The 72089-nt window shown below is 34.6% G+C and overlaps 1 protein-coding gene across 1 annotated transcript; it reads right to left on the minus strand.

The window, feature by feature from the left end:
* Positions 1 to 13318: 13318 nt before the first annotated feature.
* On the minus strand, positions 13319 to 58309 carry hsd17b12b (hydroxysteroid (17-beta) dehydrogenase 12b). The gene is given in 11 exon segments (NM_199613.1): positions 13319 to 14636; positions 18426 to 18575; positions 19982 to 20047; positions 23012 to 23093; positions 26224 to 26258; positions 27155 to 27199; positions 27315 to 27379; positions 27637 to 27744; positions 33642 to 33717; positions 36423 to 36469; positions 58046 to 58309. Coding segments are annotated over 11 exon segments (936 nt in total). The 5' UTR covers positions 58200 to 58309; the 3' UTR covers positions 13319 to 14528.
* Positions 58310 to 72089: the final 13780 nt, after the last annotated feature.

Consider the following 72089-nt stretch of genomic DNA (forward strand, 5'->3'; position numbering starts at 1 on the left):
GGACGGACAGACTGACTGATTGATAAACTGACTGATGGATTGCTGGACGAATGGACTGATGGAAGGAAAGACAAATAGACAGACTAATTGATGGATGGACAGACAGACAGACTGATATATGGACTGACTGATTGGTGGATGGACTGATGGACAGACAGACTGATAGAAGAACTGGTTGATGAAGGGACTCATTGATGGATGGATGGAGTGATGGATGGATACTCAGACGGACTGATTGATGCATTGAATGATAGACAGACTGATAGATATGGACTGATTGATGGAAGGATTGATGATTAGACTGATTATTAGATGGACTGATGAATGGATGGATGGATGGATGGATGGACGAATTAACTGGTAGACAGACAGAACACAGACTAGTGAATGTATGGATGGATGGACTGATGGATAAACTGATAAATGGACTGATAGATTGATGGATAGAGGAATGGAAAGATGGACTGATAGATGGATGGACAACCTGATGTACGAATAAAGTGATGGATGGACCAAATGATGGATGGATAATCTAAAGGATGGATGCATGGAATGGGGAAAAAGATGAATATATGGATGAACTGATGGATGGATTGATGGTTTTTATGAATGTTTATTTGTAATGTGTACTACTAATACTATATGAGCAGCCCATCAATACAAATGCTGAATTTTTACAGACCAAAATTAATATATATGATGATTCTCTCCAGCGCCACGCCATCAGCACAAATGAGCTGAAAACATTAATACTAATGTTTGTGAAGAGGGAACATTTCTGAAACAATTTCATTCTAAACTTCTGCTGTTAATATGAATCCATTGTGTTCGGGTATAAATTGATGCAATAGAAACAAATGTCTGAATGGCCTCATTACTAATTTCCTGGTTGGTTTGGATGTCTCTTATCAAAATGTGTCCTATCAGTCTTTTGCTGCATTATCAGTGATTCATTTGTCTACAGCCTTAACATGAAAATGAACAAAATATTCAGGCCAAAAAATGCATCCTTGTTTTCTTATGTATATATACATACATACATACATACATACATACATACATACATACATACATACATACATACATATAAAAAAAAAAAAATATATATATATATATATATATATATATATATATATATATATATATATATATATATATATATATATATATATATTTTATATATATATATATATATATATATATATATATATATATATATATATATATATATTTTATATATTTTATATATATATATATATTTTATATATATATATATATATATATATTTTATATATATATATATATATATATATATATATATATATATATATATATATATATATATATTTTATATATATATATATATATATATATATATATATATATATATATATATATATATATATATATATATATATTATATATATATATTTTTTTTTTTCATGAGTATATATATATATATATATATATATATATATATATATAGATGAGTATATATAAATTAATATAGATGAGTGGTGACCATTTTGAAGTTGGCCATCTTGGATCCAACTTTTGTTTTTTCAATAGGAAGAGGGTCATTTGACACATCAAACGTATTGGGAACTTCCAAGCACACCATTGAATTTCTTGTGTTTTAACGTAACTTCATTCTTTCATGACTTATTTACAAGTTTCTGACCACTTTCTAAAATGTGTTCAATGTGCTGCCCATTGTGTTGGATTGTCAATGCAACCCTCTTCTCCCACTCTTCACACACTGATAGCAACACAGCAGGAAAAATGCCAGCACAGGCTTCCAGTATCCGTAGTTTCAGGTGCTGCACATCTTGTATCTTTACACCATAGAGAATTGTCTTCAGATGACCCCAGAGATAAAAGTCTAAGGGGGTCAGATTGGGAGACCTTGGGGGCCATTCAACATGGCCCACGGCAACCAATCCACTTTTCTGTAAACTGTTCATCTAGGAATGCTCAGACCTGACACCCATAATGTGGTGGTGCACCATCTTGGAAAAACTCAGGGAATGAGCCAGCTTCAGTGCATTAAAAGGGAAACACATCATCATGTAGCAATTTCAAATATCCAGTGGCCTTGAGGTTTCCATTGATGAATGGCCCAACTATCTTTGTTGTTTCTGATATGAAGATACAAGATGTGCAGCACCTGAAACTTCGGATACTGGACGCCTGAGCTGGCATTTCTCCTGCGGTGTTGCTATCAGTGTGTGAAGAGTAGGAGAAGAGGGTTGCATTGACAATCTGACACAATGAACAGCACACAGAACGCATGTTATAAGTGGTCAGAAACGTGTAAATAACTCATGAAAGAATAAAGTTATGTAACCTTTGGGATGTGGTGAACTGGGAGATTCACAGCATGAATGTGTAGCAGACAAATCTGCAGCAACTGCGTGATGCTATAAGGACCAAAATCTCTGAGGAATATTTACAATACCTTGTTGAATCTGTGCCGCGAAGGATTAAGGCAGTTCTGAAGGCAGAAGAGGGACCAGCCCAGTACTAGTAAGGTGTACCTAATAAAGTGACCGGTGAATGTATATATACAACATTCATAGTGGTCGACATTTGAAGTGGATCAAAACCTTGGTTTTAATAAACTTCAAATGTAGACTACTGTACATAAATGAAATTCTGTGTTACAGTAAGAACAACATGAATAAACAGTATTACCTTCATGTTAAATTCCTTTACCCATAATCTACAAGAAACAGCTAATCTTTCCTTTAACCTTGAAGTCAATAAACCAACACATATTCAGGAAAAAAAAAAAAAAAAAACTGCCCTTGACTCAGAAATTTGCCTGGTATGAAGACAGACCTGAACACTCAGGTAAGGGGAAAGTGTATTACCTTGCTGGTTCTATGGAGTGTGAAATGTGATTAAAAAGTGCTGAAGAAATAGCTTTAAAACACTCTTTATATTGGAAATTGTCCACTGGTCTTTTCACTGCACAAAGGGAATTGTTGCTTGGAGAAAGAGGAGTCTCCAGAGTAAGGGACATTAATTGACTTTGCTAAGTCAAACTTTAATGTACAAATCACCGTAGAAATACCATCCTCGCCACTATTTTGCTTCTTTTTCATGTGGCAGGAGCTTTCTGCTCGCAGTCAAGTAGACATTAATTCCTTTCAATCTTCACACTCAATTTATTCTCAAATGTCCCTGCCGATATGCTTGGTCCTCTAAATTAGAGGCGGTGAATTATACGGTAAAGAAAGAACGGGAGAAGAAAAAAAAAAGGTAATCATACACCAAAGCTGTGTGTGTGGGGAGTCTTGTATTATGAAATATGTTCTTTCTTCCCTCAGGATACAAGTTGTCAATGGAGGAATGGAGGCCAATGGCGTGAACCAACAAACAGCAAAGCGCTCGAATAATTAGGTCTTTTAGTTACGCTTTGGGTATTTTGTTAGTCTATTTCTATGCCTGCATCCTTTATGAAGCGAAGGGTAGAATTCATGAATAACTTTAAAAAGTACAAAACTGTCCAATTTCGAGCAAGTTTATCTTTCCGTACCAGGCCTATATGCCTTGAACGGTGCTGACACTGTTCGTTTCTGTTCACACTCCATTCCGGAAACTCAGAAATCAGGCGGATTTAAATATATTTGTCCAGTCGATAATGTTGCTGCGATTAGAAAACATTAATTGCACGCTGATCAACCCACAAATGCTTCATCACTGATTCTGGTGGGTGGCCAAATGAATGATGAGACAGGCGTTCGAGAAAGAGAAGAAAACTGAACCTTTATAATGAAGAAATTAACCTCTCCAGCCACCCCCAAAAGACACAGGCCATGAATCTAAGCCATCCATCAAAATTACATGCAAATTAGGCACCGGGAGGCCGTATGGGACTTTACTTTTAGGTGAAAAGAGCTGCCAGTCATGTCACCATCATTAAAGTCTATCATTATGCCCTTTTAAAGACAGAGGTTGCTGATTTAACAGTTGGTTTTTGGGGTTGACCATATTATAGTGAACGTATTATCATTTCTAAGGGCTCGGGGCAGCCAGAGAGGTGCAGAGATGGAGCCGGTGTGCAGAAAAGGTCTGCTGTCGTATATTTCGGGGAGACAGTCGAGCTCTGCTGATGCTGAATGTCCACAAAAATATCTTTATGTCTGTTTGAGGACTTGCGGAGGTGTGAGACTGGAATTATGATGTGACAACAGAGACCCCTAATGGAGGAAAGGAAAGCTCCATCCTTCAGCAGCACTGAGTTTAAAACAGTAATAGAAGGCTAATGATAATTAACGGTCATGATTAATTACAATTACACGTTATGATGTAAGAAAACAAAACAAAATATTAAATATCAGATATTTGGTGTATGTTTGATCAGATATATGGTATTTGTGTTAATATTATATCTGAACTAACATATACTATGTATGTATTTATGCATGTATGTATGTATGTATGTATGTATGTATATGTATGTACTGTATGTATATATATATATATATATATACCTATTTGTATATGTATGTATTCCTTTATGATCTTATTCATTATTAATCTATAATGCTTTGGCAATACTTGACAAGAGACTCAGAATAACAACAAAATAATGGAGTTATATTTAACTAATAAGAACTAAATTAAATTGTTTTTGAAAGAACATTAAAAATGTATTAATGTTTCCTGTAACACCTTACAATAAGGTTGTATTAGTTAACGTTAATGCATTAGTTAACATGAATTGTCAATAAACAACATCTGTGAGCCATTACATAATCTTCGTTAGTGTTAACTTACTCATATCCTAATGCATCTCTTTACATGACCAGCTTTATTAGTTCATTTTTACCTACATATACACTTATTTATTTATTAATTGATAAGATAGCAGGACCAGACAATGAACTCCACTTTTTACTTTCAAAGAGCCCCTATTATGGGTTTTTGAAAATGAATAAAAACATCCAGCGGCGGTTTAAATATGAAAGGGCACCTTGTTTAAAACTATTGATTCTTTAATGAAATAGTCGACTCAGAGTCGAATAAATGAATCGAGTTGGGTTTGGATCTTTTGCTTGAACGTGTCAATGTCGATACAGTACATCACCAATTATGTAGTACCGCATCCGGTAAAATGTGAACAAGTCTTTCCCTTCAGACACTAGCGGAGCGTGGGGATCACGGGACTGATCATGACATGAAGATGAAGATCACTGACAAATGGAGACTCGGCTGAGGAGAATAAAGTTCATTTTGACAACAATACCACAGTTTACCCAACCTAGTGTGTTTGTTCCTGTCATTTTTCTGATTTTTGATACAATAGCCTATGCAGTATAGCATAGTGGTATTCGTCGGCCGTTTGCTATTGAAGAAAGGAGCAGCAGAGACTATTATATGTGGGACTTTGTCAGGCTTTGAAAGGGACTGTCAGTAACGGTTACGGTTCATATGGACCAGTTTCTTCTTCCTCCGGGTCATAACATGCAAGTGTTATTAAAATTGTTGCCTTGTTTTGTGTAGTTTGCAAAATATGTGTGTAATTGTGTGTTGTGACTTGTAATTACTTATCTATTATATATCAGTGCTTGTAATGCATCTTTTAGGTTAAATCTGTATGGACGATTTCACATATATTCATCAAAAACCACGTTAAAAAACGCAATGTGTGCTTCTACCTTGAGTGATTTAGATGCGTTTCTGAACTCGCGATCTCCTGCTTTTTGTTGTTATGGCCATCATCAACTGTTCCTTATATGGATGGCGCAATTTTCAAAAAAGTTCAACTTTTTTTACTGGATTGACACTGAATTTGTGTCGTTGTTATTACTTGAGGTTAGGTTCAAGTGTAGAGTATATGCTGGTGTTTAACCGCTTTGCTTAATTACATACCTGCATTGGCCTTACACATACTCTGAACTCTTCAAAACCGTGATAGGCATATCTTGCATTGAACCCAGTCGACCAATCACAACAGACTGGGTCATTGGACCAATCAGTGCAGATTAGCCTCATGAAAAGGAGGGGCTTGGGAACAAATAAATCGCTGATCGATTTATATGGGATTCGTTGAAATAATTAGGTAAAAATAAATACATATTATGAGACAATAAAATATTTATTTTGCCATTGCATATCAGCCTATTGTTGGAGACCCCCAAAAACAAAATATAACCTTTTATAATGTAAAATAGGGGCTTTTTAACACAATACTGTTAAAAATAAAATGTATATAGTAATGTGTTAATGCGTTATTTAATGTAAAAATAATGAAAACTATTCATGTTGTTCAGTAACATTAACAAAGGTTAAGTAATTATAAATGGATGTTGTTCATTGTTAATTTTTATGATAAATAATGCATTAACTAATGCCAACGAATACAACTTGGTTTACATTTTAAATTATGCAATGCAAGTCCCTGTGAATATTTCTCAGGTTTATTGCTGAATAAGCGTATAAGCACCAAGAATGTCTACTTTTGTGTAAACATAGCACAATAATTATAAAAAAAATCATTTAAAATCTTCTCAAGTTATTTCTAATCATTTGCATTTTTATCCAAAATTGCTTACAAAAGATTTAAATAGGGACAATCCAACCGGAACAACACTGGGTTCCCTTTGCTCAAGGGCACAACTGTGTTAGTTCTCTCTACAATCTTGTGATCTTTAGTCATGCTTAGCTAATTTCATGATCAAGAAACTAGCATTTTTCTAGAACAGCATTTCATTTCCTTTATTTAATCAGAGACCAGGCACATTAAAAGTCATGATATTTAAAGCACGGCAGACTAAGCCAACACTCATGGCTAATATTCATCATTTTCCTTTTCATGCAAAAAGTGTCATGAAGTGAGCCTACTAGCCCTGTTTTGCATTGATATATTGCAGTGGATATTATAGTCTGACTTCATGCCAATTCCAGAATGAATGAGAGTGAATCTGAGGAAAGAAAATACAATGATTACTAATTAATCTCTCAATAAAAACTTTGTGAGCCTACATATATTAAATTTGCTACTCAGCTTGAATTAACATTGTACAGATTTAAAATCAATATTCACTTAAAAGACCTGGCCATTAATGGTTAGGGTGGGGGAAAACGGCAAAGCAAACCGGTTTGTGTGAGTCTCAACAAGACTGAACAGGGTGCATGAGAATGTGATTTAAAATCATTCAAACCTAAAACAGAATTACAATAATTTTTTAGGAAAGCAAACAGTTACTAAACAATCAGAAAATGTATATCGGAAGGTTATTTCTGAGGAAGAGCAAATTGTTGTTGTTGTTTTTTTTTTAGATTAATTTGTATGAAACTGGTCTGAGGAAATTGACAAGTCTGCTAAAAAGAGCAGCTATTTTGTCTCAGAATAATTAAAAATGTATTTTCTGAATACAGTCTTACTACTAATTTGCAATTTGCATTTGGAGGCAAGCTAGTCCTTTAAACCTAAGAACCAGGGAAGAACACAAAATACTTCTGACTGCCAAAAAATAACTTTCAAATTTGGTTTTTGTTTATCTTTTTGAGAATAGTTATTGCTTTTTGCTTTTATCCAAAATACCTTCTTTTGTGTTCAACAGAAGAAACTCAAAGGTTTGGAACCACTTGAGCGTGAGTTAATAGTGAGTATTTTTAGTATGTTTAGTGAGTATTGAAATATGCCTTTATAAGAAACTGTAACAAAAAGCTGAATTCTGACCATAACCGAGCCTACAAGTCCTGACCTTGAGTCTAGGAGCTTCTTTAAAACTCCAATGCATGGTTTACTCGACTGTAACTAGAAGAAATCACACTTAAACTGTTTATAAAGCTATTTATTAACCTCAAGATCAGATTACCATAACAATAACCTAATAAACTGACATTTAGACACTGCAATAATAATTTTGATTTTCAACAATCATTCAGAATGAAAATCTCAGACTTCAATTATTTTAGTAAACCGAACATTTACCACTGAATTTGGGATCTTTCTCCAAACAACTTTTAAGTTACATAGAAAAAAAAGTCAAGCAGGTTTGAAGGAATAAATGGTAAATGACTGGAGTGTTAATTATGTTAACTTCACTTTGGGTGCCACAATTCTGTAATTATAATTCTTGTATTAGTTAATGTATTTATTAACATGAATAAAATAAAAATCTATTCATTACAGTATTCAACGTTATTAGGGACAGACGGTACGTAGGCCCTATTGGAATTGCTCCATTTATTATTATTATTTTACTTTGCAAAAATTAAATCACATTTTTGAGGGTCTAAGCGTGCTCGAAAACTCACAACACTTAGCCAGAAGTGGCTAAAATGTACAACTGATGTGAGTTTCAGAGGAGCTTGACAGCGTCAACTACACACTTTTGACAGAGTGGTCCCCAAGCTACGTTTTAAAAACACACACACACACACACACGCACGCACACGCACGCGCACGCGCACACACACACACACACACACCAAATTTGGCACAAGCATCAACCATACCAATAACCATAAAAATAATAATAATAATAATAATAATAATAATAATAATAATAATAATAAGAGTAAAACCCAAAACCAGGAAGTCAGATATTTTTATATCTTCTGCTGAAAAAGTGCAGTTTTTGCCATTTCCAGGCGTTATATTTTAACAAACTCCTCCAACAGATTTTATTAGATCAACACTTAAATTGGGTATTGTCCTTCAGTCAAACTTTGAACACATTTATGTGGCAATTTCCAGTTATAGTCATAGCGCCACCTGCTAGCAAAAGGAAATGACATGTTTTACACTAAACTCCTCCAAATCCAAGTTCCATTAGTCCTATCCAAAGAACAATGTGACAATTGTAAACATCTAGAGTTTTCTTTGAAGGGTGTGTCTGCCATGGAAGAGGAAGTACTTATATGTCCAATCTGCCTGAAAATTCACGTTTGATGAGATTCCTCTCCTGAAGACATCTACATGCCAATACATAGTCACAATCATTGTGCCACCTGCTGATAGAAGGAAGTTTGGCATAAATCTGTGATTTTATCAGATTTATTTTACATTTATCAGCTTAAATTATTATTGTTCACTGTTCTCTATCATCCTAAGGCCACCGGGTGGCAGTGAGCTTGGGTGTGAGGTCCCTTTCCTCGCTGCTTGCAGCTTAAATTTACATTAAAGTTGTTCATTGTTACTTCATAACAAGCAAGGATAACCCCGGTTTGGAAAAGTCGAGGTTTTAAAACCCCTAAAATTTTCTGTTATACTGTTTCTACAGTATATGTTAGATTTTTTTTTTAGGACAGCAGTTTCTCCAGCAGAAAGAATATCCAAAGATGCCATTTTAAATTGTAAAGAAATCTGTGTTTTTAAAACTAATGAAGACAGAAGAAGTCAATTATTTATTTGAATTACTTAGTCTGACATGTTTACTCCTCCAAAATATTACACATTTTTCAAAAAATAAAATGTATTGTGTTTAATAGGGGGACAAAAAATGTTAGTTTTTTACCCAGATATTGTAAAAGAATATATTTTAGAGCAGTAATCACAATACCGTGATACAGTGATATTTTTATCCAAGGTTATCATACCATCAGATTCTTATACCGACCCATGCCTAGTTCATAATAACTCAAAGTGTGACAAGCATGAATTTGCATTTTAATAATGCATTAGTAAATGTCGATCTATGATTAATAAATAATGTTCATACTTGATGTTAATAAATACATTAACTAACATTAAATCTAATGAAAACTATATTGTAAAGTGTGAGCACTATGACTTCCTAGTGTATAAAAAGAACAATGAACACTTCATTTGTATAAATCTTGATAATCTGAAACAATCGAGGACTCACGGCAACATTTTAATTTCAAAAATTTATTGCACAGAACATAAAAAGAATGTGAGACAAAAATAACAATCTTTCATATGCATCAGTGAGAAAACAGTCTTAAGTGAGATCTTGCCTTAGGCAAAACCATAACAGTGCTAAAGTGTCGCTTAGTAACACCACAGCTTTTCTAAGCCAGATGGACAGGCATGCAACACATTTCCAGTTTTAACATGCTACACCATTTTTAGAGCAGAAAATCAATAGAATCACATTTATACAGCTTAACAAGCAAACGGCCCACCCTTGGCTTGTATAAACAGTTCGGGATAGTCAGTCTGGCTTCACTATGAAGCATCTACCCTGACTATTCCCTTAAAACAGTCCCCATACTGCACTGAATCTCAGTCTCTCATTCCATACAGGTTGAGCAGGAGGTCCAAACTGACCCTTCTTAACTCACTAACGTCCTTCTGTGCATCTGCGCAGACTCTCAAGTGACTTCAAGAATGATCGCTCAGCTTTGTCTTCCTCTACAGCGAAAAGTCCTTCCTCATCCACCTCCTCTGCGATCTTATTACAGCTGAATTCTCTCTTCCTCCTCAGGATGGATCGGGCCTTGTCACAGCCCAGAGTTCTGGACAATCCTGCGAGATGAGGGAACTCCTCCACTTCCAAAGGCATCCGGTGAACAGCCAAAGCATTCAAGTGACTCATTTCCACTGACATCCTGGTGAGAAGTTCGAACAAGTGAAGGTTTTCAAAAAAATTTCAGAGGAAAGTTCCAATCAGGCGAATCGGTCCTCTGAAAATCCACACTGGTAGAAGCAGATGAAGCTGAGAGAGAGAAGCTCTTGGGTGGGTTTGCTGCTGCTGTTGGGTCTCCTTCTCGAGTGTTGGTAACCCAGAGCTGCTGTGAGGCTTTATATAGGCCTTCTCTTCCCACTCACTCCTCACGGCTCCTCCTTCATCAAAAGTCTGTCACGCTTCCGACTTCCTTTCCTATCCTCCGGAATCACCCCCTCCACCAACTACAGCCGGCAACAAACAACGCATGCCATGCACAACAGGGAGGAGGCTGAGGGATGAGGATTTGGCTCTCAGACACAACATGAGAGAGATCAAACACGTCTATCAGAGGAGATAGACGTGACACTGGGCAGATGGCCTTTTAAAATGGTGCTACAAAGCAAATTCACTCGTATTGAGGTTTAAAGAATGTGATTTTGCAACATTTGAATGTAAAGGGCAAGCGCATGGGATGGGCACAGATGGTCTTTGCCTACGGGGGAGAAATGTGGAGGCAAGAAAGGGCACGAGAGAAACTCTGGTTTGAAGTCTGCCGAGAACAGGACTCTGGAGGATCATTCTTAATGACTTTAATTAAGATAGAGTCATCTATGATTAGAACCTATTATGATAACAAAAAAGATATGGTCTAAAATATAAAAGAATAACAAATTGACTACAATTATTGGAACTACAATAGTGTGATTTATAAAGAAATTGACTTTCGAGCTGGTGAATTTGTCAACAAGACTGATGATACATTAAGTTATGATTCACATGGTAATTTTTTAAAGAACACTTCACGTTTTTGGAAAAAAGCTCCTTTTGTTTTCCAGTCAATCTTTGTACACAGAACTTGAAGAAGAGTAAAGCTTTAAATAATCTAATCTAATCTCTGTTCATTTTTGAGTGAGATGCTAATGGTCTAACTGGATTCAATGATATATGCCAAGTTAAGCTAAAAGTGCTGCTGCCAGACCCGGAGCTCAGCTGATTGGATTCAAAAAAAGGTAAAACTGAACAGTTTAATTCTAAGGGACTATTAAATACTAAATAAATTAAATACTAAATCAAATAAGGGACTATGAGCCTATTAAAAAAACATGGAGTCTGTCTTTAGGTCTAAACTAAAACAAAAAAATGTGTTTTTTTTATTTAAAATTATGAATGGTTTGTGAATCGCCAAAGTCAATCTCAGGAAATGGTTAGAGTCATCTTTTTGTCAACACTTGAGCTTCTTTTACTAATAATATGAATTACTGTATATTCTGCATTTAAAAAAAAAAAAAAAAAAAAAGCTTCCTAACATGATCGATATTTTATTTTCATAAATAAAAATTAGATAATCATTTTCTGACTTTCTGAATAAAAATCTGCCAAATTATCAAATTTAAATGTAATGTAGTGTAATATTTATAAATAGCAATATTATTTTTTAATCACTTTCAAAAACATATTCCTGTCCAGCTGAGGAACAACAAAATCAAAAACCCAAAAACTAAGAAAAAAAGTCTTAACAGGTAAAATTGTAATATTATTTCACAATCTTAGAGTATGGTGCATTTTTAATCTAACAAATGCAGCCCAGTCTAGCATAAGAACATTTAAAAAAAAAAAAAAAAAAAGCTAAAACAGTTAAATTAAGAGTGTAGTTATTTTTTTTTTAAAGCTGTCATTATTTTTTTATTATAATGTATCTATTATTATTTTTATCTATTTGTTTATTTTTTGTGAATGTAAATGTTCGTAAAAGGCTTAATAAAAAACAGTAAAAAAATAATTAACAATTTTCATAATAAATTTCAATTGGTGACACTAGCTACATTTCCATCTACCTATTATTATGTGCATTTTGCATATACTCATAAAAAAACTGGTTGATGGAAACACCAAGATGTGCATACATTTTGAAATTGCGCATAAAAATACACATGCGCATAACTGAGTAGGATAAACTTTTTATTCGATAAGAAAAGATGAGCATTAACTGCAATGGAAACACTTTTACTGAACAAATTCCAGTATGCGCATAAAAAAGTTGTAATTTTGTTACAAGAGATTATGTGATTATAAAAAATATGTGTGAAAGGACAAACCAGCAGGCTGAGCACACTGTTAAACATCTAAAATGTTGTTTTGGTTATTCTAAAACATCTTAATCATTTAAGTATTAGTATTATTATATTATTAATGACTTCCAGAATCAAGAGCGTCTGTTCTCCACTTTTCACGCCACCGTGTGTTCATTAATTGTCAGCATTGTCTTCTGAGGCAAAAGTCATCTATTAAATAACAAAGATATTGACGCGGCCTCTCGTACCGCAGCAGATTCCGTTTTTACTGTTGATATTTGGGGACAGCTAATCAGGAAGTGACTAATTTGTTCCCTTTGACTTGTTGGATGGAAAGGCTGCTTTATTCGCAAGTCTTTTATATGGTAATACAGTTTTGCACATAGTTGACTCAGTTGAGGCGGTTCATTCCGCTGTGGCGACCCCGGATTAATAAAGGGACTAAGCTGAAAAGAAAATGAATGAATGATTCAGTTGATTCGCTTTTTTGGCTGGAAACATAGCTGCTGATCACATGACTATTTTCATTGCAAGCATTTGTGTTCAAACAACATTTTTACCACAGACACCTGAATTATTATAATGTACCAATGCAAGATGGAAAAACAGCTCTCATTTAGTGCATCAAAAATCCAAACACAGCATCTAGAACCATTATTATTACATTTTTGTTTTTATTTGAAATGTATTAATTCAAACGCAGGCATGAGCATTACATTTAGTCTGCTGCTGGCTTTAGTAAAGTGATTCATACCAAAAGCTGAAAGTGCCGATCAGCGCTCTGGAGTTGAAAAGAAATGTTTTTGGAGAAAATACTGCATTATCACTGACCAGATAATAACAGAACCACAGCCTTAGTTTTCAAACGAAATGTTTTCAGAATTTAAATTTGCTTTCAGTGGCCAGCAGTACCAGTATTACAAAAGTTAACCGTACAACACACACACACAAACCTTCCACAACAATGTTAGTGCATTAGAATCGCATCATCTTTCTTTAAAGATGAAAAATGCATAGAGCCATCTGTGATGGGCAGGAAAATAGTTCATGTAGTGCACTTAGTTTGCAGGCAACTGACAAGTCAAACAAACAAAAAGCAAATGAAGAGTTCCGATGCAAAAACCTCTAAATGCCATCTGAAATTTTCTTCTGAAATGAGCATTTTTATCAGGTTTTTAGTAATATCCTTTTTATGGCAAAGAAAAAGTCCTTTTAATGGTCTTCAAAGTGAAATATCTCAACATATACAAAGGAGTCTGAGAAAAATGTTCATTTTTGATGGAAATTTCATATGGCAATTAAAGGTTTTTGCATCTGAACTCTTCAAAGATAAACCAAGTTAATAAGTGCATCATTTCAGATATACTTTTTAAATGATTGCAGGCAGCCTAGCAAATTTGATTCATATCAGTCATAAATATTCTCAAATTGAATGGACATTACGGAAATAGACTTTTCATTTAAGCTGAGAAGATCTTGCTCACTATTCATGCCCATCAGAACACTATTATAAAAAAATTACTTTCTCAATCTAAACATTACAAGAAAACAACAACAAACTATACCAATCAATCTGGTTTAGTGACTGTTAGGATACAACTCAGAGCTAATAAGAACCGTTGGTCACCATTGGCTGTTGAAGCAAATCATGTTTTGTTAGCTACGACTCAACACACCACTGTAGTGCTTGGAAAAAACAACACACTGCTTGATTCGTAGAGTCTCCAACAGAATTATCAGGAGCAGTTCGGTGAGACTGCTCTTGGCCCCAACAGCAAAGAGGCAGAGAGATTTTTATTTTTTTTGGTTCGTTCCTTTTCTTTACACCGTCCCTTTACCCCTCTGTGTGTCCTTTTGTCTATTTCTAACCTTGTTTCTGTTTCTTCAGATAGCGTGCTCGCTGGGACAACCCCATGCCCATAACATATTTGTTGAGCAGCTTTGCAGGAAGCAGAGAAGCAGTCACCCAGCCCTGCAGAAATCACAGACACTTGTCACACTTTAAAAATTCAGAAGAAAAAAAACTATTCACTTTATACTGTAGTTTACATCATATACAAGCTGCCATCATTACATATTGCATTTAAAAATTACATTTGGAGTAGTTTTTTTTTAGTGCTGAGGAAAAATTTATCACAATTAATCACATCCAAAATAAAAGCTTGTTTTTCCATAACTTAAGTGTGTACTGTATATATTTATTATATACAGTTGAAGACAGAATTATTAGCCCCGCCGTTAATTTTTCTCTGATTTCTGTTTAATATAGAGCAGATTTTCTCAACACATTTCTAATCTTAATAGTTTTAATAAATCATTTCTAATAACTGATTTATTTTATCTTTGCCATGATGACAGTGAATAATATTTGACTAGATATTTTTCAAGACACTTCTATACAGCTTAAAGTGACATTTAAAGGCTTAACTAGGTTAATTAGGTTAACTAGGCAGGTTAGGATAATTAGGCAAGTTGTTGTATATTGATGGTTTGTTCTGTAGACAATTGAAAAAATATAGCTTAAAAGGGCTAATAGTTTTTATCTTAAAATGATTTTAAATATTAAAAACTGTTTTTATTCTAGTTGAAAAAAAAATCTCCAGAAGTAAAAATATGTGAAAATTCGCTTGCTCTGTTACACATAACATAATATATAATATTATTACAATAATTATATTTAATTTAATATAATGTAATAAATATTACATTATATTAAAATAATATAATATTTAAAATATAAAAGAATAATAATAATAAATCAAAGGGGGTCTAATAATTCTGACTTCAACTGTATATATAAATACACATATTCATGCATACATCTGAAGTTTATTTATATTTAGATATAAATGATATAAATTAGATATATATGATTCAAATTATAAATAACATAGGTACATGTAACAAAATAGTGTTTCTATGCATGTTTATAGCATTTTAATATAAATAGATATAATACACACACACATATTGTGCAAAAACACACTTTTATTTTGGACGCAATTAATTATAATTAATCTCTGACCAACACTATTTAAAAAAAACGTAAATATAAATTATGCTTTTCAATAATTTTTTTTTTTTTTAATTCTGCATGAACAACGAGAATCCTTAAAACAACCTTATGTGTGTTTTGTTTTAAGAAGACAGCCATTGATTTGTGTTTGATTTTTATTTTGATTTGTTTACATTCATTTATTATTCATTTAATTATTTTACTCAATCATATGATCATTAGTAATTTATATAATTATCTTTATATCATTTTAATGATCTTTAATTAATGATTTGATAATTGTCATTTTATTGTTTTTATATTCAATTATTACTATTTTCCTACAATTTTTGCTTCATTATTATTACATTTTTTTCCATATTGTTATAATCTTATGACTATGTGGATTCAAGTGAAACTTGTTTTCAAGAGTAAGAGATAAGAGAATGTCTCTATTTGAAGGTCTGTATTGCCACTGGATAATGTTGTGAAGCTATATTTTCCATTGCTGTCGCTTGTGATATAATAACACTTGTTAGATTTATTGTGGTCAGACAAAGTCTGAGCATTGAATCATACGCAACTAAGATTATTCAATGAACTTAGCGCTTTCTTTATCATTATGACTTCGTCTCTTTCTTCTGCTCCTCTCTAGCTTTCTCAGTCAACTCCTTTATTGATAGGAGATTTTTATTCAATTGAAGACTGGTTAACAGGTTTGGGTATTGGGCAGCTCCCCTGGCTTGTTGTCAGGACAACCAGAGAATCAGACCTTTTCTGACAGAATCTGGCCTCCGGGGATAGATCTTATTTACCTGGCTTGAAGAGTGTGATCTAATAAACAAGTATGCGCTAAACAGCGAGTTCAACCCAAAATAAAACAAAATATACATAATTTACTCATACTCATATTGTTCTAAATCCATATGAAATGTTTTCATCTGAGGAACACAAATTAGTAACAGGATATTAAAAACAAAAATAAAAAATAAAAAATGCCTATGAAAGGTTTAGTATATTTAGCCATAAAGCTTCAAAAAGATCAAAATATAAATGCATGTGCTCTGAAACAACAAAACCAACTTATATGATGAATAGACATAATTGAAGCCTTATTCACATAAAGAACATGGATCAGTGAACAGTGTTGGCAGCATTCAAATGTGGTCATGGACATTCAAGCATGCTGGGACCAGTGAGGTTTGTTCTTGTAGATGGAGCATGTATGGTTGATCTTCAGTTGATGTTCACTGATCAATGTTCATATGCAGATAAAAGCCAAAAGATAGATGAAAGTCTTATGGTTTGGAAGGACACAACGAGGAGTGAATGCATTTCCTGTGTAACAAAATATTTTGATTTTAAGTAAAATTTCTCAGTACCGAATAAATGGATCAGTTAAATTAAATTTGCTAATGCTAAAAATCGAACTATTATCGTGTTCACACTTTCTATTACGGTAGAATTTCATTAAAAACAAACAATTAACTAAGACATTTTGGCTCACTAACCTACTAATTTCCTGCTTATTAATAGTTCTTCAAGTAGTGTGTTAGGTTAATGTATAATTAGGGATATAGAATAAGATAATACTTTAAGTACTAATAAACAGCCAATATTTTTTATAATTTACAGGCAATAAGCCAGCAGTTAGTAGTGGGAATCTATTCTTTAACTAAACTACGTTGTGGCTTTTCTCTTAGTCACATTTGTACACAGAGTTTTACTAATGTCTAAAGATCAACTTTTGTAAGCTGTTTGAACAGAACTGTGTGTAGATATAGTGTCCACAATCATATTGGAGTGATATAACTCAAGTCTTTTTTTTATTTTTATTTCCTGACGTTAAAATAGGACCCAAATCCCAGTGATTTTGACGCCTACCGCAACATCACGTAGGAGTATGGTTTTCCCCGCCCACTGAATTGATTGACAGAAGCCATGTTTCCATAATAACACGTGCACGTGTCCACAGAACATTTTTTTTTTAACTCTCCATGATGTTTGTTAGTTTTAAACATTTCAAATGTTTTTAAACAGAGCATGTTTGTAAAGACAGTAAAATCACTGTAATTCTTAACGGCTATATACAGACACATTCTGAAGACACCAAAGGCTTATCTTACATCTTGTAAAAGGAGTAAAATAGGTGCCCTTATAAGTGAATAAACATACTTCACAAATTATTTATGTATATTTTGATGCCATATCAGCAGCAAAGGCTATATTCAAGGCAACACTTGTAGTAAATATATCATTTGGAATCATAACGGTTTCTTAATCATTCATTGTACAAAAAAATACACAACACACTCAAATTAAAACAACTTACATGACCCTTTTATCAATGATAAATACTCTAAAATCTCTCCAGAAGGCACCTTTTTAAACATTTTCCTTAAAATATCTCCTGAATAATAAAAAAAATCTCTAATATCACTTAAAAACAGACCTTCTAGTAAAATATAACTCACAAATTAAAATCCCAAAAAACTAGTAAGTGTGTTATGAATAACCCAACATTGTGAATTTTCACCAGCACATGGCAGGTTGGCAGGTGTTCATTTTTAAACCCTGAACTTAATAATATTTCTAATTATCACAGTCGTATTGTGTTATCGATTAAGAACGCATGTTATTTGACCTAACATAGAAGTATTTTCTCAAAAATGTTCTCTTACTGACCCCACACTTTTGATCTAGCAAATTCTCTCTAGACCTGGAAACTACTGTAATTTGTTAAAGGTTTTTTAAAAAGGGTCTCACCATAATGGCATGAGGAAGGTATCCGTTGGACTGAGTCTGCAGGCCTATAGTGCTCAGCTGGGCTTTTACATAGCGTTCTGGAGTGGGAATGTCAAGAGTGGGCTTCCTGATCTTGCTCAGCTTGGTGGTCACATAAAATGGCAGCACACTCTTTAAAAAAAAAAGAAACAAGACATTTTATAATTATAATAAATCAGAGCGACCAAAATGTATTGCCACCGGCGAAAAACAAAAGACTCTAATGGCTCATTTCCAGTGAGTAGAATGATACTGTACGATTCGGTACGCTTTTAAAGCAGTTTCCACTGTCAAAAGGTACCTAAAAAGAAATCATACTGTACCAACTTTTTGGCTACTCTTTGCAAACACAAACAAAGGAGCAAATTTTTACAGCAAACAAACAAACTGCCATGTATAACTATTATCATCACCTTCTGGACTATTATGAACTCAGAATGACGGAATTACTCTCTAACAGATGCTTTATGTGCTAGCGAAGATTAAAGATACAGATGAGAGGTTTGCACTGACTGTGGGCTATGTTGCGTGTTGTTTTTGAACCCAAATAAGGACTAAATGTATGTTGTGTGTAGGTTTTCTGTAATTGGTAACATATCGGTGACTGTACGGAGCTGTATGTGTTCCTATATGTTGCATTTATCATTTATTTTAATAATCGCAGAAGTTACAGTAGGCTATTTCGCATCACTGATCTACAGTTATAATCAAACCATGTTCATAAAAAGGTTAGTGATGAACATTTATACACAAGTTTTTAAAAAACTTACAGTATATATCTGTTTTGTGAGAAGTGCATCTCATAGGATATGTGACTGACCCGTACAGCTTTACTGTTGACATTTTCTCGAGCGAAACTGACATTGACCCTGGTGTACCATTGGTACCCTTTTAGCAGTGAAAACGCAAGCCTGATGAAGGTGACCTGTACCGTACCATACTATACCACTGTACCATACTGTGGAAAAGGGCCAAAAACAACATTTGTGAGGCCAGACCACAAAAAAAAGTCTTATATTGTATGGGAATATTGGTGGGAATAGCCCAGAATACACTATGGGTCAAAACCATACCATTTTTTCTTTTATGCCAAAAATCATTCGAATATTAATTAAATATCGTGTTCTATGAAGACATTTAGTAAATTTCTTACTATAATTACATAAAAGCTCAATTTCTGATTCGTAATATGCATTGCTAAGAATGTAATTTGCACAGTTTTAAAGATGTTTTTTTCAATATTTGGATTTTATTTTTTTGAAAGCTCAAGATTCTAGATATTCAGCTGCATCTCGGCCAAACATTTTATATACTAGCTAAGTATAAATCAATTGAAAATAAATGTATTCAGTTTTTTAGATAATGCAGATCTCAATTTTAAAAAAACATAAAAAGTTTTTAAAAACTTGTGTTGTCCAGGATCACATACATCTCAAATGCAAGTCTATTTAAAAGCATATTTTCATTTTTGTCATGTCATTTACTAGCAACATAATATAACAATATCTTAATCTTCTAACTCTTTAATATTTCCTCACCTGAATAATGATTCCTTTGCTTTTGTATTCAGCATCAAGTCCTCGGGAGAAGAAGTCCACAAAGGCCTGGAGAAGTGAGAATAATTAGGTAACATGTCTTTGAGCATTATGAAAGTGACAAACTCATTAAACTTTAAAGAAGCCAAAACTACAAGATGATGCATTTTTTTTAATATCAACAATATGCTGAAATGTGTTACCTGCATGATACATACAGCTATTAGTTGTTTATGTATATTTAGAAGATACACTTTTGCAAACTGAAGACAAATGGTACAAATATTCACTAATGTCGAAGAAAATATGATGCATGAACTGTAGAGGGTGTAAACTTGTGCAATAGACAATGATTTGTAATTATTACTTGTTTTGTTTAAAGTTTATTTCTATTTAATACTGTCCTTCAGAAAAATATATTAAATATTGGATTACAAACAGTTTATAATTTACCATGACCTTCCAAATTAGAAAGCTTACAACTCAAACTGTTAAAGTGTTGTGTTGCTTTCTAAAATAGTAGTGAACAGTTTCCGTTTTAGTAAGAGTTGTGTTTGAGTTTCTCAGTTGTCCTCAATGTGAAAACACTGCAGAAGATGTTTTTCTTGTCCAAATATCAAAAAAATCCTAATTCAAGCCTAAACTTAGTGAGTAAATCCTTTACTATCCTTTGGCAGATTATTTTGGCTGTTCACTTAAATTTGACTAAAATGTCTAAAAACAAAAGATTTAGAAGATTGGACTATTTGGACTAGAAACAAAATAAATCTCTAAGCAAAACAAGCATTTTTTACAGGCGAAGTTGGATCTCTGTATTACATGGTCAGTAGTCACTGCTGAAAAGGTCAAATGTGCAAAAGATGCTAGAAAATGGGGAATCTACAGCATCTGTAGAGTTTTTCTGATGAAAAACTGTGGTCACACTTTACAATAAGGTTCATTAGTTAATGTTAATTAATGCATTTACTAACATGAACAAATAATCAACAATACATCTACTACAGTATTTGTTCATGTTAGTTAACGTTAGTTAATGAAAATACAGTAGTTCATTGTTAGTTCATGTTAATGGTGCATTAACTAGTATTAACAAGCATGGACTTGGATGTCAATAATGCATGAGTAAAGATTCAATTATGCTTAATAAATGCTGTACATGTGTTGTTCATGTTTAGTTCATGTTAGTAAATGCATTAACTGATGAACCTTATTGTAAAGTGTTACCAAAACTGTCAGTTTAACTGCTCAGGTTAACCAAGAGACATATGAACATCCAGCATGCACACGGAGACAATTACAGGTGCAGACACAAAATAATTGTGGATCATGCAAGTAAGAAAATTCAGTGTGTAAACGTTTAAAAGAATTGTTTCTTAATAGATTCAGTTATTTTTTTGTCTGCAACATAAGGCAAACATCTATTATGTAAAGTAGCGTATGCAGGACATATTAAGCACTTTATATAATTTGTGCAACATGCATATTTTCTCTGATTTGGTTACAATTTTGTTACATTTACCTTATTTATTAGGGGTATGTATACTGTATCTATGAACTTGTAATGATTTTATCACAATTATGGCCTTTTTGTCCATCAGAACTGTGAGATTAAAAGTTTACAACAGTGGGATATTATGTCCTTTTAATCCAGTGCACAGCATAACTGAATACACCCTTCTAACAATACATTTTTATCCATTTCTGAGTAAATAAAGAAAACATACACTCACTTTATTAGGTACACTTGTCCAACTGCTCATTACTGCAAATTTATATTTAGCCAATCGCATGGCAGAAACTCAATGCATATAGACATGGTCAAGACTTTTGTGAGTATTTCAGACACTACTGATCTACTGGGATTTTCACGCACAACCATCTCTAGGGTTTACCGAGAATGGTCAGAAAAAGAGAAAATATCCAGTGAGCGGCAGTTCTGTGGGTGCAAATGCCTTGTTGATGCCAGAAGTCAGAGAATGGCCAGACTGGTTTCAGCTGATAGAAAGTCAACAGTATCTCAAATAACCACTCGTTACTTCCGAAGTACGCAGAAGAGCATCTGGTGTAATGGTGTGGGGGATATTTTCTTGACACACTTTGGTCCTATTAGTACAAACTCAATATCATGTCAACATCACAGACTAACTGAGTATTGTTGCTGACCATGTCCATCCCTTTATGACCACAGTGTGCCCATCTTCTGATGGCTACTTCCAGCAGAATAACGCGCCATGTCAAAGCATGAATCATCTAAGACTGGTTTCTTGAACATGACAATGAGTTCACTGTACTCAAATGGTCTCCACAGTCACCAGATCTCAATTCAAAAGAGAACCTTTGTGATGTGGTCGAACAAGAGATTTGAATCATGGATGTGCATCCGACAAATCTGCAGCAACTGGGTGATCTATGCCACGAACGATTAGGGCAGTTCTGAACAGGGCCAGAGCAAGCTGTACTGCCGCTCTAGGCAAAGGAAGATAACGCCACCTACAACCGGAAAGTGAAAACAAAAATGACCGGTTAGCACAGTGAAGACCTGAAACCCGGGGGTGGGGGGTGGGCTCTATGGACGCGCCGGCCCTGGTTTTGAAGACTAAAGGAGGTCCAACCCAGTACTAGTAAGGTGTACCTAATAAAGTGGCCGGTGAGTGTATTTTAATATTAGTTTTTTTCTTCACTACCATAATTACATTTTTCCATAACATTAATTAGAGTGTTTTTGTTTTTTCACAATGATCATGTTATTTTGTTAGAATATTTCCAGTTTTGGATTTGGTACCAACTAATTTAATGCATATATAGATATACTGCAAGTACTTGTATAACATGCCATAGAAGTATTACATTTAAAAGAGAAGTCTGCAAAGGATGTATTCATTTATTCTGCACACTATATATAATTTCTTTCTCAATGACAGAAACAAGCTTCCACAACATCTTCTGAGATCATTAACAACAAAAGACAACACTTTTCTCAAAGATTTTCAAGACATTAAAACACGAGGAAAAATAACAGGAAAATTGACTTGCCTTTGTGGAAGAGTAGAGAGTGAGGAGGGGAACTGGGTACATGCCACTCGCAGAGGCAACATTCAATATCACTCCTTTAGACCTGAAAAGAGTCAGAGACCCATTAATGTTCGAACTTTCGCAGAACTGCACGTAAGCACGATCAAAAAAAAAAAAAAAAAAAAAAGACAACAGTGCTTAAAACGTCCCATCTATTCATTCCATTTTCACTTGACTCTTTGGACAGCATAGAATTATCCCTTCTATCACACAGGTACCTGCTAATGGATTCTTGCATCCCTGTTGCTATGGCTACCGGTGCCCATGCCAGTATACATACAGTGTTGCATTATGTACTAGTGCACACCAGACTCAAAGGCTCCACATGGGAGGAGCTACAGGTACTTTAATATTGCCTTTTATTCGCCAAACTAATAAATGTTTTAAGTATTTATTAAGACTTCCATTTTTCATTCAATTTCAGTTTGACAGTCTCTGCCACAAGAAATAACGGTAGCACTTTAGTTTAATTAGCAATTCACACCATTTACTACTGGCTTATTAACTGGCTATTATTAATGTATTAATTATTATGAATTATGATTTTATTTTACATCCCTAATCCTACTTAATATCTAAACCCAACATCTGTATCTAAAATATGATTTGACAAAAAGTCACGACAACAAATGTTTTTTGGTTACTTTAACTTATTTTATTAAGTTAATAAGTTTAACTTTATATTTTAGTCAGTTTGACTAATGTAAGTAGAGATGACTAGAATTTTTGATTTGATTCAACTAAAGATAAAGCAGTATGATTTTTTTTTTACAGTAAAACCATTAATAAGGAGCTAATTGGTAGTTGGAGCTAAAAGTCTTAGTTAATGGTTAATGATTAGTTAATAGTGCGAATTGTACATTAAAAATAAAGTGCGACTGAAATAACACTTCACAATTAGATTGTAATAATTAACAATGTATTTATTTACTAAAATGAAAAAATATATATAAACAAACAAAACATTTCTTACAGTATTTATTCATCTTTGTTAACATTAGTTCAAGGAAATAAAGCTGTTCATTCATGTTAACTCACAGTGCGTTAATAAATGTCATTACTTGGCTATCTGGAATAATTAATTAGACAGCAGCGACATGCCAAGGTATGTTATTTCAAGATAACAAACGTTGAAACTAATAACAGAGCTCATCCGGGCACTTCAAGTCATCTTGACTGTTAGTGAATGCATTCACATCTATATTCTTGCATGCGTGTCTGTCACACCACTGTTTGACTGTTTGGCGCCATCTTGTGACTGAATAATACGCATGTAAATGTTTGCTCCATTCATTTTCAGCTTTGTCTTTAATTAAAGAACTAATGAACTATTATGGCTCACAAAAATGTTTTATGTTTAACTTTTATGCTTTGTGGTGTAAAATACAGGCGGTTGTTTTTGCGGAATCCCTTAAGCATGACTTTAACATTTTATAAATGTATCAGTAAAACTATGATTAACAAATGATGCACAACCATAGTTCATTGTTAGTTCATGTTTGTAAATACATTAACCAAAATTAACTAATGAAACCTAATTGTAAAGTCCGACTGCTTATCAGTATGAACTCACAATACAACAGAACTAAATATTTAAAATGGTCTATTTCGAAATTTTCTATGACTTTCTGGAGAGTCTAGATCAGGGGTGTCAAACTCAATTCCTGGAGGGCCGAAGCCCTGCACAGTTTAGTTCAAACCCTGCTCCAACACACTTACCTGTAGGTTTCAAACAAGCCTGAAGGACTCAATTAGTTTGATCAGGTGTGTTTAATTAGGGTTGGAACTAAACTGTGCAGAGCTGCGGCCCTTTTGGAACTGAGTTTGACACCTGAGGTTTAGACAGTGTTTGTTTGAACAGCTGGACACTAAAAATATACAGATTAGACAAATATGTTATTGCTGTATTATGTAATGTTTTTTCTTCTTTCTTTTAAAGTGTATTATGTTATTTTGAGGTTATATATTATTCTTGTATTTCTTTTTTTTCTTTTGCTTAAGTGGAAACTTACACTACCAGTGAAAGGTTTGGGGTCAGTATGCTTTGTAAATGTTTTCAAATCAGCTTCTCACCAAGGGTGCATTTATTCAATCAAAACTACATTACACATTGTAAAATTGTGAAATGTTATTGCACTGTAAAATAACTGTTCAAAAGTAGTTTATCATTAAATTTAATCATTTATTCCAGTGATTTTAATGATGAATTTTCAGCTTCATGACTTCAGTCTTCAGAGTCACATGATCCTTCAGAAATCACTAATTAATTATTATTGTTTTTGTTGTTGTGGTTATTATTATTATTAATGTAATGGTAATAAAAGCAATGATGACTGAAGTAATTTCATTTAAAAACTACATTCAAAAAGTAATAAATAAATATTTGACAAGTATTTAAGTATTCAACAATTTAACATTTTTTTTACATTCAATAAATGCCACCTTGATGAACCGAATAATTTTCTTAAAAAAATAAATAATAAATAAATAAATAAAAACATAAAAAAAAAACATTTTAAAAAAAATACTGCCCCAAACTTTTGACCGGTAGTGTCTTTGACAATTTTTATGACAAATGTTTAAAATAAAATTGCTATGTAAAAGTATTAAATTACTTGGAAACTTGGAAAAAAAATAACAAGTACAGGATTGAAGTGTGCAAAAAGTGTAGATATTTTTTTGCTATTTCTGCGCAGAATTTTGTTAAAAATTTGTGGAGTATAACAATTAAAAACTTAATATATGAAACAAAAAAATAATACCCTTTATAACTTTTATTTATTGTTTACAATACAAATCCAATTAGATCCAATTATTTGGTAAACAAAGCAAGTCTCTCATATATCTACTAAAATACTGAGAATATGACTTTACAAACTGTATTAGAAATAAATCATATGAACATATTTATATTAGTCAATAATATTACTGAAATTAATTTGAAAACGGACTAAAAATAAATGTACACACATTTACACAAGGGAAACAGCGAGGTGCTAAAAATCTGCATACACAAATTCTGTGTGGGCCTTGCAATAACCAAGCAACAATCTTGACAAACTCCTCTATGAAAGGCCAGTCATGTCACCAAGTAAAGAAACATTTTGCCTGCTATGAATGACTAAACTTTTAAATCAACTACAAAAATCACATTTAATGATTAATGAACTTACCTGTCTACCATCCTGGGCAGTACCAACCTGGTCATCTGTATATTTACACACACACACACACACACACACACACACACACACACACACACAAAAGTGCAATGTGTGAGTCAGTTTAACCTCTGATAACTTCCAATGATCTTTTCAGGAATATTTTTAAGTCACGAAAAAAATCCCATAACTATAAATGTTCATGCACTTTGTGCAAAAAAATAATATGTAGCACTAACAGAAAAATACATGATGAATCCTGAGGGTGGCAGCAGAGACTCACAATTTAAGCATAATAACAGAGTAAGTGAACAACTGCTCAATGTTTATATATAAGGCTATAAATAGGTTTAGTTTATATATAGTGCTGTATGTAGGGCATTTATTTACAAGTCCTAAAAGCAGACCAGCAAAAAAAGAAAAAAAAGAAATAGATACCAAAATAGGATTTGCATTGTAGAAATGGTTGACTATTTCATTCATTCATTCATTCATTCATTTTCTTGTCGGCTTAGTCCCTTTATTAATTCAGGGTCGCCACAGCAGAATGAACCGCCAACTTATCCAGCAAGTTTAAGCAGTGGATGCCCTTCCAGCCGCAACCCATTCCTGGGAAACATCCACACACACATTCACACACACACTCATACACTACGGACAATTTAGCCTACCCAATTCACCTGTACCGCATGTCTTTGGACTGTGGGGGAAACCGGAGCAGCCAGGGGAAACCCACGCGAAGGCAGGGAGAACATGCAAACTCCGCACAGAAACGCCAACTGAGCCGAGGTTCGAACCAGCGACCCAACAACCTTCTTGCTGTGAGGCGTCAGCACTACATACTGCGCCACTGCCTCGCCTGGTTGACTATTTATTAATCCTAAATAACTTTGCTGAAGGCATATACAGTAAAGCCAATTTGGGTGAAGCAAATTCTTCTTACCTGACAAACTGACATAATATTGATGTTGATCATGTTGTTGATGAACTGCAATCAAACAGTCAATATGTTTACATTCAAACAAAATCACAACAAATAGGCTTTTTTTTAGGTTAAAAAGAAGAAAGTTCTGCCCAACGCAGAGAACACTACACAAACTCACACTGTCAACATCAGGAATATTGAGGAAGAACTCTGGGTAGGAATACGAAACTCCAACATTGTTAACTGTAGGAAAAAGAGGCACAAGATTTTCAGGACAGAATGTTTAAAAAAAAAGGCACTAGCAGGGGACTTGAGCAATGTTTAAATAGATTATAAATATATTCTTATAAAACTGTTACAAATAAATGTAAAAATAGGAACTGACAAGTAGTTCCCACCACTTTCCCATAGCTGGCAGCAAATACTAAAGCATCGCAAAGCATAAAAACATGATCAGTGTGGTATCCCACGAACATCTAAATTACACAAATATAACATACCCAAAACTCCGATTTCCAGTCCAGCCAGTCCAGATTCAATCTTAGGATAGATGTCCACAGATCCAAAGTCAGCAGAAATGGTTTTGGTCTCTACTTTATACTTGCTCTCTGAAGAAAAAAGAAAAAATAAAGAAAAAAAGCAGAGAATTTCAAAACAACAATCCATTTTTTTTTCTCACAGAATTAGACAACAGGATGGAAAGTGCTCGTATATTAGTTCACTTAGAATGAAACACATCAGTTGTAAGAGAGCTAATGAACCCAATAAACCAATTACACCTTACAGTTAAAGTTTAAAAAAAGCATGTCGCATAACAAACTAATAATGCAGTCATACAAGTCAAGTTTGTCATCCAATATTGTGAAATGCACAAATGTTCTCTGTTGCAAAAGTACTTTAATTACTAGATGTGTCTGAGCAAATGAATTGGAAGACAAGAGAGGAGGGAAAATATCAAAAGAAAGCAAGTACAGAGAAAACTTCATTTATATGCTTGCTAGTAGCAATCATATGCATTGCATTCATATGCTTGCTTCATTGAAAGAAATGTAATACAGTAAGTGCTGTCATCTAAACGCATTTACTGTACTGTATGAACGAATCAATTCTAAAGACACAATTTAGGGAAATCTGTTGCAATTCTCCTGATTAAAATTGTGAAAATGTAAAAAAGGCCGCCAGAGTGGTGCAGTGGGCAGCAAAATTGCCTCACAGCAAAGAGAAGGGCATCTGCTGTGTAAAGTTGGCGGTTCATTCCACTGTGGCGACCCCTGATTAATAAAGGGACTAAGTCGAAAATAAAATAAAAGAATGAATGAAAATGTAAAGAATAAATAAGCATTTATGATAAAAAAGTCAAATGTGATTAACGAAAAGCGTCAAATTCTTAGTAATACTATTGTTTTGACTGATGCATGTTGTTTAACTGGCCATTTAGAAACAATAAGCAATCCCAGACACTTCAGTTAAAGTGTTAGTTAAATTTTCCTTTTCCCACAAACTAACACTTTAACCAAAATGTGTAATAAGCTTTTTGCTCTTGGTCCTTCCAAGCTCCTGGGGTTTTTGTTTGTCTTCAGATTACAAATTCATAAAATTTCAGCGACATTTGACAGCTCTCTCATCCTCTAAAGGCAGTCAGGTTCCCGATTCACTCAAAGTCTAGAAAAATACTCCCCTAAAAAAATCTCAAAACGGACCATAAGTCTTCAATCAGTGTTTTAATCAGAACATTATTAAGAGACAAGAATACTTGCGCACAAAATAATTTCTATATTTAACAGTTTCTGCTCCTCAGTGTCAGTATAGACCATTTCAATGTGGTCATGTCATTGGCCCATGAACATTTCCTGCTTGTTATCAAACTATTTCATAACTGTAACAAGAGCAATTCAATCATAACTTCATGTTAAACAGCTATCATAACATTATTTATCAATACGTGTCTCCTTTTGGATTGTTGGAAGCTATAAAAGTGTCAAGTATAAAACAGGAAATACGTTTAGACAATGCTTTTTTGTTTACATCCCTCAAAAAAGTCTATAGGACATGAGGGTGAATAATTAATAAAAGAATGTTCATTTTTGAGTGAACTAACCCTTTAAGCACACAAATGCAATTCCAACCCTAATTAGTTTAGAACAGTCACTGAGTTTAGTTGAATGACTGAACTCTCATAAGATAAACAACAGGTCACATATAGTGTTCTGTACGCAAGAAAGAACTTCTCAATGATGATAAAGTTATGTGAGCATAAAGATAACACTAGTAAGGCATTCCTATTAGTGAATATTTGGTGCAAATGTACAGTGATGATCCCTATGAAGCTTTGCACACTGGGAATGATCAATCACAGTAAGGGTTGCATAGCAAGCGAGACTGGTGGCACTGTAGAAAAGAAAGCTGTTCAGAAAACGGCTGCGAAAACAAAAGAAAAGTCTTGCAGAAAAGTATGGATTTTCAATTTGTGGAATTGTTGATATCTGGAAATGTAGTCGGAAGTGCTTTTCACGCTTGACATTTTAAACCCTGGATAAATAAAACACTGATTTGTAATCACGTTTCACACTGATTTCATTTTCTCATTCAATGTGTGCTTTTATTAATTTTATGTATTGGGCTTTTCTTATAAAGCACTGTGATACTATACCTGGGGCTAACAAATAATCCTGGGTATACAGCCATTTTACACAGTACATTCCTAAACCCCGGGCTAACGTTCTTATTCGCAAATTTGCGATGTCACTGTCACTGACTGAATAAACATTAGCTAAATGTTTTAATAAATGACATGTCCTACTTTTGACGTTTTTACTCAAACCGTTAGCCTCAAACTCAATTCTTGGAGGGCCGCAGCTCTGCATAGTTTAGCTCCAACCAACTCACACCGGCTTGATAGTCTGTAGCAGTCTTGAACACCTTGATTTGCTGGATCAGCTGTGTTTGATTAGGGTTGGAGCAAAACTGTGCAGAGCTGCGGCCCTCCAGGAATTGAGTTTGAGACCTATGACTTAAATGTTACTTCTTCAGCAGCAACAACCAAACACTGCTCCATTTCATACTGAACAAACTTAAGATCGCAATGTGGGGTTAACACCACAAATGTCTGAAGCAGGGTTTCATAACCCTGGCCAAAATGAGGTGTCAACACCATATTATAGTTGTAAAATGTCTTTACCCAACATCACGGTGGCACAGTTGGTAGCACAATCGCCTCACAGCCAGGTCACTGGTTTGAGCCCCGGCTGAATCAGTTGGCATTTCTGTGAGGAGTTTGCATGTTCTCCAAATGTTGTCGTGGGTTTCCTTCAGGTGCTCCGGTTTCTCCCCCGGAGTCCAAAGACATGCGCTAAAGCTAAATTGAATAAGCTAAATTGGCTGTAGTGCATGTGTGTGAATGCAAGTGTGTATGGGTGTTTCCCTATGTTGGGTTGTGACTGGATAGGCATCCGCTGCGTAAAACGTATGCTGGATAAGTTGCCGGTTTATTCCGCTGTGGCAAGCCCTGATTAATAAAGGGACTAAACCAAAAATAGAATGAATGAATGAATTAATGTCTTTACCCAGGCTAAAAGTAAGATTTAGAATGACGATAAAGGTATATAAATAGCATGTACCTGTGGCAAGAAATGAAATATTTGATTAAATTTGTATGTATGATAGATAGTTTGTATTTCTGTAGTAATACTAAACTAGCAGTTCTCCATTCTGGCCCTCGTTTATCTCCAACCGTAATTAAACTCGCTTGTTCATAGCTTTCTGGTGATCCTGATGACGTAGATTAGCTGGCTTAGGCGTGTTTGATCAGGGTTGGAGCAAAACTGTTCAGTAGATGAGCTGAACTTTTTGTTACTGTACTACACTGCTGGTAAATGTTGCATTTTGCATGATTCTTCATCTCATTGGTCAAAGAACATCAGCAGATCAGCTGAACAGTGTGTTGCTCCAGCAAGTATGCAGGCACAAAATGCATTGCTGGTCAGCAGCACTAATCATGCAGGCAAAACTTTGCAGAAAGTAATTCACATTCGCTATTAAATTACCATTTGTCTGCAGTGTGCTTTACGTTGTCGCATCATGTTTAGTGCGAAAGAGTCTAAAAGCTTTTCTTTTGCTGACACTACCAGATTATTTGTGCTTCTCATTTAGGAAAGCAGTTGGAGTACTTTATCTTCCCAAATGATCATAAACGCCTCTCGATATAAAGGAGTTCTTACTTTGAGAAACTAGCAACTCAGGATCACAAACTGCTTGTTTTAAAATCAATCTGGGTTTATTTTTGATACCCTAATAAGCACAATACGAAGCGAACATCTAATCATCCATTCATCTGCTTTTAGAGAGCTCTGTGATCTGAACTGTTAGAAAAGAGAACCATTCAAAATGTGCAAAGCGCCGAGTCCCCAAGCCTGAAGTTGAGAACTGCTGCCCTACAGTAGTCCCACCCATATGACGGACTACACCCCGAACGCAAGGCAGAGTCATTACGTCCCAACACTTTTGACAAATGATTTCAAATACATCCGATAAAAGATGCACAAGAGTGTATTTGCCAGTGGAGGTCAGTGGGCTGATTTTCTCCATTCGATGCTCTCTCTCTCTCGCTCTCATCCCCGCCATGACATCTCCAGGATCCACCTCCATCTGTGAAGCAGCGCTCTGCTGCAGCAGCCAGGCAGCTCAATTGGCAGAGTGCCTGCCTTTCAACACAGAGCTAAAAATAACTCCGCTCATTAACATCCACATTCATTTAGCAGAGGGAGACACTCGCTGCCTCACAAACAGACGCAGCACTCGCTCCTCACGACTCAAACACACACACACATATATATAGGTACCCCACAGGTTCTCTGCACACAGGCTAACACAAACGCACATTTGCCAGCACATGGGTGCACACACGTGCGTGCATGCTCGAAATCATGCCATCCTCCTCAGATCAGGAGTCAGCCAACCAAAGGACAAGAAAAAAATGAATGGGGGGGTATCTGCGATTCAGCCACTGCTGCTCCATTCATTCAATGATGGCACACTAGAAATGAATGTCTTTGCTTTCATTCTTATGGTGCCAGTGGCAAAAAGAGTGCAACAACCAATTAACAGTGGATATTAATAATAATAATACATTAATTTACATTTATATAGCGCTTTTCTAAACACTCAAATCACTTTACAGATTTGCAGGGGAAATCTCAACCACCACCCAATATTTATATGTAAAAAGTACATAATGACAATGCACTCTTAAACGCAAATGACCATCTTGGTCCCACCTTATTATAGGTGGCCTTCGTTAGTATATACTTGCACTAAGATTAATAGTTCATGGTTTCCGCTACATTCATTCTTCCATGGCGGGGCACCATGCCAAAATTGATCCCGCCACGGCTACATTACAGCTTCTCATTCAAAACATTTTTTTTTATAGCGATAATCGCACCAAAACGTATTAAAGGTTAAGTGAATTATAACAGCGCAAACTTTTCTCTAACCGTAGTAGTGCTGTGCGTCATTTTTTTAACCCTTTAAGGTGACGTGCTGATTGGCTGACTGACAGGTGCGTGATGCGTGAGGCCAGCAAGCACGACGTATAGCCGTTTCACTTTACTTGAGGACGTATTAATGCTACTCTGTAGGTCTTTTAGAGACATTCATAAACATTCCTAGCAAATCTAATAAATGCTGGAGACATACTCGTTACATAAACGAACTAAAATCGCACACAGCAGCGTTTGTTTGAGAGCACACAAGAAGATCTGCACGCCCTTGAAGCGGCTTATATTTGAGGTGGCGTGCAAGAAGTTTTGTGCACGAGCAGAGGAAATCGGCGCGCAAACAGAGATTCACATGCTCATACATGTAGGTTATTACATAAATGTGATCCAACTTCTAATACTGCGCTCACAACATTTGTCATTGAAATAACGCCACAGGTATTTGGTAGATCTGTGTAAAAAAAAAAAAAATCCTAGAGGAAACACTGTAGTTTGTTACAATGTACTTATTGTGTAAATAGATGTTTTACATTGTAGTTAGGATAGATGAAATACCTGCATACAATTACATTTGTTATGTATTTCTGTAATTACAATGTTGACCATTCAGATTTTCCACATTTTTTAAGCTACAGCCTTATTCCAAAATGGATTAAATTCATGCATTTCCTCCAAACTGCACACACAATACCTCATAATGACAATATGAAAAAGGTTTTTTGAAATTGTTGCAAATTTATTTAAAAATTAAAAACCTGAAAAATCACATGTACAGAAGTACATGTTCACAGCCTTTGCTCAATACTTTGTTGATGCACCTTTTATATATATATATATATATATATATATATATATATATATATATATATATATATATATATATATATATAAATATATATATATATATATATATATAAATATATATATAAATATATATATATATATATATATATATATATATATATATATATATATATATATATATAAAATAAAAATAAATAAAAACTTACCAATAGCTTTGGACACTTCATCCAGCTTCTCTTGAGTACGGCTGATGAGAACAATGGCAAAACCTCTTCGAGCAAGCTGCACAGAATGACAAACATTCAACATTACAATAAATTACAAATCATTAATCTGACATAATCAATTTATACAGTAAAGGTGTAATAGGTGATCGTCTTCTTCAGAAACCATTTTTGTATAAATATGCCATAATATATGCTGGTTGAAAGTCTTCACATGCTAATAGAAACCATTAATTTAAGTGGTCTAAATGTATTTATATGTATTAATAATCTATGAAAGATGTAGGACCAAAAAAAAATCCATCCAATCAAATCATTTGGTCTGAATATTACAATAGGCACCCTGTCTGCGCAGAAACCATTACATCATTGACACATTCACAGACACTGTTCAGACAGAGAATGGCAGACAAACATCAACAAGTTGTTTTTTAGGGATGGTATTGTAATTACTAACTGTACAATAAAGTTTTCACTAAGGTGAATTTTATGTTATGTAATGTAGCAATGCTGTCTAGTGTGCATTCATAAGCCATGGATTTGAATGGTGATTTGCAGGGTGGGACATAGGCTTTAAGTGTTATCAGACTAATGTTAGCATTCTCCAAGATCTCCTATTGCACCTTTAAACTGAAACAATTAGTTAACTTCACATATCAAAGCATCTACCACTATCTGTATTAAAGGAGATCTAAATTACAAAAAATTACTTTTATAAGGGGTTTGGACACAGTTGTGCGGCAATAGTCTGTGAAAAAAAACAGCTTCTAATGCTAAAAATTGATCGATTCTATTTTTATAAACAACACACTGCAAACACACTTTGATTGACATTCTCCCTTTGTACATGTCATCATTATTGAGGATCTCTCCCTCATTAGCGCAGTACATTACTCTTGTTTTGAATCTGCCACCATGCTGACTCATAGGTGTATGTAGCTCCGCCCTCTTTTGAAAAAGGCACAATCTCATTTGAATTTAAAGCGACAGTCACCAAAATTACACAGTATTTTAATCAACAGCAACCTCCCGCTCTCTCTCAGGAAGCCAATACGGAAGTAACTAAAACTGCAATTCATCTGAAATTCCGCTAGTCGTGGCCGCTCCTGGCTCCAAAACAGAGCAAATTTCAATTGAGCCCACTGTTAGAATGGCCAACTTTACAGCAGAAAAAAAGGTGTTTACAGCCTGGTACAAAAAAAGATTTTGGTTAATACAGCTAATATTACCCTTCATAACAACTGTGAGGGGGGTGAATTTTTTTATAACTCATCCGTTTCCTTTATATTAAGTTATAATAAATTTGCATAATTAAGGGAGTGGCCACTTGAGTGACAGCTAGGTCTCACTGGTCGCCGTCACGTCACCTCAGCTGAATCCTGCAGATCAGCCACTGAACTCGGCATATTTATCGTATTTCTGTGTTGTTTTATGTGGCTTTACACAGTCACAGATTGATGACACAGTCATCAATCTGACGGATTGATTAGCTTTAGGCTCTAGAACAGACATCTGAAGCGTTGTCATACAGTGTTATGCTGGATTTCATCAATAGTCTTACATTAACTAACACAGATTATATCTAAAGTGTTTGGAAGTAATTCGTGTTTTCCTCCTGTTGAAAAACGTCATAAGAACAATGTTTAGTGGCTCAGTGTATTACAGCAGTGTGTGTTTAAAAGTCTAAACGCTTTATTGATATAGTATACAACCAAGCACAAGTGGTCAGAATACAAACGAGTCACAGGTGATAAAGTATTAAGCGTTCTCCCAAAGTAAAGTGTGTCTGAATCAGGTCCAAGCAAACTGTCTGCAGGTGTCTGGAGCTCCGCTAACTCTCAGCCTCTTTGCCCTTGTTTGGTATCCCGCCATGGGTGTGATGACGCGCGAACAAAATGGTGACGGTTGGCCGTGCCTACTTGTGGCTTCTTTTGCGCTCTTTAGAAACGTATGGGTGACGTCACGGATACTACGTCCATATATTTTACAGTCTATGATTTTAATCAAGGTCTAAAAAGCAGTAGATTCAAAAAGTTACAAATTATTATGTGCGGGTCATTTAGAGTTGAAATTTCACAAACACAGACTTCAGAGACATCAGAGATTTATTTTACATCTCGTAAAAAGGGACATAATAGGTCCCCTTTAAGGCTGAAAAATTCTTTGGCCGTCAGCACTCCAAATCAATCAATGCAATGTCCACCAAATAATTTTGGCCATCAGGATGGTCCACAGACATGTGCGCACATGTATGCAGCCCTTTTTTTCCTGATCGTGCAGACAGCAGGCGCACAACAGTGCACATGCAGGGTGAATGTTGAGACAGAGCGAGTCCTTTAAATGGCACTGTGCATGTGTTGAACTCGCTGCTCTGCACATATCCTTGGTTGAGTATATTCTGAACTGCACAGACACAGCTGTGTATAAAAGCAACATTGAAAGGGTAGTATACACATGCCTTTATATGCCAAAAAAAACCTACTTATATAAGTGTATTATTACAGAAACGGATCTCATTTTCAGAACATGACATTGCATAATTACACAACATTCTATAAAATCCCTATTCATAAAGACCATCAGACTGAAAAAAATGAGAAGCAGCAGGGTGGTAAATGCTTGTCAGTTTGTCAGCTGTATGAGGCAAACCTTTGAGAGCGGAGTTCTCCCTGAACTCTGACTGAGACCTCAAGTCTGATGACTCATTGTGATTTCCGTGAAGAGAGGAAAAAAAAAACACAAATAAAACCTGAGAAATCTTACCTCCTCCGCATAGGCTTTTCCGATTCCATCGGTGGCCCCAGTCACAACTGCAGAGGAAAAAAAAAAAAGAATATAAATGATCAGGATGCCAAATATGCATCACCTCAGTTTATATGTAAAGACACACTTAAAGGTTTAGTTCAGCCAAAAATTCTAATGACCCCATCATTTACACTCCCCCTTTTTGATTTGAACCTTTATGAATTTCTTTCTTCTGATGAACTCAAAACAATAGATTTTAAAAAGCACTGGTTGCTGGATCCATAGTAGAGAAAAATAATAAGGAAGTCAAAGAAAGTCGCAGCATTTTTCTAAATAAATTTCTTTGTGTTCAACAAAAAAATTAAACTCTGGTTTTAAACAAATGAAGGGAGAGTAAATGAAGACAATTTTCATATTTGGTGAAATATACCTTTAACATTAGGCATAATTATAATTTCTGACTAACGGTGCTTAAAAACACAAGATACAACCTTTGTAAGGAAAATAAATTGCGTCATTAACATCCTTCATGAAGACTAGCTGTTTTATTTATTGTATGAAATTGACCAGGAACTCTTGGAGCATGGACCAGGAGCATGGAAAATCAAACATGCTCCTGCACCAGTTCCCCAATTAAAAACAATGTCCCAAGAAAGGGGGTTTTCAGTCAAGACCATATAAAAAAACAGATTTACAAAAAAAAAAAAAAAAAAAAAAACACTTTCAGTAAATAGTTTCTCAAAGAACAAGGGATTAACAGTGTATTAGCACTGCAAAACTCTGAAATTGGATCGTTTTATTTATATACAATCAATTTGCAATGTGAATACGGTTTCACAGGGTAATTTAAATAGCACTGCTTGACAGTTTTCTGGGAAGTCTGGTAGTATTCAAGCACAGAGACTGTATAATCGCAATGCATACAAATGCTTTTTGTACCTAGCTTTGTCCTGTTTCTAGTCCAAATATCCAAAAATTCTTAGATCAAGTAAAAATATTTAAGAAGAAAGCTTTTCGTAAAAAAAAAGCTAAATTATCTGACAGTGGGGTACGTGAAATAATCTTGGTTTTGGAACAAGACAAATTGTGTGTAAATGAATAAATACTATCAATCTTTGTTACACATTTAAACAGAATTTTTGAGCATAAAAAATTATAATGAACTCTTTTGAAATGCTCAGTCTTGGTCAACTATGATTCAGACATTGTATATCCTGCAATGTGACTATTGCAAAAGCACACATTGTGAAATGATATATTGTGCTGCCCTACAATGTATCAATTTACCCTGTGTACCTGATTCTTTTGGGATAGATCCAAGAATAAATTGTATATTTATGGTTTGCACTTTAGAGTTGCTGAAATTATGATTTTAGCTAGAAAAATCTACACTATTTTAAAATATAAATACTTTGCTGTTTTAGTGTAGAAGAAAAACAATTCCGAGTAAAGATTTTAAGTAAAGACACGTTAAATGAAAAAAAAAAAAAAAACTTCTTGCAAAGTTCCAAAAAGATGCATAAGACATGAATGTAAATCTTAGGGGCTGATCACAGCGAATGCACAGAGTATTTTTTTGAATGATTTACTAACGGCTGCGAGAGTTTTGCACACTGCTTATGCGCCCATTGCGTTTTAACTGACTACTGTGCTTCGCATTTTTGCTGTTGCGTGCCGCATTTTTGCTGTTGCGTGCTGTGAGCAAAGTATTTCACAAGAGGATGTTTTTTCCAATGCTCTTTAGTGAGAAGAACATGGTTAGCATTTGTTTTGTATGCAATGCTGCAATTCATTGGCCAATAAATAAATATATTTCCATAATATATTTTTAACATTACCTTGATTATCAAATTTTCACACAGATACCATTACATATTGCTTACCATTGAATTTGTTTGACTACAAAAGTATAGTGAAAAATCTGATAATGTATAAATAAAAGCAGGGTTCCACACAATCGATTTGTGTTGGGACAACATGAAGGGATTAAGTATTAGTTTTTACAAATTTAAGTAGATTGAACATAAAACAATTTAGTTGTCCAACAAAATTCTAAAAAAAATGTGTTATTTTTACAGCTCATCTTTTTGAGTCCCAGCTGGGTCAGTTGGCATTTCTGTGTGAAGTTTGCATGTTCCCCCTCGTGTTCATGAGGGTTTCCTCTGGGTGCTCAGATTTTCCCCAAAGGCCAAAGACATGTGCTATAGGTGAATTGAATTAAATAAATTGGCCATAGTGTATGTGTGTGAAAGTATGTGTATGGGCTTTTCCCAATACTGGGTTGCAGCTGGTTGGGTATCTGCTGTGTAAAACATATGCTGGATGAGTTAGTGGTTCATTCTGCTGTGGTGACCCCTGATGAATAAAGGCAAATTTAAACTTCTGTGTCAAGCACACACGTATATGCTCCGGTGCAGCCTGTGCACAGTCGCACATCCCTTACCGTGGCTAACACCAACGTGCACCTCAGAAAAATGTAACTACACATCGCAACAATGCGTAGTGCAAGCTCTGTGATTGGTCGGCTTGGTAGCTGTGGGTCGGGACCGAGAGCCACGTGAACTCGTTGGAGCATGTGTTTACAAGTGTCGAGTCACGTGAAGGAGCTCCAGACGGAAGTTTTTGTTTTGTGATCACCTTATGATTAAAGTTACACATCCACTGGTTGCCGCCTCTAAATGAGCGAGATTTAGCTACTTGTACAATAAGGTAGCGTTCAGAAAAAACAAAACACCAGCGAAGAAACTCAACACAGAAGAACATAACATAACCTACTGCCAGCTAGCGTTTCGGAAGTGTGATTGCAGAGCAACACAGACAGCACACAGAAGTATTAATGCACATCTACATGCAAGGCAGTCGCCATGGGTCACACCGATCACTCCACACAGAAATATAAATTAGCCTTAAGGGGGATAAGCCGAATGAATGAATGAATAAATGAATTGAGATTTTTTTTTGTTTATTTTACCATTATTGTGAAGCATTATAAAATAACCATTATTTCATATTCCACCGGGAGGATATTTCTTAATCTAAAGAACCTCCTCACAGAACAAAGACGCTTTTATAGACTAAATTTAACATAAATGGAAGCATAAAATGACCCTTAATTTGTAAAAGTGTAGCTTTCCAGGCTTCACTTAAACAACAGGCACCATAATCACCCTGAAATCCACTGCTGGAAATACACCTATGATAGCTGTCAGGTAAGAAAAAGAAGAAAATGCTTCGCATTCATAGAAAGAGCTGAAATTCACAGTCCCTTCACTGGGCATCAAGGACACGGGATGCACATCCCCACCCTTTAGCCTGGCATCTTCAGTGTCATAGATGCCAGGCCTGATTAAAGATTTACACGGGCAGCCCTCATACACCGGCTGGAGTAACATAAGAGAGTGTGGAGAAGGAGGGGTGGATGACGAACAATAAGACAGCACAAGGGAGGAGCGAATGAGGACTGATCCTGAGGGCAGTTAAAAATAGAAAGGGAAGAGTGAAAGGCAAGCGGCTAAAGGAGAGTACAGTCGGGAGGGGGACGGCACACAGTTAGAGGCAAGGGAACCATTTTCCCAGTTATTTTTAAGCACATTTACAATACATTACTCCACATGGGCAGATGAAGAAAAAAAAACAACATTGGTTGGGATGAAGTGCTCCAAGCATGTACTGCTATAGGTGAGGACAGAGAGAGGGGAATTTCACTATGAATGCGATGTCTTCATCTCATAATACACCCTGAGCGATGTCCACAAACACATGCTGGAAATGTGAATGAACTGGAGCCTTATTCAGAAAAAAACGTGAGAGACCTCAATGGGCTGAGCTGTTGTGTAACATCACATCTGTGCTTTACTGCTTAACTAGCCAGTGCCTGTTCACAATACGCTTGAGGTAAATATTTAAAAAATAAGCAGATTTGAAATTAGACTTGCAATTTTCCATAAAAACGAGAGGGGGGGGTATTAACTGCCATATTAGCTATCAAATTTTCCAAATTATAAATAATATTGGGTAACAATTTAGTTTAGGTCACAATTCATGAAATTATAAAACCATTAGCCAACACTACTAGCATAATAAACTACTAATTAACCATTTATTAATAGTTAGTAAGGTATTAGTTGGATTTAGGTTTTGGGTGGGATTAGGTATATAGAATTAGATCATACTTTACAACTACTGATGAACTGTCTTAATAATAAGCAGGTAATAAGCCAGTAGTTTATAGCATGAATGGTGAGCTAAAGTAAAGTGTAACATTATTCTTTAATAAAAAGTATTAAACTTTTTTTTTTAAAGGTTAAACAATAAAACACTACAATAAATAAACAATATAAAGACTAATGATAAATAATACATAAAATAATATTTAAACAGAAAAATGATTTAAGATTTACTTTTGATAAAAATGAGGATTCATTTTTTGAACAGATTCATATTTTAAAACAAGTTTAAAGTCTCTGTTAATGTTATCTGATAACATTACAAATATGGCATTGCAAAAATAAGTTTGACAGTTAGGTTGCTATTGCAATATTGGCATTTTGAGCAACTTGTCCTTCTGTCCACGAGTGAGCTTACCATGTTCAATACAGTATCTTGTACAAATCTATAGTTTTTGCAGGATTCACAAAGTCAAATTTATGACTTTTAAGAGCATTATTATTTACATTTTAGACTTATAAAGGTCTCTTTTTTTATTTGTTAGCCACAAGTTTCAAAACAAGCAAACCCTAGTATGCATACACATTTGACATACAAATGTTTAAACTAAAAACTATAACACACTAAATGTACACAAGAGTCTGTCTAGGTCAGTGTCCTCACCATACATTGACTATAAATACACATTTAAACAAACATTATTAAAGGACGGTAATAAAACCATATTGATAAATAGAGTTATAAATAGAGTTTTGTTAAACGTTCTATTGAGATGGATTGTTGGTGATTTAGCATTAGCATGATTTGGCATGTTGGCCAGATTTAGCTTTTTATGGACAAAGAAAAAAAAAGACCTGTTTACAATTTTTTAAGGCCTACAAGACAAAACTTAAGACCTTAAAGCCTAAAATTTAGTTTTTTAAATTTAAGGCACTTTACGACCCTGCATACACCCTGAAATCAGTCCCATCAGGATTTCACGAAAGAAAAAACAAATCTAAATTTTGTGACTAAAATAACAAATTCTGTGGCGAGAAACACCCATGGCGAAACACCCATACACTCTCACATTCACACATGCAGTCATACACTACAAACAATTTTGCTTACCTAATTCATATATACTGCATGTCTTTGGGCTGTGGGGGGAAACCGGAACTATACACAAAGGTATACATCTTATTTTATTATATGTTTTTTGAAATCAAGAACTAATAATCTCTGTAAAATTATATAAAGGAAACACTGACAGAAACAAAGAGAAACTAGGGTTTACCCCTAAAACACCCTGTGGCATTTTGGGAAATAAAAAGGATAGATAATATGCAGAAAATTGATGACAATTTAAAATATTTGTGAGCAATTGAGGAATTGCAAAATCCTGAAGAGTCTTATAAAAAATTTTTTTAAAAATCATGTATTGAGTTAAAAGAATATAATTTTTTTTTTCTAATAAGGGCTAGATTTCGAAAAGTTCATTATTTGAGCACAGATCCCATTCTGATTTCATTTGAATACTAGCTTTTACTTAGTGACTTGTATTAGAAAATGTTTTCTGGGGCGTCAAGGTGGAGCAGTGGGCAGCGCAATCGCCTCACAGCAAGAAGGCCGCTGGTTGGAGCCCCGGCTGGGTCAGTTGCCATTTCTGTGTGGAGTTTGCATGTTCTCCCCATGTTGGCGTGGGCCTTCGGGTGCTTCGTTTTCCCCACAATCCGAAAACATGCACTATAGGTAAATTTAATAAGCTAAATTGGGCGTAGTGTATGCAAGCGTGTATGGATGTTTCCCAGTGTTGGATTGCAGCTGGAAGGGCATCCACTGCGTAAAACATATGCTGGATAAGTCGACGATTTATTCCACTGTGGCAACCCCTGATTAATAAAAGGACTAAGCCGAAAAAAAATGAATGAATGAATACAATGTCTGTAATTCATTCCCTTTAAAAAATAAAACAATTTCCTGCACGTAGAAAAAAGATTTTGAGTCATTAAAAAAATAACATTGTACTGTATATAATGGTGGATTGTGTAGAAGCAACAAATCTACTTTAGTTATTTGATTGTCTTGCATTTCAAGGCTTTGACATGTTCAGTATTTCATAACCTTGTCCTTCACGTATATCAAGACACAGTCATGAAGAAACATGAAGCAGTTCCATAAACGTGAACACAAACAGCTTCAGATAAGATATAGAATGTACAAGACAAGGTCTTCCTTTCTGAAGTTGAAAAGGATAACTCGTGCAATCACTTAAATTCAACACATTATACCACACTATGGACAAAAACAATATGAAATTATCACAAAATGTAAACTAATAATGATTATAGTTCTATTGCACTGGCAAAACAATTGAGATAGAGAGAAACAGTAGATAAACTTGTCTATATTATGCTTTTATGTTTATCACTGAATGTTTCCCTACTAAAAAAAAATTAATTGGGTGGCAGTTACTTAATGTTTAATCTTGAATTATGCTACTACTCCTGAAAAAAATATTAATGTAGACTGGATATGTGGTGTATTCCGTTTTAATGCAATAATTTAATCAAGAACTGTCTTTTTTTTTAAGTAATATTGTGAAATATTCATTTTCAGAAATGTTACTTTGGTTTTCAGTAGAGACGTTCTGATATCCTTTTTCCATTTCCGATACTAATTCAGACACCTCTCTTAAAGCCTGATGCACAGAAACAATGATGGTAAGGGCCATTGAAGGGAATTGGGCCAGGACAGGTTACACCCCTACTCTTTAAGAGAAGTCCCATGGGATTTTTAATGACCACAGAGAGTCAGGACCTCGGTTTAACATCTAATTCGAAAGATGGTGCCCACTGACAGTATAGTGTCTCCTTCACTTTACTGGGGCATTAGGAAACACACAGAGTGCAGGTTCAGTGCCCCCTGCTGGCCTCACCAACACTGCTTCCAGTAGCAACCTAGTTTTCCCACGTGGTCTCCTATCTAGGTACTGACCAACTTCAGCCCTGCTTAGCTTCAGTGAGTAACAGTCTTGGACTGCAGGGTGACATGGCTATGGCATTTAACAATACCTCAATTGACCTCAGTTAAATCAACATTCAATTAACTGAACACATCTTTCGTTTAACCAAATATATACATTTTATTTTATTTAGTAGGCAGACTAAATCATTTTTACTGTGAATTTAACATGTCCACCTCATTTACATCATAAATTGATACTTTGGACAAGTTTACTAAAAAATTGTAATCCGACCAACACCAAGCCTCCAACTGGGTCAGTGTAATCAAAATTATTTTGAAGTCTACAATGAAACAAATGACATTTAACCTTCCAGTAAATCATTTCGCCACACTTTCTTTACATTACTCAGGCATGAGCACTTTCCATCTGGCATATCAAAAGAATAACGATAATAAAATAAAAAATAAACTGAACCAAATCCGCAAGGTCTGATAACCCACAAACGCATTTCGATTCTGTGAACAAGTGAGGAAGCAACAGGAGAAACACCCCTTGTTAATTTCACATCAGAAACATGGCAGGCTATCGCAAGCATGAGGGGAAAAAAAGGTGTTTTTCGTCGACCTTCTCGAGCTACATATCAAAAGATTAAATGCTGGAGTCTGGTCAACTGAGAAATGATCTTATAAGAGTGAAGACGCCCCCTCACAGCACACACTGATGCTGCTGCTGTTGCTGCTAAATATTCTGAAGGCTAAAAAAAGAACAGGAGATTAAAAATACCAGGCAGGCACTGCAGCCTCGTCTGGAACAGCTGCAGCACTTGAATACAAACGAGCCTCAGCTTTCCCCCGGCATCACATGCACTGCACTCCTCCTCCCGGGCTTGTGGACCAGGCCATACATTGCAGCCACGCATCCACACTGAACCCATTGCATCTGATGCGCCATTTACTGCAGCCGCATGTCACACAATGGAAGACGGTTTAGTGGAGGATGACTGTAACAATGGAGTGCACAGTTCTATATACTTGACCACTGTGTTGAGAATTATCGCAATAATGTATTTTGTTGTTTATTTCATAATTATAGAGCCATCTTTATTCAATGAAAAACCCCAATTTTATCAGTAGTGCATAATTGCGTATATCTAAATATTGCACAGTGCTAATTGTCGTCAATAACAGGCTTTTTGGTTAAAAAAGTGCTGCCTTTGTTGCATGTTTAGATTAAATGATCTAATAATATCAGTATAGCAACATTACTTTGTATTCCTGAATGTTGCAAAGTGCTAACTGTAGTCAATGTAGGTTTTTATTTTAAAATTTCCAGCAATGTAATGTATTTTTTTGTTTAATGCTATGTCATTTTCATGGCAGAAAAATTTTCAATAATAAATATACAATTAAAAATCAACAAACAAATGAATACATAAATTAAATAAGATTTTTTAGGTGTTAATACATGATAAGAATTTTGAAATCGTTTCTGGTTTCACTTTGCTAATAATATCTTTAAGAGAGTTCATTTCATAAAGTCTTCTGGAATTATTAAAAGTAAGACAGTCCAGCAAAATGTGTTTTACAGTAAAGGGAGTTGAGCGGCACAAACACTGAGTAAGGTTTTCACCTAGGTGCAAAAAGCCATGTGTTATTTTTGTATGCCCTAAAATTTCCAGCATTTGCAGCGAAATTATTTGCATGTTTAGATTGAATTATCTGTTACACTCACTTTAATATGTACACCTTATTAGTATCGGGTTGAACCCCCTTTTGCCTTCAAAACTGCCTTAATCCTTCGTGGCATAGATTTAACAATTTTGGTTTATACTGACATGATAACATGACGCAGTTGCTGCGGATTAGTTGGCTGCACATCCATGATGCCAATCTCCCGTTCCACCACATCCCAAAGGTGCTCTATTGGATTGAGATCTGGTGACAGTGGAGGCCATTTGAATACAGTGAACTCATTGTCATGTTCAAGAAACGAGTCCGAGATGATTCACGCATTATGACATGCTGTGTATCCTAGGCTTGGGAGGTATCCAAATTTTGATACCTTCAAACCTCTTCCCTATTTTACCTCGGTATCTGGTATTGCTGTGCATAATTTAAAAATGTATGACAGAAGGCTCAGACAGCATCACCAAACTGTTAGCTTGGCATTTCAGATTACACTAGAGTTACCGCCCGCTCCCGCGCTTTATTCGGAAATTTATTCCCTCACCGCAAGAAATCTGTTCAAGTCCCGCGGCTCCTGCAGTACAGCAGAGGGAATGCAGACCTCTAGTTCGTATTTACCATGTCTCCCTTCTCATTCGGTCGAAAATAATAAATATTGGAAATATTGCCAAACTGCAGGTCACTTGGTGCGCGACTCGCCACCTCATCTCTCTCTTTCCCCCACATTGTCCTATGATGACAATCACACATACGCATTTGTAGGCATTAAATAAAAAATATTTTTTATTTAATACTAGTTTCCTATATAAGTGCATTGTTTTTTAAGACGGTATAATGGTAATGAAATTGACACCGTTGCTATTTTTAGGTCCTGCGTTATACCACATTACTGTATTCCCGCCCAAGCCTAGCGTACCCTGCTGGAAGTAGCCATCAGAAGATGGGTACACTGTGGTCATAAAGGGATGGACATGGTCAGCAACAATACTCGGATAGGCTGTATTGTGAACACGATGCTCAATTGGTACTAATGGGTCCAAAGTGTGCCTTGAAATTATCCCCCACACCATTACACCATCACCACCACCAGCCTGAACCGTTAATACAAGGCAGGATGGATCCATGCTTTCATGTTGTTGACGCCAAATTCTGACCCTACTATCCGAATGTGGAAGCAGAAATCGAGACTTATCAGACCAGGCAAAAATGTGGTCTTCTGTTGCTGTAGCTCATCTGCCTTAAGGTTGGACGTGTTGTGCGTTCAGAGATGCTCTTCTGCATACCTCGATTGTAATTTATTTGAGTTACTGTTGCCTTTCTATAAGCTGGAACCAGTCTGGCCATGCTCCTCTGACCTCTGGCATCAACAAGGCATTTGCGCCCACATAACTGCCACTCAATAGATATTTTCTTTTGCTCTGACTATTCTCTGTAAACTCTAGAGATGGTTGTGCATGAAAATCCCAGTAGATCAGCACTTCTGAAATACTCAGACCACCAATCTGGCACCAACAACCATGCCACGTCCTCTTTCTTTCCTATTCTGATGCTCAGTTTGAACTGCACCATATTGTTTTGACCATGTCTACATGCCTAAATGCACCGAGTTGCTGCTATGTGACTGGGTGATTAGAAATTTGCATTAACGAGCAGTTGTAGCATAGCTACCCTAATTTTTTAATTCCAGTAATTGTCATCAATAATGTAGGGTTTTTTTTGGTCCAAAATATGCTGCTGCATTATTTGAAATAAATGTTTCAATTATATCAGCATAGCAACACAGTTCTATATACCAGATTATTGCATTGTGCTAACTGTCATCAATGTAGGTTTATATTCAGAAATTTCCAACATTTACTGTAAAATCCTTTCCATGTTTAAATTTAATAATCAGGGGCGAAGCAGTGGTGCAGTAGGTAGTGCTTTTGCCTCAGTCTGCGTTTCTGTGTGGAGTTTGCATGTTCTCCCTGCGTTCGCGTGGGTTTCCTCCGGGTGCTCCGGTTTCCCCCACAGTCCAAAGACATGGGTAGGCTAAATTGTCCGTAGTGTATGAGTGTGTGTGTGAATGTGTGTGTGGATGTTTCCCAGAGCTGGGTTGTGGCTGGAAGGGCATCCGCTGCGTAAAAACTAGCTGGATAAGTTGACGGTTCATTCCGCTGTGGCGACCCCGGATTAATAAAGGGACTAAGCCGACAAGAAAATGAATGAAAGAAATTTAATAATCAATTATATCAGCAAAGCTACACTAATATTCTGAACTTCACAGATTGTCATCAACAATATAGTTATTTTGTCAAAATTATATCAGCATAGCTACACGATTATATATGTACCTGAAAGTTGAATTGCGCCAATTGTCAGCAATATAGGTTTTTTCAAAATTTCCAACATTTTCTGCAAAATTCTTTGCATGTTTTGATTAACTGATCTAATTATGACCATAGCTACATGATTATTTAAATCATGTATTCTTGTATTGCTCCATTTGCCATCTATAATGTAGAATTTTTTTTTTTTTTAAATCCAACATATGGTGTCTTATTTTTGGCACATTTAGATTAAAGTTACTATTACCAACATGTAGGATTTTCGCCACATATTGCGACAGGCTATACACGCATCCAATTACATCAGCATAGCTACAAATTTTCACAATATGTAAACAACAAGCAGACATTGCCATTCTAAACCAAGTTTCTCGCTCTGAAACCTGGAAAACTTTGAGAAAAACAAAAGTGCCATCCCTCACTGCCCTTGGATGTTCCCATGTTTGCAGTGTTATGTAATAGCACACCCCTCACCGTCCGCAGACCGGGATCCTCCCTCCTCATTGGATGCCGCAGTAGAGGATTCAAAGTGTCTCCTGGGCCCCCACTCCCAGTAACATGCTTCTTTAAATAGCATGGGGTGCCACGTGCCTCTCTCTCGACGGCTTTATTTGCTTCACATCAGCACAGCGCTGTTCAAAAGGACGGTTTTAAAACCGGCTGTTCTAAAAATAGAGCGAGATGCATTTATTTTTCCCTGAGGCAAGATATTTTCAGAAAGAGGGAGAACTGTGTGAATGTCTTCTGCGATGGAGTGTGCAGTACAGTAGAGCTACGCAGCAATTCATAAATATCTATTAATGAAGCATTCAGGACAATGTGCAATTAGAGAAGAGCAAAGGCACGTTAAGGTGGTGAAATATGGCATATGTATTTATGTCATGTCGGAGTGATGAAATGCGTATGAGCGTGTACATGTAATATGCAAGATCCAGTATTTCTGACTCAAATTCTCAGTATATGACACTCAACTGTACTGTGCGAATTCCTCGGAATATAGATGAATCAGTGCGGATGTGAATGAGCTGTATAAAAGCTACATTTACTCAGGTGATATTTAGTATTTAAGGAATATCCCAGCCTTCGAATGTGGTTTTTAAATTAGGTATAAATAAATATATGTATATTTATAATAGTATACAGAGCAGTGTAGAAGCACCAGAGAGGGAGAATAAAAAAGACAGAAACAATTGTGCAAATTGTTTCATGTAGTCAAGGGAGGAAATGACTTTAGAAAAGACGACTTAATGAAGGGAGATCATATGCAAAAGGAGGAGACGAGGCACGTGTTACTGAGGGTGCTCTTCATGAGATGTATACACACACAAGAACTCAATGTCCAATTGCAGTTCTCATTCAGTCAACCAATTACATCCAAGCACTCTCTTCAGCCAACAAACATCTTCATTCACAAAAGCCAACACAAACAGACATGCCTAGAATAATGGCAAAGACTTTAGAAGATTATCAGGGGAAAAATCCTGGTATTAAGACAGGATCTGTAAGGTTAAAAAAAAAAAACACCACTTTTTGTTTTATTGCAAGAGTGCTTATTATAAAACTGTGGAAAATAATCTTATTAAACAATGCTGATGTGAATGGCTCTGCATTGACTCAACATAAATTACAAAGTGAAAATTTGAAATAACTATTCAAATTTAACTATGACTATTATATGTAATGTTTAATAAATATTTTATAGTAATTGAAGTAACTATATTATAAAAAGTTGTGTATCCTCCTTAGGGAGGAAAATGTGTGTCCGATGTTTCTTTTTTTTTTAATATAAAAAAAAGAAGTACAGGTTATGTTAAATGTAAAAATAAAAAGTGCCTGCCCACCTCTCACAGTGACTACGTTTACATTGACCCCAGTAATCAAATTATTCGCCTTAATTTGAATAAGACAATAATATGTTTAAGGTGTTTACGTGAGTTGATTTTTAAATGTTTCTTTCATGATCCTGTTTTACATGTTATAGAACATAATACGATTAACATCATTGAATCACTTTGCCATCCACGATTCCTCCAGTTTCATGTATTTTGGGCGTTTCATTTTTAATTTGTCGACTAACTGCAGTTTGGCACTTTGACTTTCATTCTGAAACATTTCATGCATGCCCCCTGTGACAAACAAGATATTGGATGACAGTATGAACTGCTGGAAGAGTGTTGCTTTAATGGAATTTAAAAAAAAAAAAAAAAAAATTTTGAAAAAAAAAAAACTCCCCATTACACGATGCAGGTGTCTGTGGTCCTTCACTGACTCGGTAGGTGCAGAGAAAAGTGTCTACATGTCTACAAGGTGTTTACATGTCTGTACTGCACTTCAATAATGCCACTAAAATCAGCATACTCCACGTTAATTCCATTTGTGTTTAGTTTGATTATGCCCTTAATCAGATTAAATTAATCAAAAATCGATGTTTACATAGAAGGCCCTAATCAGAGCACCGTCTTAATCGTATTAAAATTAGACTATTGGAATCCATGTAAATCTACTCAATGATGTCACATGCAGAAGAAGTACATGTGACAGAGTGCAAGCCTGAGATTCCAAGTGCAAATCTGCACCCAGACACTATTGAGGAGCATTGAAAAAGACCTAAATGTGAAATGCCCACGTCATCTTTGCCTACAGCACTAATTCTTAAACAATGCTGATGTGAATGGCTCTGCATTGACTCAACATAAATTACAAAGTGAAAATTTGAAATAACTATTCAAATTTAACTATGACTATTATATGTAATGTTTAATAAATATTTTATAGTAATTGAAGTAACTATATTATAAAAAGTTGTGTATCCTCCTTAGGGAGGAAAATGTGTGTCCGATGTTTCTTTTTTTTTTAATATAAAAAAAAGAAGTACAGGTTATGTTAAATGTAAAAATAAAAAGTGCCTGCCCACCTCTCACAGTGACTACGTTTACATTGACCCCAGTAATCAAATTATTCGCCTTAATTTGAATAAGACAATAATATGTTTAAGGTGTTTACGTGAGTTGATTTTTAAATGTTTCTTTCATGATCCTGTTTTACATGTTATAGAACATAATACGATTAACATCATTGAATCACTTTGCCATCCACGATTCCTCCAGTTTCATGTATTTTGGGCGTTTCATTTTTAATTTGTCGACTAACTGCAGTTTGGCACTTTGACTTTCATTCTGAAACATTTCATGCATGCCCCCTGTGACAAACAAGATATTGGATGACAGTATGAACTGCTGGAAGAGTGTTGCTTTAATGGAATTTAAAAAAAAAAAAAAAAAAATTTTGAAAAAAAAAAAACTCCCCATTACACGATGCAGGTGTCTGTGGTCCTTCACTGACTCGGTAGGTGCAGAGAAAAGTGTCTACATGTCTACAAGGTGTTTACATGTCTGTACTGCACTTCAATAATGCCACTAAAATCAGCATACTCCACGTTAATTCCATTTGTGTTTAGTTTGATTATGCCCTTAATCAGATTAAATTAATCAAAAATCGATGTTTACATAGAAGGCCCTAATCAGAGCACCGTCTTAATCGTATTAAAATTAGACTATTGGAATCCATGTAAATCTACTCAATGATGTCACATGCAGAAGAAGTACATGTGACAGAGTGCAAGCCTGAGATTCCAAGTGCAAATCTGCACCCAGACACTATTGAGGAGCATTGAAAAAGACCTAAATGTGAAATGCCCACGTCATCTTTGCCTACAGCACTAATTCTTAAACATTTCAGGGTGTGTTGAAGTGTTAAGTCACCATTTTCGGAAAATTTTCACTTTCAACCAATCAAAAATCCAATTTAGGTGAACCAAACATGCAAATTTGCAGCAGAAAGGTTCCTGTGACACTTTACACATCAAATCTAGGATCTCATCTCCCTGTCATCCAGCCATTTAAGCACAGCTGCCACACAAAATTCACATTGTGGAGCAAGATCTACAAGTATGCCACATGCCTTGCATGTAGTTGTGCTTTTATACTTTTGCATTCTGTTTGTTTTGCTCTGACAATACACTTTTAAAATGCTACCACACAGTGGAGTTTCTGTTTCTATGTTCCTCTCTGTCAAGTTTCTTTGCAGGTGTTTTGAGTTTACACTGGAATTGCGTAAAATACTAACTTAGAGACCAATCACTCCGAACGCAGTTTTCTGTTCTGAAATGCGAGACAATCTGTAAAAATGCTAAAAACGAAGAACTGTGCGTTAGGCAATAACTAAATCAGCTGCGTATTGTGCTTGAGAGTTGCTGTTGATATTCTTATAGGGATGCACTAGAGTTGTCAAAAAGAATTGTTTCTTCGGTGCAACACAGTGCTGATAATTTAGTATCGGTTCAGTAATAATCCTAACCAATTATTATGCACTGACTTCATTTATCTCATATGCACCATGTCGGCGTAGCTTACTATGGCGAGGGGGGAGAGCACTAGTATTTGCAATGCTTCACCTACCTAAAAACACAGAAACTTTGCACAATTTCACTGCGTGTGTGTTTTCTGGACAGTCTTTCACTGACACTTACAGCAGAAGCCCCTTTTTCACTGCAATTGAGAGAATGCAAGTAAAATTCACTTCTATTTCTCTCTCAGCTGTTACAGCAATACTTCTGGATACAGTCATGAGTTTCTCCACTGTGCCCATCATGGATCAGCTGTGATCGCTGTGCCGTTTATCAGTTTTTTTTTTTGTTTTTTTTTTAATAGTTGTGCATCAAGGTACGCCAGACTTGTCGCACACATTTGACGTGGAAGTATGAATCAGCCTTTAAAAATACCTAAAACCTTTAAAGGGTCACGAAACACCAAAAAACATTTTTTGAGCTGTTGACAGTCGTATATGTGTCCCACACTGCTAAAAACACTATTAGGACACCTATATTTCACTAAAAAGTGTAAATTGATTGTTTTTGCGTTATTTCAAGCAAATTCGTACTTCCGGTTTGAAACGAATTTTTGAAGCTGCGTCACAGCCATGACAAAATAGCGTGTATTTCAGCGTGCAGACTGGGCGTCTGTGCCAGAGTGAGTCTTATTATGTCGTACAGTGTGTTGCATTAATGCATGAGTAAGGCTTGGTTCAAACCAATCAGCGCGCTCTATTGTGCAACTTCATTAATATTCATTACTGTCAGAGTGTAGACGGCAGAGACGCCACATTGTATTGGCAAAACAAGCATGAAGTGTTGCTTTTATAGTTTGCTGCAGTTTTGTTTTCATTTTCTCTCTGTGAGAGCTCAGACTCACGTGTGGATTAACAGTGTACGCGGCGCGCGACAAAAATAACTTACGTGTCTAAGGAGGAATATTGTTTACCTGAGAGCTGTTCTCATCTGCAAACGCTGAAATCCGGATTCGCTTGTAGTCTCCTCTAAATAAAGACACGGCTCTAGTTGTTGGTGATTGTCCTGTCTCTACAGATTTGGTAAGTAAGCGACCAGTGCTCTTTGTTTATTCAGTTCGTATTTTATTCGTATCAAACAAACTATTGCACCGAGTGTAAACAAGTTAGCACTAACAGTTACAACCAAACTATAACCTCGTGTTGGATTTTGTGACCGGAATAACACACGCGGCTTTCTGACGCTACCTGCCGTGTGCATCTAAGTTTCCGGGAAATGCTGAGTTTTTTTTCTCTCATTCGCCGTGTGGTATCAAACATTGCATGAAATATACATGGTTAGAGCAGCTCCTCGAATCAAATATCACGTTTGTCGGGAGGGACATGAATGAATTCCCTGAATGAAAGAGCCAAACTGCAGTTAAAGCCTTAAAACCATTTAATAATTTGGCAAATAATTCGACTACAGATGTCCATGTAAACACAGTCACATTGTCCGCTGTGGTAGTGTGCTTTGACTCTGAAATTCAGCGCGCCCAAATAGACACTCCCACACCAAGCCTATTTTCTTCCTCCGACACTCCCCCCTAAACAGAGCTGGACACGCCCACTTTTCTGACTTTTTCCAAAGTAGAGGTGTGAAAACACCCTGCTGAAACGAGGGGGTTTCATGGCCCTTTAAGTACAGCTATACCATAAATGCCGTTTAGCTGCTGTTACACAGCCTAATGAAGGAAGAATGGCAAAAACACAATCAGCATTTTTTTTAAATGATGTTAAAGCTTAAAACCCAAAATAACCTTTTTTCATTTAATAAAAAAAATGTTGAAATGAAAATTTCAAAATGTAGTTTTCTTTTTTAGTAATTAATTACCAATTTAATTTAATTGAAAGCATCAGTCAAGCAGTGATCTCAATCTTAGGACAAATTTAAACATCAGTTTTTATTCCATGCTATTTATGTTAACTTCTAGGGTAAATTATATTTAAGAAGACATGAACTTTGTTGTGAAGGAATAAAAAAATCTGTAACATATTAAACTACTTTTAAAATTAAATATTTCAAATTGTAAAAACACACAATCAGTAAGTTTGAAATGGATAGTTAAACGGTAAATATTTAACAAGGTATTGTTTTACTAAAGGTTAATATGTACAAATATAACTTCTGTTGCTAATTAGCATACAGCAAGTATTTCTGAAAATGTTTAGCCAATTTGGGCTAGTCTTTAAAGTCATACAGGGAGAAGCACTCTTTTATGCTGGTCTAAAACAAACTAATCACATTTTTGCATCAGTCCTAACTAAGAAACTTTTTTTACAAATGAAGTTTATCTATGACAAAGGATCGCCGTGTGCATGGTCAAACAATTATAAACAAACAACAGAAGCCATTGGATTAGATATGAACTTATGTCAAAATCTGCAATGGAAATCATGTCTATAGGGTGACTGGTCTAAAGATGATGAACTTTTGAAACTTCACACGTGATAAGGCCATGGTCATAAGTCTACCAATAAGGCAAATAGACTGCAGTGTGAAGATCACTCCCCTTCCTGAGCTAAATAACCAACGGCAGAAAGTCCACTGGTTAACATCCTCGTCACCATCAACTTCTGTCATAGTACACGTCAGCTAAGATCTACATGCAATGAGACACTTGATTTTGTGTATGTATGATATTCTCCATATTTACACCAAACTATCTACAGAGATACTAAAGTATAATAAATAAAATAAATAAATAAATAAAGTAAACAAGTAGCAAATAAAAGTGTGTTTGATGCTGCAAGACAGGGCCATAAATGCAACAAGATTCTTTCATGTTTTTCAGTCCCATTCATTTTTTAAGAGACTTTACTTTTGAAAATAAAGTACCTTTAAAAGTGTTATAATCAAAAGCAACAAACATTTTGGCCAGATACAAGGCCAAAAGACAGCCACATCATGAAAATGCCAATCAAATCACCTATTCCAATCACAAACATTATTATTAGCTGAATTAGCTGTACAATGCTGAATGTCACATCAATTAAAAGTTGACAGTATTTAAAAATCAAAACCAACCCCAAACACATAATAAAAATCATGATTCGGGGTATGTGAATATTTAATCACATAAAATATTTCATTTACTACATGCACTCTTAAATACACAAGGCTTGTAGCGTTTTCATCATCTACAGACTTTTATCTCAATACTCGAGTATATGAACACAGCGTCACTGTGCAATTAAAAAGGCAAAGTCACTTTGCAAGAATTTTACATTATATGTAAGAGAAGCTATCATCATATCTTTTACTCAGATACTCAGAACAAATCCCACTAATAGTAAAATAAATAAAGGTAACATAAAAATAAATACTTTCAGGAAAACAGGGTTTCTTATTTCAGGGAATAACCACAATTGTTCTACCATTTCTTTTACATTTTAACAGTAATAAAACGGAATTTAGAAAATAAAAAGTACAACCTACTTCTCTGGTATGGTCTACAATTCATATTTTAGTTAACCATTAAAAGTAAGGAAAAAATAAATAAAAATGTATTTAAAAAATAATAATAACATGAGCAGTACAGACAGAAAGTGCACATTTTTGAGAGAGTAAAAAGGTTGTGCTACGAGCCCTCCAAGAGCTGCTAGCCTGCTACAGAGTGGTATTTGTGAGCTTAGTTTAATGTTTGGTTTAATGTTCACTCTGACTTGTGGAGATTTCTTAGCAGAACCATGGTAATGTACTCAAACTATTTTTTTTTTTTTTCAAAATGTTCCAATCCCATCGGTTGCACTCAAATCATTTCCATTCATTGTTATAAAGTCCTCCAAGCACAATATGTGACACAAATGTTGTAATAAATTGAATAATAAAAATAAAGTTTCAATTGAAACTAAAGAGTATGCTGGCATATACCTGCGCTTTTGACTTAATGTTGTCTTTACCACACATCATTAAAGCCTGATTTATACTTCTGCGTCAAACGCCGGCGTATGCTACGGCGCTGACGCATAGCCCTTCACTGTGGCCATCGCCGTCACTGACGTGCACCTCTCAAAAATTGTAACTACACGTCGCAACGACGCATAGCGTAAGCTCTGTGATTGGTCGGCTTGGTAGCGCTGACGAGTTTGGGCGGGACCGAGAGCCGCGCGAATGGCGCGAGCGATTGTTTACAAGAGTGGAGTCCCGTGAAGGAGCTCCGGATGGAAAGTTTTGTTTTGTGTTTACCTTATATTTAAAGTTGTTGCACGTCCGCCGGTTCCTGCCTCAAAATGAGCGAGTTTGAGCCACTTGTACATCCCGGAAGTGTTCAGGAAAATCAAAAAAGCAGAGAAGAAACTCGACACAGAGGAACATTTACACATCACTGTCAACTAGCGTTTCGGAAGTGTTAATGCAGACCGACGGAGACAGCGCGCAGAAGTATAAATGCACAGCCACGCGCGTTGCCTGCGCCGTGGGTTACGCCGGTCACCTGACGCAGAAGTATAAATCAGGCTTAAGCCTCAAACACTGAGGTAAAATGTGGTTAGTTACTTTACTTCAAAAAGTGAGTAAATGCATTGTAACTTGGAATGGTAAAGTTGACTTAACCTTTTTATATATATAATAATGCACATATTATCAATTCAGCATCGATATCACAATGTGCGCACCCATAATAGTCACATCACAAGATATGCAAAGTTGAGTTTAAATTATAATTGACCAGAAGCTACAGAGTTGTATTTCATTTGTGTATTTATACAGAACGCATGACTTATGCAACAAATAAAAATCATAAAAATAAAAAAAATCTTATTTAGAATTTTTGTCTTACTTCTAGTCCAAATATCAACATTTGAAAGCAAAAGCAAGATTAGTTTAATTACTCTATTGGCAGTTGTTTTAAGAAAAACTCTTAATTTTGACTTGCTTCTTCTCAAGTATAAAACAAAACATTTACACTTGATTTTTGGGTTTGCGATTACTTAATTTTTGTACCTGAATACTGTTAGACTAAATAAAAAAAACATCAAATAGTGCCATTCAAACTATTTTGTGTACCTGTATTCATATAACAGAAAAAAATTGCAATATTACATTTTTCCAATATTGTGCAGCTCTAATACACATAATTCATTTACTTAAAAATTAAGGCAACGGGTTTACTTACTTTAAGTAAAGCAATATAATCACTTTTTAAAGTCCTTGCAGATTAAACTAAAAACTCATTAGATGAGAATTGAGGTAAAGTTGGTTTTATATTCGCACATTGCTTCAGAGACAACTTGAGACATGCTCCATATATTGTTTATCATGGGTACTCTGAATATTAGGTCAGTAATCACATGTACTGTAGGTGACATAATGGCTCAGTGTGCAGCACTGTCACCTCACACCTCACCTCGTTGGTTCGAGTCCTGGCTATGCCAGTTGACAGTTCTGTGTAGAGTTTGCATGTTCTCCCCATGTTGGTGTGGGTTTCCTCTGGGTGCTCCAATTTCCCCATTGGGTGTAATGCATGTATGTGAATGAGTGTGTATGGATGTTTCCATGTTTGTGGCTGGAATTGCAACTGCTGCTTAAAACATATGCTGGATAAGTTGGCGGTTCATTCAAATGTGGAAACCCCTGATAAATAAGGGACTAAGCCGAAGGAAAAATGAATGAAAGAATGAAGGGATGAATGAATGAATGAATGAATGAATGAAAGAAATCACATGCAAGAATGATTTCAAAACAACATTAGCACTATTTATTTGACTAAACAATGTTGTACTTTGATGGTCGTTGGCTGCTAGCGATCTCACGACTTGGAATTTGCAAAGAATAATTTCTGAAATTATTGAGACGTAAGTCCTAATGCGTGAATACAAAACTAACTTCAACTCAATTAGATAGGAGGCTCGTGGAGGACAATTTAAAGACTTTCTGTTGTCTCTCCACTGCCTGCTAAAGCAAGCACAGCAGCAGAGGACCCGGAAGTTGTATTATCGGAAGGTGGACAAGACAATCGGATTAAAGGAGTACCAATTAAAGTCATGTGCCAAAAGTTTAAGAAAAGAAAACTCCGGCCCTCATCACGACAGACGGAAACGATTATGTTACCATACTGATACACAGAAACTGGCTTTCCTGAACAGTGAAAGTGTCCATGACCTCTGTCAGTGCAGTGCTTGTTTACTAACCTGCCCATTTGCCGAGACTGCTCGCCCTCATCAGATTTCCATTGCCCAAAATCCACACTCGAATCCCGTTGATCAGACTCCACAGAGAGCTCACCGACAGCCAGAGCACAGTCACAGCCCCGACCCAGAACAGCGCATCTGCAAACGGTTCCATGACAGCAGAATCAAGGTACTTTTGTGTGTCACACACGAATAATCACAAGTGTTTAGACAGATTCTGCAGAACAAGTAGCCGGGATGCTACACGCTGTAGGCTCGTCGGTGTGCAGGATTCAAACACATCCGCTTCCGTGTTGATTACGTACTTCTCCATCACTGCTTTCTGATTGGATATAAGTTCTGCGTGTTCATCAGCAGGTTTCCGCCCACTCGTATCTCATGTTATCGGGAGACCCGAGAGTCAAGGTGTGTATGAACTATGAAGTATTAGTGTAAGAGATGTGGACGATTTGAATGGTTGGTATTTTGAAAGGTAAATATATTGTATAATTGTCAGAGTCACGTGTTGTCAAAGGAACAATTACATACAGACTTAGATATTTACCGTTTGTGAATTCGTTCCAGTAAACGTCAGGAAAGAGTCACGATGTCACTGAAATGAATGGCACATATCAAACTGCACATTTTAGAAGAAAGCCTAACAAATGTATTACCTTGATTACTTGATTAAATGTATTACTGAATGTCTTGTTTGCTAACAATTTACAATAATTATTCCCTTGTTAATATAAGGTAGCTAGTTAAAAGTGAAATGAAACGTTAGTTTACTCTCACTAAAGACGAGAAGATATCCAAGATAACAACATGACTTCTGATTCCTCAGTCGAACATTAAAGATGTTTTAGCTGAAACGGGTTCATAATTCATAAAATTCAAGTCTATGTCTTCTCAAATTACACTTGGAGAGTTAAAACAACATATAGGGTAAACAAAGTGAATGCCCTTGGCTTCTGATGATACTTTGCGGATACTTGAGGTAAGGTCTCATGAAACAAAATGATTGGTCTGTGCAAAAAAAATGAAAATAATTTATTAAATCATTATTACCTTTAATCCACACCTTCTACGATATAGCATGTTCAAACCGTTAGGAGCTTGAACATCTTGTCATATTATAATGATGTTTTACACTGTATCACAATCTTGTGATCATATTCTTCTATTCATCTTCAACACAAAAATCCTCTAAAGTACATCATAAAACCAACAAACACATTTGACAGGTGATTGATTGAAATATCATAATAATATTATCTTTAAAATATGACAATCTACACACACACACACACACATATATATATATATATATATATATATATATATATATGTGTGTGTGTGTGTGTGTGTGTATGTGTGTGTGTGTGTGTGTAGATTGTCATATTTTAAAGATAATCATCTGTGACAAAATCATAACTAGTTTACTCTAATATGCCATGATAACACACTCATTTAAATGTTTTTACAAGCTGACAAATTAAACATTTAATTCTAGTAATATTTTAGCCGGTTAAATGATCCATCCAACACTTGTAAATGAACACATAAATAAATAGGATGGAGCAAGGGCGACCCTGTGGCTCAGTGGTTAGCACTGTTGCCTCACAGCAAGAAGATCACTGGTTTGGGTCCCGGCTGGGTCAGTTGGCATTTCTGTGTGGAGTTTGCATGTTCTCCCCGTGTTGGCGTGGGTTTTCTCTGGGTGCTCCGGTTTCCCTCACAGTCTAAAGACATGCGGTATAGGTGAATTAAATTAACTAAATTGGCCGTAGTGTATGTGTGTGAATGGGTGTGTATGGGTGCTTCCCAGTACTGGTTTATTTAAAAAAAACATTTATTAAAAAAAAAGACGTTGATGTTTAAGAAAACAAGGAAAGTTAATAAAAAGTTTGACTCATTATACAAAATAAAAATTTTATCTAGTGGATTTAGTTTTTAGATCTTTAAAAAAGATAAACACACACAAAACACTCCGAACACAATGTAGACCTCCTTTTATATGACAATATAGACAGTTACTTTTACTAGGCTAAGCTTAACTAAAAGAAAAAGAAAACAAATTTTTTAACCTCTTTGTCGCATCCACAAAAACATATTTTTAAGATTTTTCTTCAGCCATTTAGAGGATGGAACAAATTGTCTTGTATATGTTCATCAAAACTTTACTACGCCTATACTGTTGAACAACTTTAATGTTTATTTAATGTTATTTAAGTGTTCTTGTCAAGCCTTAATTTTTATTATGCCATCAACATTTTAAAAGCACACATAATTCTGGCCATTGAGAAACATTAAATATGGAACATTTGAAACATGATATATTGGAATAAATTATTCATATCAGACAGAAAAGACACAGATCTGACCACATTTAGTCACTTAAAATTGTTTTATGTTTAAAAAAAACATTTATTTGTAAATACAGACAATAGAAAGATGAACAAAGATGTAATATTCAAAATAATTTAAAAGCAAAATGTTAGAAATTTGACAGCCTTACTTTGTGAATGGTATGTGTGCGTGCGTGTATGTGTAGCATCGTTTTCCACCATATTTTGTATTGTGACAGTTAAACACAATTGTAATGTAATTATTATTTAATATACAATCAAATATAATAATATTATAATAATGTATTGTTATCTGATAATAGTAATAACAATATCACAGAATAAAATATCCATCATGGAACAGTCTAGGGGTCAGATTTATAAAAAATATATTATTTTTAATTGTAAGTTCATTTTGAGAAAACTAATTATTTAAAATGAGCAATGCGGTGGCGCAGTGGATAGTGATGTCACCTCACAGCAAGAAGGTCGCTGGGTCGAGCCTCGGCAGAGTCAGTTGGCATTTCTGTGTGGAGTTTGCATGTTGGTGGTTCATTCATTAATAAAGGGACTAAGCCGAAAAGAAAATGAATGAATGAATGAATGAATGAATGAATAATCATTAAAAATGTAAAAACTGCATTATTTCAAATGTTGAAAAGAAGATTGAGTGATATAAAAAAAACACACCAATATAAATTCGCCCCTCTCTGTGTGTATGTGTGTGTGTGTGTGTGTACATGTTTTTGTGACATAATGACATAGGTATGACACAGGTATTACAAAAAGGAGGTAAAATATGAGGACATTGGTGACGTCCTCATTTCTCAAAAAGCTTATAAATCCTACAGAATGAGTTTAATCTGAGAGTATAAGCTGCACAAAGTCACCTGTAATGGTTGGGTTTAGGGGTGAGGTGGGGTGAGGTCAATACAATATACGGTTTGGACAGTATAAAATGAATGGAAACCTATGTAATGTCCCCACTTTTCACAAAAACATATGTGTGTATGTGTGTGTGTGTGTGTGTGTGTGTGTGTGTGTGTGTGTGTGTGTGTGTGTGTGTGTGTGTGTGTGTGTGTGTGTGTGTGTGTGCATAAATACATATATGATCAAAAACCGTCAAATAACTGTTTTTGCTTCATTTAATTCTTACTCAGGCATATAAATGTTATTTTATTGTTGTTAACATAAGACCTTACAGTAAAATATGTGATTCAATGCAAAGTAATGGTAAAATCTTGCATCAGTATACCAGAACATGCATTAATTTCATTTAAACGGATTAGTATATATACAAATGATTTTATTGTAGTACTTATAAGCTTAAATATGCATGGAAAGGGAAGATGTTTTTTGTAGATTACATTATGTTTAGATATTCTTTAGATAATTAATTCAGGGGAAAAAACAAGTACATTTTGTTGTCAAAGACTCATTCAGCATTATTTATAGTTCAGTAGCTCTGAAATTATATTATTTATCATTTAAAACGTGTGAAATTTCAAACTGCTGTTGAGAAATAATTAAGAAATCACCCATTTTGTTCACAAAATGTGTTTAATTGTGCAAATCTTAAATCATACTTTGCAATACAATGTAATCTATAAATAACAAAAGACACTGATGATTAAGAAAACTATAATGAGTGGGCAGGTGAAAAACATCCAGAGAGTTATAACAAGAGACGTGGAGAAATAGTTTGACTCAGTAAACAGAAAAAGAAAAGCTGACACAATACATTAGATCCATTAACATAGATACACTCACCTAAAACACAAACTTAGTTTTAGTTAGTTTTACCTCTAAAATTATATTGTTTTTCATTTAAACTAGGGCTGTATGATATTGGAAAAATACAACATTGCAATATTTTGTTATTCTGCGATATATATTGTGATAAAAATACAGTTTTATCAGATTTAATCTAATCTAATTTTAGTTGGATTGGGATGATTCTGTAAGAGAGTGCGACTTCATATAACATAATAAACAATCTACAAGCATATATATATATACATATATACAGTTGAAGTCAGATTTATTAGCCCCCCTGTTAACTTTTTTCCAAATTTCTGTTCGATAGAGAGAAGATTTCTAAACATAACAGTTTTAATAACTCATCTATAAAAACTGATTTATTTTATCTTTGCCATGATGACAGTAAATAATATTTTACTAGATATTTTTCAAGACACTTCAATTCAGCTTAAAGTTACATTTAAAGGCTTAACTAGGTTAAGTAGGCAGGTTAGGGTAATTAGGCAAGTCATATAAAATGATAGTTTGTTCTGTAATAATTTTTAACCTTAAAATGTTTTTTAAAAAAATTAAAACTGCTTTTATTCTTGCTGAAATAAAACAAATAAGACTTTCTCTAGAAGAAAAAATATTATCAGACATACTGTGAAAATTTCCTTGCTCTGTTAAACATCATTTGGGAAATATTTGAAAAAAGAAAAAAAATCAAAAGGGAGCTAATAATTCTAACTTCAAATGTATATACACTATAAAGAAAAGATACAAATGTGTGTGTGTGTGTGTGTGTTTTTTCATGTTACACTACACAGTATGCATGTAAACAGTAATTGTATAATTAAATGTGAAATTACACTGTGTAGTCTTCTTTGTATAAATGTAAATAATGTAATGTATAATGTAAATAATAATGTAATGTATAATGTAAATAATAATGTAATGTATAATGTAAATATTAATGTAATATATAATGTAAATAATAATGTAATGTATAATGTAAATAATTAATCGTTATTAAAATTACAAACAGTACCATTTCAGGCCTCAAAAAAATCAGGCAAATGATCAATTATAATCCAGACTCAACATTGTGTATGCTTGGATATGACTGTTGTAAAATGATCACATTGTGATGCTGAACCGATTTATTGTGCAGCCCTAGTTAAAACAATCATAATACAGTAAACACAATTTCAGACTGAACTGATTCTCCCCTTTTCCTTCTACGAGGGACGGAAACTGCAACCACACTGTTTAATTGTACAAAATAAGAAATCATCATTTGCAATGTAGTGTAATGTCCTTCTGTGCTCGTAGGTCGTATTTAGAGATGAAGGTTGACCGAGGAACTTACTGAAAATCAAGTATTATTTCACAGTGACGAACAGTACCTGAGGCATGCAGCACGTAAGTGAACAATCATTCTGTCTATTTAAGATTTTATTTCACAAATATGAAAAAATATTTTAGGTGGAAAGCAGATGAGAAATTATCCAGCCAGTTGTCTGCATTGGTCAGGAGTGATTTTTGGCAGGTTCAGTCCTAAATCAGTTTCCAAATCGTGTGATCCTGCATGAGAAAATTGGTAAAATGCATAAATTAAAGTTAGTTCAGCTTATTTAAAGTGAGTTTATACGATGTTAATGTAACCTGGGGTTATTTATTACACCAGAATAAATGCTATTCATTTATTAATGATTATTTAAAGTGGTTTAATTAAGTCAGTATTTAAGATATATATGTTTACCTGGAATTTACTTATAAGTGCATGCATTTTCCCATCAAAAATGGTTTTTGCTTGGAAAATTTTTGTTTTCGCTTGGAAAATTCCAAGCAATTTTTGTTTTTGCTTGGAAAATTCTGTAAGCACATTTAAATCATTTTGTGCATATCTCACATTTATAAATGACACCCCAGGATTGTTGACAGTAAAGATTTAACAATGTCAAGCACAAACAATAATCAGTGCATGGTTTATTTAAAACAGACATCATTCAAATGTACCAACATTTTATATTGTTTTAAGAATTAATATCTTTAAATATTCCCGTGTAATATAAATCTCACAAAAACACTTTAACACAAATACTATAATAGAAACATCATATTGTGCTTTGATAAACTAGCAGGGAACAAAAACAAATGTCTAGTTAAATGGGTAAATGGGTAGTTAATAAGGTAGAAATAAGGTCGCTTGTTGTTTGTTCACGTTTACTCAAAGTGCTAACGTGATGTAAAGCTGATGTAACGTTGGATGTTGTTGTTATAAATGGGTTGTATCTTCACAGAAGTGTTGTTCAGCCACTAAAATCTTCAGATGAAAGATTGATAAGACTATTTTCAGTTTCATAAGGGACCTTTTACAGCATCGATAATGTAGGTTTTAATTAGTTTAACGACAAAACACAAGTAAATACCGCTATTCCGCCTTCATACTAGTCTCTCCCCATATTGTTTACCATGCAACTCTAATATTCACTCTGAAATCCCATGTCAGTTTGGCTTGCACGCCGCCGGACAAGCACTAGTCGCTTTTAACACATGAGAAAGGGTTCTTTTGCTGTGCTCGTGTTTAAGGAGGCGTGGCTCTAGACGGCAGAGGAGGGAGTGTGATTCAGAGATTTATGCTAAGCTGTTAGCATTGTGGAAGATCACCTACTGCACCTTTAACTAATGTTTACAAGCATGGATTAGGGATTTTAATAATGCAAATGTTGAACTTTGATTAATAAATGGTGTAGTATTATTTTTTTGTTAGTTCATATTAAAAAAGACATTAACTAAAATTAATTAATATAACCTTATTGTAAAGTGTGACAGTATTTGTATACCAAAAAAAAGAAATTGTAATTATTCTTATATAAACGAATAGTATATGCTATTCGGATTTAAAATAAGCACACAATAAGAGATGCTGACTGATAACACACATTATTATCAAGAAGTCTGGAATCGTTGATCTTTATTGTCTACACCACAGCCTGAATTTAGTAATGAATTGGTAAGTTTTAACAATACGGTAAACCTAATAAAAACATTGTAGACTGTATATATGCCTTATATGATGATAATTCTTTATGCAAAAATTACAGCTGGAAAAAGAAAATTAATACCTAGTATTTAAATCTGAAAACCTGAAAATTAATAGCCAGTATACAGAAGCATCTATCCTATTAGAAAATGTTGTGTTTTTGTATCAAGTTTAACTGAGACTAGTTTGTTATTGTATATTCCCTCAAAAGTGTATTTAGCAATAAATGATACATCTTATTAAGTTAAGATAAATTAAACAAAACCATATTAAGTACATTCAGTAATGTTAAAACCTTAGTGATTACATTTCTTAATCATTTACATTGCAGGTATTACAATTAGATGTTACACATCTAAGAATAGGAAATATGCACTGATGCACAGACAACAGACAAGATGTATTCTTTTATAAAACACTGTAAACAATTTGATTATAATAGTTCATGACTACCAAAACAGACAAATCAGATATATGACCACATTGAAGAGAAATCAAGAGAATGAAAGCATCACAAGATTTTTTTTTCTTTCACTGATGAATAATACAAAGTAACAATCCACTGTTTGTGCTCGCGCTTTAGAGATATTACGATATGAGTGCATCATTTGGTAAACGCAGAGTCAGAGAACGAGAGTCAATCTTGAGCAATTCCAGCGTCATGGATGTGGCATTTACAGTGAAAATTTCAAATGTAAATTTACAGGGATTGTATATGCTGAAGGTATATTGGAACTTCTGTTTATATATTTCTAAAACAACTAGAGTCTCTAAACATGTTTTAGATTTGAAATGAGGGAAAAAAAAACATGTATGTAACCGAAAAAGGGTGCAAGTTCACATTCTGTGAATTAAACTGCACAACTCTAAAGAAATACCTCTAATCAAATGGATAAGAATATATATTTTATTTGATATTTTTGCATGTGTAAGGATAATGCTTTGTTATGGATGTGAGATCTCTCTATTGTGCACTTGTCAGATGTGAAATTGGCACCTTGGCAAGTTAAATAAAGTAGTTGACACAGACATTTCTAGGTGCTGTAAAATACAAGCCTACACAAACAACTTAAGAAGGCTTTTGCTTTTTTATTTTTATCATGACAAGGTTGACATGTGCATGAGCTGCACTCTTAGTTTTAAAAAGGCCCTTAAAATGAAATTGTGTAATATGAAAAAAGTGTAATATGAACATTTGCGTGAATCTGAGAACCTGATTACAAAATTTAATTCACCCAAAAAAAATCTGCTGACTGAATCCAGATGTTAGTAAATTATTTTATAACATAATGAAAAAACTGTGAATTTCTATAAGAGTAAAGTGAATTTGTGCTCAGTCACATTTTCCTATTCATTCAGTTGACATGCACTCAAAACATGGCATTGGCTGTTTGTTTAAACTACGTATTCAAAATGAGTTGAAACAACACAATTCTTATAATTTGCAACAGCTTACAGTTATTGTTTTGTGTTCAATAAAATGTAAACATTTATAATTTAATGTAATTCCTTCATGTTATCTCAACACAAATGAATTGAGTGGAACCCAGCATTTACACTGTAAAAGTGCTGGGTTCCACACAATTCCCTCATGTTGTCCCAACACAAATCAATTAAGGTAGCTTAATCATTTTTACAAATTTCAATTTTAATTTTTGTCGAACATGAAACAATTACTTGTTGCAAAAAAAACGTAAGAATTGTGTTGTTTTAACTCATTTTAAATACATAGTTTGAACAAGCAGCAAAAGTCATTTTTTGAGTGTACACTTAAAAAATTCTGGGTTCCACACAATCGATTTGTATCGGGACAACATAAAGGAATTGAGTTAAGTTATTAGCTCTTACAAATTTAGGTGGATTAAACATAAAACGATTAAGTTGTCCCAAAAAATAGCAAGAATTGTGTTGTTTCAGCTCAATTGAAGTAAGTAGTTTGAACAGACAGCAAATACAATTTTTTGAGTGTATCTTGATTTGGTTTTTACATGACTAAAACTTGATTTTGCAGATATTATAAGAAGTTAAAAAATCTAACAAAAGGAAAAACACACTGACACATATACAGTTAAAAATAGGCATTTGTAATTCATTTAATTTTATTTTACTATTATTTATAGTAGTTAAAATAGTAGTTAAAAAACGACAATCCACCTTTTGTACACATGCAGGGTTGTTGGGATATGAGCACATCACCTCTAAACCTCAAAGTCAGAGAACAAGAGTAAATCTTACACTACATTTACATTATAAAACATAAAAATATACAATTTCAGAAGCTTAACATGAACATTCACACTAAACGTAAAAGCAGTGGAAGACAAAGAAGAAAAAAATCGAGTTTAATTCAAATTGATTTGCATTTATGTTATGTGGAAATAAACAAAGCACAGTACAAAAGTATTATTCACCCAAAACTGTGTCCAGTAAATTCAAATGCTGATCAAATCAGATATGTTTGCACATGTTTGGCCTTTCTTTCATAACATTATACAAGGATATTCAGTATATTAATAATTAACTTTGCAGATATTGTAATCCGATGTTACAAATCTAACAATAGAAAATACTCACTGATGCATAAAAAATGTGATGTCAAATTTATAAAATCTTTTACAAAACAATCTAACAGACTGCACAAGACAATTATACAAGCTTTAAACCTAAAGCACAGTGTGTTTTCCCAAGCAAACAAATATGTTTGATCATGAACCTTTTAGCACATTAAAAAATGAGTGAGAATGAAAACATTACTTTAAAAAAAATCTTTGAAAACATTTGTTTTGTAATTGATTAATTAATATAAATAACATTCCACTGTCTGTGATCATGGTTTAGAGAGGATACATAATGAACACATCACTTGTTAAACATAACCAGAGTCAGTATCACATCATTCATTCAGTCATTTTCTTTTCGGCTTAGTCTCTTTATTAATCCGGGGTCACCACAGCAGAATGAACCACCAACTTATCCAGCATATGTTCTACGCATCGGATGCCACTCCAGCCGCAACCCAACACTGGGAAAAACATCCCATCTTTTAGTTTTAAAATATAAATGTAAAAAATGATTTGAAAAGGATACAGACTTTTGGCTTTTCATTCATAACATGATGCAAAACTGTATATCCATATACATACAAGTGCTGTATCTCCTTTTCCTTTTCAATTCAAATATGCAAGATTGCTTCCTCCTTAATTATTAATTTACCTTGCAGATATCATAACAATAAAAAACTATGCAGTGATGCACAAACTGAAACTTTGCAGCTTGAACGATTAATTATTTTACAAAACACTCTGAAAGACTTGATTATGTATAGTTCACGTCTGTAAAGAGCAATTCATTGAGCTGCGCAACATGACAATCATCTGGACAGTAATGGTGTGTTGTGTTTACCAAAAACAAACAAATTAGTTTGATCTTAAGCACATTGACAAAATGAGTGAGAATGAAAACATCACTCGTCTTTAAAAACTTTTCTTAAATGATGAACTAATAGAAAGTAACAATCCACTGCTTGAGCCCATGAGAGGTTAGGATATGTGTGCATTGTTTGTTAAATAATCCATCTCACATCATATTTTAGTTTTAAAATATATTTATATATAAAAAAAAAAAGATTTGAAAAGGATACAACATTTTGGCTCTTTATTCATAACATGATGCAAAACTGAATATCTGTAAACATTTAAAGTGCTGTATCCCCTTTTCCTTTTTAATTCAAATATGTAAGATTGCTTCCTTCCTAATTAATAATTTACCTTGCAGATATTATAACAATAAAAAACTACGCAGTGAGGCACAATCTGAAACTTTGCAGCTGAAATGATTCATTATTTTACGAAACACTCTGAAAGACTTGATTATTTATCAAATCAAATCAATTTTATTGTCACATCATCAGCTGCACGTGTGTTATTTATAGTAGTTTATGAAGGTAAAGAGCTATTCATTGAGCTGCACAACATGAGAATCACGCAGGTTTTAACCGTAATGGTGTGCCGTGTGATCCTCCAGACATTTTAGCATGTTGACAAAATGAGTGAGAATGAAAACATCACTCGTCTTTAAAAACATTTATTTTCCCAATGATGAATTAATAGAAAGTAACAATACACAGCTTGTGCTCATGGATTAGAGAGGTTATGATATGAGTGCTTATTTGTTAAAAATAGTATCAGAAAACGAGTCACACACACACACACACACACACACACACACATATATAAATATATATATATATATATATATATATATATATAGTTGAAGTCAGAATTATTAGCCCCCTTGTTTATTTATTCCCCAATTTCTATTTAACGGAGAGAATATTTTTTCAACACGTTTCTAAACAGAATAGTTTTAATAATTAATGTCTAATAACTGATTTTATTTTATCTTTGCCATGATGACAGTAAATAATATTTGACTAGATATTTTTCAAGACACTTCTATACAGCTTAAAGTGACATTTAAAGGCTTAACTATGTTAATTAGGTTAACTAGGCAGGTTAGGGTAATTAGGCAAGCTATTGTATGACGATGGTTTGTTCAGTAGACTTTCAGAAAAAAAATTGCTCAAAGGAGCTAATAATTTTGTCCTTAAAATGGTGTTTAAAAATTAAAAACTGCTTTTATTCTAGCCGAAATAAAACAAATAAGACTTTCTCCAGAAGAAAAAACATTATCAGACATACTGTGAAAATTTCCTTGCTCTGTTAATCATCATTTGGGAAATATTTGTAAAAGAACAAAATTTTCAAAATAATTATATATATAATATTAATATATATATATATAGAAGAAAAGATGTGAAAAAGACACAACCTTTTAGTTTTCCATTCATAAAATGATGCAAAACTATGTCTGTATGTTTAAAGTGCCGTATCCCCTTTATCTTTTTAATTCAAGGATGTTACATTTCTTAATTAATAATTTAGTTTGCAGATATTAAACCCAGATCTTACTCATCTAACAATAAAAACATGCAATGATGAACAAACTTTGCATCTGAAATGATGATTTTTTTTTTCAAAACACTCTGAAAGACTTGATTATTTATAGTAGTTTATGAGCGTACAGAGCTATTCATTGAGCTGCACAACACGAGAATCACCCAGGTTTTAACCGTAATGGTGTGCTGTGTGATCCTCCAGACATTTTAGCATGTTGACAAAATGAGGTAGAATGAAAACATCACTCGTCTTTTATTTTCTCTAAATGATGAACTAATAGAAAGTAACAATCCACCATTTGTGCTCATGGTTGAGAGAGGTTATGATATGAGTGCCTCATATGTTAAACATAGAATCAGACAGCGAGTCAATCTCGCATTATATCTTAGTTTTAAAATATACATTTAAATATATTAAATAACATTTGGAAATGACACAATCTATTGGCTTTTCATTCATAACATGATGCAAACTGTATATCTGTATATGTTTAGTATCCCCTTTTCCTTCTTAATTCAAATATGTAACCTTGCTTAATTAATAATTTACTTTGCAGATATTATAATCAGAACTTACTCATCAATAAGAAACATGCAATGATGAACAAACTCTGCATCTGAAATGATTTATTCTTTTACAAAATACTCTGAAAGACTTGATTATTTAGAGTAGTTTATGAGCGTACAAAGCAATTCATTGAGCTGCACAACACGAGAATCATCTGAGCTTTACCTGTAATGGTGTGCTGTGTGATCATCCACACATTTTAGCACAATGATCAAATGAGTAAGAATGGAAACATCACTCGGCTTTGAAAATGTTTGTTCTCTCAATGATAAACTAATAGAAAGTAACAGTCCATTGTTTGTGTCCATGGCTTACAGAGGTTATGATATGAGTGCTTCATCTGTTCAACAAAAAATCAGAGAACGAGTCAATCTCACGTTATATTTGAGTTTTAATATATTTTTATATATAAAAAAAAGTTTTAAAAGGACACAACTTTTTAGCTTTTCATTCATAACATGATTCAAAGCTTTATCTTTATAAAGTGCTGTCTCCCCTTTTCCTTCTGAATTCAAATATGTAACCTTGCTTAATTAATAATTCACTTTCCAGATATTATAATCAGATCTTACTCATCTAATAATAAAAAACACACAATGATGCACAAACTGAAACTTTGCATCTGAAATGATTAATTATTTTACGAAACACTCTGTAAGACTTGATTATTTATAGTAGTTCATGAGCGTAAAGAGCTATTCATTGAGCTGCACAACACGAAAATCACCTGATCTCTAACCGTAATGTGTGGTAAATAGTGTGTTTACCAAAACAAAAACATCACATCTTTTAAAATATATGACCACACTGACAGAAAATATCTCTTGTATGTGTAAAGATTTATTTTCTCAGTGATGAACTAATGCAAAGTAACAATCCGCTGTATGTGCACATGGTTTAGGGTGGTCATGATGTGAGCGCATCACGTCGAGAGCCAATCTCACATCACATTTTAGTTTTACTGAACAGTTACACATGAATATTACGTTTAAAAATGGAATATGTGCATCTGGTGATAATCTAGAGCCTCATGATTACAAGATAATACAAAATATGACATGAAGTAGCTCTAAAATCAATGACATGATATAAGGCATTTGAGAAAACACACAGAAATGTCATTATTCACGTGCCTGGCATCTGTTATTTAGGCATGGACTCTCCTGATCTGTTGACTCGGATTCTTTCTCTCTCTCTCTCTGTTTGTGTGTGTGCCTGTCTGCTTTTCTGTTTTAGCTCAGAGACCCTGGGGCTGGAATAACCTGCCCGCAAATGAACACGCATTGTTGCTATACATTAGTTTTATGTAAAACTGACTTACTTGACCGGACAAAGTGAGTTACTTGAATGTGTTTTTTTTTCTGCTTGATTAGAGAGCGTGACTGGAAATGAAATGGGAACGG

This window comes from Danio rerio, chromosome 7, assembly GCF_049306965.1.
Source record: "Danio rerio strain Tuebingen ecotype United States chromosome 7, GRCz12tu, whole genome shotgun sequence".
NCBI lineage: Eukaryota > Metazoa > Chordata > Actinopteri > Cypriniformes > Danionidae > Danio > Danio rerio.